The sequence below is a fragment of the Microtus pennsylvanicus genome, chromosome 10, assembly GCF_037038515.1.
Source record: "Microtus pennsylvanicus isolate mMicPen1 chromosome 10, mMicPen1.hap1, whole genome shotgun sequence".
In the NCBI taxonomy this organism is placed as follows: domain Eukaryota; kingdom Metazoa; phylum Chordata; class Mammalia; order Rodentia; family Cricetidae; genus Microtus; species Microtus pennsylvanicus.
The window spans coordinates 15288364-15359897 of record NC_134588.1 but is presented as its reverse complement, the minus strand read 5'-3'; the positions used below and the strand labels follow the sequence as shown (position 1 = coordinate 15359897).

At 49.0% G+C, this 71534-nt stretch overlaps 1 protein-coding gene across 3 annotated transcripts; it reads left to right on the top strand.

Annotated features, from left to right (window-relative positions):
* The first annotated feature begins 28110 nt into the window (after positions 1-28110).
* Positions 28111-69281, top strand: Steap3 (STEAP3 metalloreductase). Of its 3 annotated transcripts, XM_075987744.1 has the most exons (6): positions 28130-28209; positions 45461-45532; positions 49620-50119; positions 52255-52782; positions 58558-58722; positions 67769-69281. In XM_075987744.1, exons 3-6 carry the CDS (start codon positions 49628-49630, stop codon positions 68048-68050), a joined length of 1467 nt encoding a protein of 488 aa, XP_075843859.1. In that variant the 5' UTR covers positions 28130-28209; positions 45461-45532; positions 49620-49627; the 3' UTR covers positions 68051-69281. The 3 variants fall into 3 exon arrangements, with proteins under 3 accessions (XP_075843858.1, XP_075843859.1, XP_075843861.1); XM_075987743.1 differs by lacking the exon at positions 45461-45532 and having other exon boundaries at positions 28111-28209; XM_075987746.1 differs by lacking the exons at positions 28130-28209; positions 45461-45532 and adding an exon at positions 28560-28612.
* Positions 69282-71534: the final 2253 nt, after the last annotated feature.

Sequence of the window (71534 nt, the reverse complement as noted above, 5' to 3'; positions counted from 1 at the left end):
ATGTTGGCTAGTTTGATGTCAACTGGACACTAGCTGAAGCCATCTGAGAGGAGGAAAGCTCAGCTGAGAAAACGCCTCTATAAATCAGGCTGAAGATAGTCCTGTGAGGGATTTTCTCAGTGATTGATGGGGAGCACCCAGCACACAGTGTGTGTGGCCACTCCTGGACTGGTGATCCTGGGTTCGATGAGGAACCAGGCTGAACAAGCCAGTAAACAGCACCTCTCTGTGGCCTCTGCATCAGCTCCTGCCTCCAGGCTCCTGCCCTGTATGACTTCCTGCCCTGGCTTTCTTCCATGGCAAACAGCAATGCAGAAGCATAGGTCAACTAAGCCCTTCCCTCTGCAAGTCGCTTTGCCAGTGGTTTCTTCAAAGCAGTAGTAACCCCAGCAAGGACACCTCCCCTGCCGCTCTCCTCGCTATCTCTGGTGGATGCACCATGCCTGCTTCCTTATCTCTGCTGCCCACACAGCTCTACAGCTCTGAACACATGACCTCTGCCCCCAAACTGGCTGAACCATGGCCAGACTCTCTATCCCTAGGGAAAGTTAGCAAAGCAGCACCCCACTCTCTCCTTCTCTGTCCCCTCACTTCAGGTCCCCCTTCATTGGATCCATGACACTATTTCTTATATGCTTTCATACTAAGTGAGTTTTCTTGGTGTTTTTATTAAGTCTAAAATGTTGTCCTGAAGGTGGATACTACTCATTCATTTCCAGGCTACCCAAAAACAAATGGTCACACAGAAACTATATTAATTAAAACACTGCTTGGCCTATTAGCTCAGACTTCTTATTAACTAACACATCTTAAATTAACCCATTCCTATTATTTTGTATTTTACCACGAAGCTCGTGGTTTACCAGAAAGTTTTTCGGGCATCTGTCTCCTTCAGCAGCTAGGTATCCCTGATTCCGCCTTCTTTTCTCTTCTATCTCTGCTTGGAATTCCCTATTCTTTGCTGCTATAGGCCCAAAGCAGCTTCTTTATTAACCAATGGTAATAAAGCATATTCCCAGCATACAGAGGAGAATTCCACATCATTGTCCTGCCTCACGTATGCTGATAATTAATCCCAGAAGCACATGGGAGAATGAGGCAGGGGGATTGCTAAAATCAAGGCTAGCATAGGTTATGTAGTGAGTTTGAGGCATACCTGGATTACATAGCAAGACCCAGTCCAAATAAGGAAAAGAAAGAAAGAGGGGAGAGAAAGAAGGAGGAAAGGAAGGAAGAAAGGAAGGAAGGAAAGAAGGAAGGAAGGAAGGAAGGAGAGGGAAGAAGGGAGGGAGGGAAGGAAGGAAGGAGAGGGAGGGAGGGAGGGAGGGAGAAGAGGGAGGGAGGGAAGGAAGGAAGGAAGGAAGGAAGGAAGGAAGGAAGGAAGGAAGGAAGGAAGGATGGAAGGAAGGAAAAGCTAGGTGGTGGTGGTGCATACCTTTAATCCAAGCACTCAGAAGGCAGAGGCAGGCGGATTTCTGAGTTCAAGACCAGCCTGGTCTACAGAGCAAGTTCCAGGACAGGCTCCAAAGCTACCAAGAAACCTTGTCTCAAAAAAACAGAAAAAAAGGAAATAAACACACAAAGAAACAAAGAAAAGGAAAAACTATTTAAAAAAAGAAAAAATGGGAAGTGTACATGAGGAGAAGGTGAGAACCTGTCCTGCTGGGAGGCTCCTAGGGAGCTTAACACCTTCTGCATTTCAGCATGCATTTGCAGATAAATAATAATAATAAAAGTCTGGGTTTGTCGCTCAATCTGCAGAGTGCAAGCAGGAAGTCCCGGTTCCATCCCAGCACCACATAAAACTGGGTATGAGGTACACTAATCCCCAACCTAGGAGGTTGAGGTAGAGGATCAGAGGCCCACGGCCACCATTGAGTACATAACAAATTCAAAGCCAGACTGAGCTAAATGAGATCTTGTCTCTGAATACCACTGGTGATGATGATGGTAGTGATGATGATGATGATGATGATGATGATAACTGAGGTCTGAGAAAGGCCCTAGATCTATCTAGATGCATCAGCAATGATGAGGACTCACCCCTGTGATTCTCAAGGTCTGCGCAGGAAGCCTGCCTTGCCTACTGTCTCCCCTCCCTCATCCAACACACACACACATACTTTTCTAGGACCTAGTGGTACCACCTCCCCAGTTTACTTAGCCTCGCACACTTCCCAGTGGCATTAAATGGGTGTGATTGTTGAACCAATGAATAAACAAACCTCAGTTCTTTCATTTCTAAGGGGAAAGGTTGGGCTAGAATTGACAAGCAGGTTGTAGCCAAATTCTAAAGAGACACTTGTGCCCTTCCCTTTAGCTATAGACTACAGAGACAATGGACCCCAAGAAATTGAAATTTCCCCCAAGAGTCCCATGCTCAGAGGGTGAAAAATGCTAAAACCTGATGCCAGTGGAGGGGGGCTGTCTCCAGGAAGAGATTTCACACAGTACTGTTAGACCCCACGGCAGGAGAGACTGGGGCCCAGACAATGATGGGTCAGTGATGGGCAGGCCCACAGCTCGAGCAGGTATGTATGACTACTGCTCTCTGTTTACGCCTAAGCAGCATGGCAGCACTCTGAAACAGAGTTGGGGGCAGGTTCCTCAGACCCCTTTATTTCCTGTTCCTCCCTGTAGTCACAGGGAACAGATTATTTTTCTCTGCTTTTAACTCTTAGTTTTCTGTTTAATTGACTTGTTGGGGCCTGGTACCCAAGCCCTAACTGGCAGGGCTAGCAGAGACAAGGCTCTGACCCTAATAAGTCCAAGAACTGTGGTGGTATATGCTTGTATTAGAAATAACTTTGGGGTAAAAAAGAAAGACACCACCTCTTCAACTGAAGCATTTCAACAAGCCAAAACTTCGCTCTTAATCAAGAAGGTATGTCCAAAGAGCAAGTGCCTGAGGACAGGAAAATGCACACATCCATGGGGACAGGAAAATGCACAAGTGCATGGGGACAGGAAAATGCACACACGCATGCGGACAGGAAAATGTATACATGCATGGGGACAGGAAAATGCACACACACATGTGGACAGGAAAATGCACACACGCATGCGGACAGGAAAACGCACACACGCATGCGGACAGGAAAATGCACACACGCATGTGGACAGGAAAATGCACACACGCATGTGGACAGGAAAATGCACACACGCATGGGGACAGGAAAATGCACACACACATGTGGACAGGAAAACGCACAAACACATGGGGACAGGAAAATGCACACACGCACGCGAACAGGAAAATGCACACACACATGCGGACAGGAAAACGCACAAACACATGGGGACAGGAAAATGCACACACGCTTGCGGACAGGAAAATGCACAAGTGCATGGGGACAGGAAAATGCACACACGCATGCGGACAGGAAAATGCACACACGCATGGGGACAGGAAAATGCACAAACACATGCGGACAGGAAAACGCACAAACACATGGGGACAGGAAAATGCACTTTGCTTTTATCCTAACACAGGGGATGGCTGTGTCTTTTTCCATTGGCTGAGGTCTGACCTCACGTCTTTGACGACTTGCTAGTTTTAAAAGAATTGGCACAAAGGAAAAGAAGGAGAAGAGAAAAGGGCCCCTGTTTAATTCACTTCAGTTCTGAGAATACAGCAGGGCCTTTGTGTAAACTAGGTTTTATTGAAGGGGAGGGAATTAAAACATTTGCATAAAAGTCTTTCATGTGGGGAGATAAAGAGCTTGAGTTCCTTGTCACAAATATAAGTTTTAGTGCTTGCTAGAAAAGACTCCTATTTAATGTTTCTTACATTTGGAGTCTCCAGGCTGAAGCAGAAGGATCTCTGAGGGTTGGTAGGTCAAAGCCAATCAGGCAGCAAGGCAAGACACCGTCTCAAGCCAACAGAAAAGAAATCTGCTCTGTTTTTACATACTCCTCCATTGCTTTGTGCTTGTGATTGGATTATCTGAAGTCCTTTCACCTCTGCACAGGTCCCTCAAGTCTCTTCTTCAGCTGGGTAAGTGTCTCAATTACCAGGCTTTCTGCTGCTGTGATGAAACACGTGACCAGAAAGCAAGTTGGGAAGGAAAGGATTTATTTGGCTTACACTTCCACATTGCTGTTTATCATTAATGGAAGTCAGGACAGGAACTCAAACAGGGCAGGATCCTGCAGGCAGGAGCTGGCACAGAGGCCACAGAAGGGTGCTGCTTACTGGCTTCCTTCCCCTGACTTGCTCAGCCTGCTTCCCTATAGAGCCCAGGACCAGCAGCCCAGGGATGGCACCACCCTCCATGGGCTGAGCCCTCCCTCATTGACCACTGACTGAGAAGATGCCCTACAGCTGGATCTCATGGAGGCATTTCCTCAACTGAAGCGCCTTTGTCTCTGTGACTCAGCTTGTCACAAGAAGACAGTAAGGAAAGGTGGTCCAGGGCCAGGACCATACAGCCTCTAATGGCCACATGTGGGTTCTGGGCTGACCACTCTCCCTGTGCATCTCATACCCCCGTGGTCACCCTCTGACCATTGTGGTCTTCTGACCACAGTGCCCTTTGTACCTTCAGTGGTTCCCTTGGTCTATGGCTTGTCTGACACTGCGCTGAACAGCAGACAGGCATGCAGGACGGTCAAGGACCCTTGCAGTGGCAGCAGCTGTGGGACACTGCATCTGGGCTGGCTGCTTCCAGCTGTGTACAGAAAGTGCTTTACAACTTAATTATGGGGTGAGGCATTCACCTTTCCTTTTAATGAAAAGTAATAAAATGAAATAGAATAAAAATTTTCAAAAGTCCCATCATATCACATCATAAAAGAAAGTTACATCCCCTAACACTTTGGATCTAATAGGCCAGATCCTGTAATCATTTGACCAAAGCTTGAACGCCATCACCATACATTTCTGTGACAAACAAGTAACACAACAAAAAATTTCAGACATGAACATTCGCAAACAAAGAGGAGGGACAGGAACTACCTCCAAGACTCAGGCAATGAGGGCTCCCACCACAGGAAAGGAATGGAGGTCACTTGTCATGTCCAATCTTGTTTAAAACAAAAGTCTGGCCTCTGTAAGAGTTTTAGAATGCTTGTTTGTAGATATAAGTAAGAAATCGTATGAGAGAATGATTTCTTCGAAAGAAGAAATGCTTATTTATTTATTTTATACTTGTGAATGTTTACTGTATGTATGTGCTTCAAATGTTTACGGTACCTGAAGAGGCCAGAAGAGGGCATTAGACCCCCTGAAACTGAATTTACAGATGGTTCTGAGTCATCTTGTGGGTGTTGAAAACTGACGAAGACATAACCAAGACACACGCCATATTTGACTTTTTGAGACTTGCTTAATCTCTTAATATGATTATCTCCGGTTCATCCGTTTTACTACAAACCACTGTGATGACAGTGTCAACTTCAGAACCAAGAAGCACTGGGGGACCTGCCACTTGGCACATGTGTAGGGGAGTGTCTGGTCTGCATTAGCTGAGTGAGAAGACCCGCCACAATTGTGGGTGGGACCATTCCCTGGAACAGAAGTCCTGGAGTGTGCATTTGTGTGTAGAGGGGGAGCTGAGCACTGTCGTGCATGTAATCCTTGCTCTCTTCTTCCGGATGAAGATTTAATATGTGCGGCTGCTTCCGGCTCCTGTTGCCTTGACTTACATGGTGGACTGCACCCTGGCAGGTGAGTTAACATCAGCCCTGTCTCCTTTACGATGCCTTTGCCAGAATATTTTACCACAGCACCAAGAAAGAAACCAAGACGACCACCGAACTTCATTCGATGAAAATAATTCCTCACGTATACATCCCGCATTTTCTTACAGGTTGTCCTCTGTTGATGGACACCTCCAATTGTTTCTATAACCTAGCTGTTGTCCATAGAACTGCAGTAAATATGGGTTGTGTTTAGGAACCTTCATACTGATGTCCATGGTGACTGACCTAGCTTACTCTTCCAACATCAGAGGATCAGGCTCCCTTCTGTTCACATCCCGATCAGCATTAGTTTTATTTTTTAATGACTGCCATTCTGACAGGTGTGAAATGAACTCTCATGGTTGTTTTTATTTGCATTTCTCTCATGGTGGGTGACATTGAACATCTTTTCCTGAGTTTATTGGTTATTTGTACTTCATCTTTTTTAATTTTTTAGATTTTATTTATTTTTGTTTTATGTATGAGTGTTTGAATTATGCCTGTGCGCCACCTGTGTGCAATGCCCAAGGAGGCCAGAAGAGGGCACTGGAGTCACAGACGGCTGAGACACTGGAACCACATCCTCCGGAAAAGGAGCCAGAGCTCTTAGCTTCTCAGCTATCTCTCCAGCATCCTGTACTTCATCTTTTGAGAATTTCCTGATAATTCATTTCTGTAGCCAATTTTTATTGATTGAGTGCTTATTAATTGATTTTATTGCACACGTGTGTAAGTGAGCCTGTGTGCTTGTGTGTGAGTGTGTGAATGTAGCTTATTTTTAGTTATTTTTTTATTATCGATATTAGTTCTCTGTCAGATATCAAGGTAGCAATGTTATTCTCCAATTCTTTAGGCCCTGTCTTCAATTGATTGTTCTCTTTGCTGTTTTAACTTTAAAACACTGAAGAAACTGACGAAGTTATTAAAAGATGAAAGGACCTCGCACCATGTTAGACTAGAAAATTTTGTTTATAATAATGTTTTTATTAATACTTTGAGAATTTGAAGCAATGTAGTTTTTTTATTTCTGAGACATTAATTTAATTGCAGTCTTTCTCCTTTCCCTTCCCTTCCACCAAATCATCCTGTATGCCCCTCCCGATTCTCCTTCAAACTCATGACTTCTTTCTTTCATTAACTGTTATTGTATGCATATATGTATTTGTGCATACATATACATTCCTAAATATAACCTGTTGAGTCTATATAATGTTACTTGTATGTACTTTTTCAGGTTTTAGGTTTGATGTTAGAAATTTTAGTATTGTGAACTGGCTATACTTCCAAAACCAATCTACAGATTCAATGTAATATTCATCAAAATTCCAATGTCATTCTTCACAGAACTAGAAAAATAATCTAAAATACACAAGGAAGCAAAAAAAAAATCCCAGCTAGCCAAAGCAATCCTGAACAACAACAACAAAATACACACGGTGTTGGAGGTAACACTCTACCTGATTTTCAAGATGTATTTCAGATCTACAGTAACAAAAATCGCATGGTTTTGTCTCAAAACAGAAATATAGATCAGTGGACTGGAATAGGAACACAAAACAAAATGGATGCAAAGACAAGAAGCCACGACACTTGAAATAAACATAGTCTCTGACACAAAAAGTGCCAGGAAATTGGGTATCAACATGCAAATGAACAAAACTAGATCCCTATCTCTCACACTGTACAGAAACCAGCTCCCACTAGATCAAATGCTTTGATGTAAGCTCTAGTGTGTGTGTGTGTGGAGGGGGGGGTGTTAGAGGAAATATTCCAAGATGCTGGTGTGATGGTTAATCTTGTTTGTCAGCTTGAGTCTAGATGAACTACAGTCAACCAAAACCATAGTAGCTGGGCACACGTGGGTGGATTTTCTTGACTGTATTATTTGAGGTTGGAAGACCTACCCTAAATCTGGACCACATCTTCTTGTGGCAGCCCACGTAGGGACATGCCTGCTAGCCCTCACTCCCACCAGCAAGTTTATCTATCCTGTTGCTGAGGCATGCTCCACTGATATTAGAACCTACTTATGGGATTCCAACATAGGCTGAAGACCAGCTGAGTCATCCAGCCTCATGACTGAACAACTACTGCACTGTGGCCCTTTCTATTGGGAAACAACCATTGTAGGAAGAGCTGGACCACAGCCTGTAAGCCACTCTAATAAATCCCCTTCGTGTGTGTGTGTGTGTGTGTGTGTGTGCACTCCTTCAGAGAACTCTGACACAGTTGGCATAAGCAATTGCTTTCCCAGCAGGACTCCAGTTGCTCAGGAAATAGCCCTCACAATTAACAACTGAGATTCCATGAACAAGATGGTTTTAAAATACTGCTTCAAGGATTAATTCTTTGTATACTTCTATATTTCATTTTGAACATTTGTATATTTCATAATATTTCTGACTTTCATTTCTTTACTGTTTTCAGTTAAAGTGTCAGGCGATACAATTGTTTATATGTATGTTTCTTTATTTCTTTTAGATTTTCTTAGATGTGCTGCTTAAACAAAGAAAAATCTATTTCAAACTGTAGCAGCAATTGGGAATCCCAATGAAGAGGGCCATGTGATGTCATAGAAGCATTTGCAAGGTGTGTAATTCTAACACGTATATGTACGTATGTGGCTGTGTGTGCATGAAACAGCCTGTGGACTCAGAAGAGGCATCTGAGCAAAAACAGTGTCTTAGTCAGGGTTTCTATTGCTGTGAAGAGACACCATGACCACAGCAACTCTTATAAAAGAAAAACATTTAGTTGGGGTTAGTTAGTTCATTATTGTCACAGAGAGAAATATGGTGGCTTGCAGGCAGGCATGGTGCTGGAAAAGTAGCTAAGATTCCTACATCATGACTCTCAGACAACAGAAAGTGTTCTGAGACACTGGGTGGTATCTAACATATATGGGACCTCACTCAAAGCTTGCCTCCAAGTGAGATACTTCCTCCTACAAGGCCATACCTCCTAATAGTGCCTCTCCTTTGGGGACCATTTTCTTTCAATCACATAAGGCAACTGCTATTAACCACTAAGCCATCTCTCCAGACCCTAAAAGGCTATTTGTATATGTTTGTTTTTAACAAATACTATGTGAAGCATTTTAAGCAAAAACATTAGGGTACAGTGCTTGCCTCTAGTCTGCACAAGTTCTTGGATTTCGTTCCCAACACTGCACTAACTGAATGAATGGAATCTATGAATGAACAGACAAAGAAAATTCCAACTTATTTTCTGCTATGCGCCATAAACTAAGAAAAAATATTAGAATGTAAGTATTCTCAACTGAGAAATGGGCATTTGGGAGCTCTTCTAACAACAGAGTTGCTGTGTAAGTTTTCCTGGGGAAACCAGAACAAATGTCTTTCTACCCAGACAAAGTACCAGGACAGACCACAGAAACAGTTCCACCCAAGTCTAGCTTGGAGAATGTATGGGCTGGCTGAGAGGGTGCAGGGTGTTTACTATAGGTGAAGGGCTACTTACAAGAGGTCCTTGGTCAAATAGGGAACATGGGCGACAACATGGGCGGGTGGTGACTCATGGAAAAAAGCAAGTCTGGAGCCCCTGCAGGACTTGGAGTCAGGTCCACAGTAGCCTCCTCCCCATGGCAACTGTTGCTGCTAATATAGCCTTGGAGAGGAGCTTATGGATCTCGTACCTGTCAGAGCTTTGTGAGCCTTGTAAGTTTTGCTTACTTCCTAAGTCATAACTTAGTATGTGCACAGAGCACACCCCTCCCCCACCCCCAAACATCCCATTCCCAGCACCTCACAACCACAACTGTCTATAACTCTAGTTCCAGGGAATCCAACCTCCTCTTCTGGCCTGTGCAGGCACCGAATGTATGAAGTATACAGACTTATATGAAGGCAAAACAGCCGTACATATAAAAGTAAAAAAAAAGAAAAAAGTTTTCATATTTTTATTATTATTTATTTATGTGCATATGTGTGCGACTGTGTATGTGCATGTGCCTGAGGAGGTCAGAGGTCATCCCTGAAGCTGGAGTTATAGGTAGTTGTGAGCTGATCTGCCTGATGTGGATGCTACAAATGAAACTCTGGTCCTCTGCAAGAGCAGCCACTGAGTCATCTCTCCAGCACCTGAAAAATTAAAAAAAAAAAAAAAGGTGGACTGTCCCTGGCACCTGCATCTCTAACTGCCATGCATGAAAGTTTTATGTGCACCTGGATATATATGCGGACTCTCACACACAAAGGCTTGTGAACACGTACACACACACACACACACACACACACACACATACATAGCCCTTGAAGCTAACTTGTGAATGTGGGACTTTTCTTCAGAGTAAGTACCAAGTACAAGACCCCTGGAGTAGAAGTCAGAGCCTCAGGTGAGGAATAAAGGCAGCTTCCTGGGCCAAGGCCATGCTATAGACACTCCAGTCTTCCTGGGTGTAGACAACGCTATGGACACTCCAGTCTTCTTGAATCTGGGTCACGCCATGGATCTCCTGTGTTTCTGGACCTGGACCATGCTGTGGACACTCCAGCTTCCTGGGCCTGGACCACGGCTATGGACACTCCAGCTTCCTGGGCCTGGACCACGCCATGGACACCCCCAGCTTCCTGGGCCTGGACCACGCCATGGACACCCCCAGCTTCCTGGGCCTGGACCACGCCATGGACACCCCCAGCTTCCTGGACCTGGACCACACTATGGACACTCCAGCTTCCTGGGCCTGGACCACACTATGGACACTCCAGCTTCCTGGGCCTGGCCACATCATGGACACTCCAGTCTTCAGGCTATCTGCCCAGAGACACTGGTGAGGAAGCCTGCATGGGGCAGGCTCTGTTTTCCTACTCACTCCTGTTTCAAACAGCACTGAGCTCTGGCTGCCTGTGTGTGCAGCGTGGGCCACACTGTTCTATGAGCACCCGAGCTTCAGCCCCGCTCCACGGCCTAGTCCAAGGTGTGTGGCTGACTTTCAGCGGCCCTTGCCTTGCTAACGGTTTGTGAAGTGAGATGAGTTTGCCACCCATGCCCTAGTACCCTATTCTCCCAACCCTGCCTTATGGGCAGTAAGTCAAGGACAACCCTGCTTCCCAGGGTGCACTCAGCTCTGGTTTGCCCTACTCAAAGAACTCCTGACTTGGCTGTGGAGTCTGGTGTCTTGGGATGCCCATAATTCTACCTGCTCCCTGGGAAATGAAACAGTTGGATACAGTCAAATTCAGAATCAGCCAAGGTTGTGTGAGCAGCTCTGTACTCAGAGTTTGCCGGGGAAGAGCCCCACTGCTGAACCTTGGGACCATAGGCTGCTGAGAGGATTCTTGACTCTGGCCAGCTCTGGCCTGTGGTTGGTCACCAGCATCCTGGACTCGTTCAGTATTATCCTGCCACACTCTGGCTCACTGGTCCAAGGGACACAGCAAAGCTGAGGTGTGTCGGTGTCTAGGCTCACGACCTGTGGCCCCACAGGCATCACTCTAACTTCTGAGAGAGGCATCTCCATAACATAAGCTCCTTCTATTACTAGAGTTGTCATGGTCAGAACCTGGGCCTTAGCAGCCCTAACAAACCAGGTTTGGCTTCTGGTCCACGATAATCCAATTAGATGGGGTAACAGTGGCAAATGGAGGGAGGAAATTTACTCACTGTGGCCACAGTGGGAAGAACAGCAAGAAGGTCTGGACCATGGTCAGCATCCCGATGTGAAGTTTAAGAAGAGGGCAAGAGGTATATGTGTGATTTAGTAATCCTGGTCAAGGTGGGGGTCTGGTATGGGAGGTCCTTCTGTATATATGTTGCTTTTATTAGTTAATGAATAAAGAAGCTGCTTTTGACCAATGGCTTAACAGAATATAGCCAGGCTGGAAGAGATATATATAGAGAGAGTAGGCAGAGTCAAAGATGCCATGGAGCTGCCAGAGGAGAAAGACACAAGTCGCCAGCTGGAACCTTGCCAGTAGGCCACAAGCCTCGTGGTAAAATATAAAATAATAGAATGAGTTAATTTAAGAGATAAGAGTGAACTAGAAATATGAAGAAGCTATTGGCCAAACAGTATTGCAAATTATATCGTTTCTGAGTGATTATTTTGAGAGTCTGGGTGGCCGGGGAAACGGACAAGCGACATCTAACAACAGGGGTCCTGCCTGTTGTTGACCCATCATTGCCTCAGCTCCAGTCTCTCCCTCAAACTGTCTGACAGGTTTTCAGGACTGTCTGGAATCTCTTCCAAGAGACAAGCTCCCTGGCTGGTACCACGGGGCTCGCTGCCTTTCCCCAGCATGAGATTCCTGGGAAAATTCTTTTTTTTTTCCTTCTTTTTTTTTTATTGATAAAAGAAGAATAAAGAAAAAAAAAAACAAATTTCCACCTCCTCCCAGCCTCCCCTTTCCCTCCCCCTCCTCCCACTCTTCTCCCCCTCCTCCCACTCTTCTCCCCCTCCTCCCACCCCTCTCCCCTTCCCCCCACTCCTCTCCCCCTCTCTCTCCAGTCCAAAGAGTAGTCAGGGTTCCCTGCCCTGTGGTAAGTCCTAGGTCCTCCCCCCTCCGTCCATATCTAGGAAGGTGAACATCCAAACTGGCTAGGCTTCTGGGAAAATTTAATCTCTGGATCCTTTTCTTCAATGGTCTGGGAACCAAAGTGGCCCTTTAGAATATCTTCATTCATGTTAGAAGGGTTGCAGGCCTACTGCCTGCCCAGAGATTTACCTCCTTCCATATAATACATTCACCCCGCCTTTCCACTGTGATTGGAGTGTCTCCTCCCAAAGAACTGCCTTCTGAGAAAGAGCCTTCCTTCAGCCTCAGATCCTGCCCCTGGTGTCTCATGAGGTGGGTGACTCCAGGACACGAGGGCTCTCCAATGAGGACTACAATGCCTGCTGGCCTGGGAGAAGGATGACATCTCTGACTGTTCAAACATCTGGTCATGACTTTGAGCCAAATGCCTCTGAAGTTCAGAGGATGCTTGTGGTCAGCCCTAAGTTCTGAGGTCTCAGTCTGGCTGTATAGCTCTGCTCGGTTCCTACCAGTATCCACGTGGCTTCCTGCACCTGAGGGGGAAGAATATATACAACAAGGGGGGTAGCCATTCAACCTCCAGGGCCAGAGACTCTCTTCTGTCTATAGGCTAAGGCCTTCAGGCCCCAAGAGACCTCCGTTCCAAGTCAAAGACTATTCCAAGCTCCAGCACTAACTTCTTCCCCAGAGATTAGCTTATTGAACACCCCCATTCTCTGCAGCTGAAAGACCCAACTCCATCCACCTTGGGGCACACTTTCCAACATGGACAGGACTAACTTCAAACAGTTAACAGGTAGGCATTGTGGTACACATTAGTAATCATAGAGCCTGGGCTACATAGTGACTTCCACGTCAGTCTGGGTTATAATCAAACTGTCGCAATAAACCAGCAGCAGCAAGAATTCAGTTCAACAGAAAAGCGCTCACTTAGCACACATAAGACCTGGGGTTCTCCCCTCCATGAAAAAAAAAATAAGCAAACAAAGCAAACTTAAAACAGACTTCAAGGCTCTGGTGGCAAGCTAATGTTCATACTTGAAGAAAAACATTCCCTGGGATGGCATAAAGAGAATCTCAGAGTGCTGTGGTTTGGCAGGCCTGGGTCTTCTGCAGGTAAGAAAGAGTATCCAAGGGATCTATAGTGACTCCATATATATGTGCCATGTATAGGCATATCAGCTACTTCCAACATTTAATTCCTTCCTTCTCTTCCTCTCTCCCTCCCTAGCTCTCTTATTCTGGTGCTGGGAATGGAATCCAGGGCCTCATGAGAGCTAGGCCAGAGCACAAATGTCCATGATCATATCACATCTGTACCTTCGATTGTGATGTTATAATGACAGCAAGCCACCAAGCAGGCAGGTGTGGCGGGATTGCAGTACCCTGCCCTTCGGATATGGGACAAAAAAACCCGCAGCCATCTTCCTAAGTACCATAGCTTCGTTTCCTGTTAAATGAGGTCACTCCTCAATCACACTGTGCTGGGCCTAAGGGTGTACTTGAGGTTGCCTGTCTGTTGTCTCTCAGAACCCTTGCTCCATAGAGCCTACTTACAGCAAATGCTCTACAGTTGCTTGTTGTCTCCTGCTGACGCCCACTGAGAAGAGGAGCTGTGCAGAAGGAAGCCAGTGGCCCTGTCCCTGTAAAGTCCTCAGAGGCTCAAGGCAAAGTCAGTAGGAAAAGAGAGGGGGCACCCCATCCCCAACCAGCTGCCACTATCCCTGGGTACCCACCCTAAGGGCAGTTTCATTTGCATGTCATTTGCATAACTCTGCACAAGCTCCCTATTCCCCATGGGTCTTACAGCCTAGCATTTCATGCGGGCAGCTCTGCCTTCCATAAAGGAGCATCATGGGACCAGGAGATGACTCAGTTAGTAAACCACTTGCCTAATGAGTGTGAAGGTAGGAGTTTGATTTCCATAACCCACGTAAAAAGCCAGGCACAATTGAGCACATTTGCAATCCCAGAAGTAGCAAGATGGGAGGTGGAGACAGGTGACCCCTGAAAACCTGAGGGGTGGGCAGCTACTGAGTTCCAGTTGACAAGAGACCCTGTCACAGACAAAAGGTTGCAAGCACCTAAGGAATGACTCCTGATGGTGCCCTCCGACCTTTACACACATGCTTACCAGTATGCATGGGCACGTGTGTGTGTGTGTGTGTGTGTGTGTGTGTGTGTGTGTGTGTATGTGTGTGTGTGTGTATGTGTGTGTATGTGTGTGTGTGTGTATGTGTGTGTGTATGTGTGTGTGTATGTGTGTGTATGTGTGTGTGTGTGTATGTGTGTGTATGTGTGTGTGTATGTGTGTGTATGTGTGTGTGTGTATGTGTGTGTGTGTATGTGTGTGTATGTGTGTGTGTGTATGTGTGTGTGTGTGTATGTGTGTGTATGTGTGTGTGTGTATGTGTGTGTGTGTGTATGTGTGTGTGTATGTGTGTGTGTGTGTATGTGTGTGTATGTGTGTGTGTGTATGTGTGTGTGTGTGTGTATGTGTGTGTGTGTGTGCATGCACGCATGAGCACATGCACGCACATGCGCGCACACACACACACCACACACTCAGGCCCGTGCAAGTGCATACTTGAAATAAAGAATCTAAATCCTCAAATCTGCCTCTTTGGTGTGCTCCTGTGAGACCTTCTTTGACCTCATGGAGCTTCGGTACTCCGGGAGCAGCTTCTGTAATCCTTTCTCCTGGCCACGGACAAGAGAAGCATGAGCTGAAGGAGAGCTTTCCATGCAAGAAGCTGGCGGGTGGGCAGCAGTCACCTCTCCCTCCTGTAGGCATCACAGAGATATGACCTTGGCTAAGCTGCCTGCTCAGTCTGGACCAAGGAGCTGCTGCTGTTTGAAATGCTCAATGTGTCACTCACTGTAAGCCTTGAGGACAGGTTGCTGACACATAAGACCCACTGTGTCTTCTGAAAAGTTTCAAGATACAAGGACTCACCCATCTGACTGTTGCTAATTACCCCGGCCTCATTGCTTCCTGTTCTGCTTTTGTTTTGTTTTGTAACCCAGCCCTCTTGTAGTGCTAGGTTGGCCTTGAACTTGCTATTTAGCCAAGGATGACCTTGAACTTCTGAGCCTCCTTCCTTCATTTCCCAAGTGCTACAAGGCCTGGTTTATGCAGTTCTGGGGATGGAACCAGGGCTTGGTGCATGCTAGATGTGGTGGTTTGAATAGGTATGGCTCCCATAGCCTCATATGTTTGAATACTTGGCTATAGGGAGTGGCGCTATTGAAAGATGTGACCTTGTGGAAGAAATGTGTCTCTGTGCAGGCAGGTTTTGAGGTCATATATGTTCAAGCTATACCCAGGGTGGCACACAGTTTCCTTCTGGTGCCTGTGGATCATAATACTCTCAGCTCCTTCTTTAGTCCCATGTCTGCCTGTGCTGCCATGCTTCCCACCATGACTATAATGGGCGAAACCTCTGAACTGTGAGCCAACTCCAATTAAATATTTTCCTTTACAAGAGTTGCCTTGGTCATGGTGTCTCTTCACAGTAATAGAAACCTCAAATAAGACACTAAGCAAACACTGAGCCACATGCCCAAACTTCCATTTTGGATCCATTGTCTCATAGTGGGAGGAACAGAGTCATTTCTGGAGTGAGCATAGACAACTAGAACACAAGTGTGGGCAAGGCATGAGTAGATGCCCCATAGATGTCATACTGTGTGTACCAGACAGCCGATATAACCTTCTTATGTCCTGGTTTGAAAATGAGCTAAATGCCCTAGAAAGATTAAAGTTGTAAATACAATTCTAACAATACAAAGTGTGGACAAAACAATGCCAGCTATTCTGTCACAGATTCTGACCCTCTTCAACCTTCCTTGATGTAATGATTTCAACCACATAAGGCTGATACTTCCAGGTTCTAGGGGTGGTGCAGGTATAGACCAGCCCTCAGGCAGAAGTTCCTAATGGCCCCTGGGGATGCTAAAGGGCCCACATGATCCACATATGACTCCGCTAAGCCCTTGTGTGCATGCATGAGCCCTGTCATCTGAGTATGATGCAGCTATGTCAACCCCCTGTGCACATATGCTATGCAGCTTTTAAAAGCTGGATGTACCATCTTTCTCCTTCACTCTACACACTGACTGCCCAGGCCCGTGCAAGCCCCCGCTAATAAACTCCTAAGCGGGTTTGTCCTGTGTTCCATGTTTCTTTCTCACTCACACCAGGTAATTTCACCTGAATTTCACTGCTAGCCTAAGGTAGCAAAGACAAACCATGTCTTTTCTTCCCAGCCCCTTCTTGCAGAGTTATGGGAGTCCTGGCAGATATCACAAGCCAGTTTGGGCTACCAGTCTTCAAAAGGTCAAGTAAACACATAAGTAAAAACCTGTTGCATAAGTCTTCTTCTGAGACCAAAAGACTGTGCTGCAAGGAAGTTCTATATGACAGAAGGCAGACAACTCAAAATAGCTTCAGGAAGTTCCTGAAACTGACCAGATTCACCAGGGTTCCCCTTCCCAAGAGGAAACAATAAAGACAGCTGAGAGTCACTCTCAGACAAGCTGCAAAGAAGACTTGAGACCAGACCAGCTACCTGGAAGAAGCAGAAACCAGTTGAGCTGCCTGGAAGTGGCTTAGACCAACAAACCACCTGGAAAGTACATCTCAAGGGAACAACTGCTGAAGGAGTAGGCCAGAACCAGAGACCTCTGTGGGTCTAGGTGTGAGTCTGGGACCTCCGAGAGAATAGGCAGGAACCAAGACCTCTGCAGGTATGGGCATGAGTCTGGGACCTCCAAGGAAATAGACCTGAGCCAGGACCTCTGTGGGTCTGGGAACGAGAATGGGATCTCCAAGGGAGTAGACTGGAGCCAGAGACCTTTAAGGGACCAGGTCTAAGCCAGGCACCTCTGCAGGAATAAGTGGGCCCAGACTAGGGACATTTATGGAAACATGTCTGAGCCAGCGACCAAGGCCAGAGCAGGCCTGAAACAACAAACTCCACAGGAGCAGGTAGAAGGGAGAAACTGCTGAGGGAGTAGGCTGGAACCAGACCTCTTCAGATCCGGGTGCAAGTTTGGGACCTCCAAGGGAGTGGCCTGGAACCAGAGATCTGCGGGTCATGGCACAAATCTGGAACCTCCGAGGGAATAGGCCTGAGCCAAGACTGCTACCAGAGCAGGCCCAAGGCAGAAACTTCAGCAGAAAAAGCACCAAGCAAGCAATCTCTGTGGGAGCAGACCTGAACGACCCCTAGTATTGTTGCAGAGGGAACCTTACAAGTGCAGAGCAACCTCCAAGAACACTGAGTGACCAACAGGGTAACTGGAACTGTGGACCTGACTGCACCACAAGGAGCAACCATATGAGCCTTATATCCATTGGCATCAGGAAGATTGATCACCAGAGACACAGACAGCCCCAACTACACCAATCAGAGAAAAAGATGGGTAGACAAGGCAAGAACACATGCAACACCACAAAGAGCAACACAACACCAGTAAAAACTAATGGCCCTACAACAGCAAGACATGAACAACCAAATATAGATGAAGTAGAAGAAAATGACCTAAAAATAACTTTAGGAGAATGTTTGAGACCCTTAAAGAGGAAATGAAAAAAATCCCAAAAAGAAATGGAAGAAAAGACAAACAAAAGATTGGAAGACATCAGCAAATCCTTTAAAGAAAACCAAGAAAAGGAAATCAAACATATGAAAGAAACTATTCAAGACTTGAAAACTGAAATAAAGACAATAAAGAAAACAGAAGCCAAAGGAATTACAGAAACAGAAATCATGAGAAAATGATCAAGAACCACAAATACAAGCATAAACAGCAGAAAACAAGAAATGGAAGAGAGAATATCAAGTGCTGAAGATACAATAGAGGAAATAGACTCATCTGTCAAAGAAAACATTAAATCTAACAAAAGCTTAATCTAAAATGTCCAGGAAATATGGGACACCATAAAAAGACCAAACCTAAGAATAATAGGTATAGAAGAAAGAGAAGAAGTTCAACTCAAAAGCACAGAAAATATGTTTAACAAAATCATAGAAGAAAACGTTCCCAACCTAAAGAAAGATATGCCTATGAAGATACAAGACGCTTATACAGAACACCAAATAGACTGGGAAAAAAGTTCCCTCACCACAACTTTAAACACAGAGAATAAAGAATTAATATTAAGAGCTGTAAAGGAAAAAGACCAAGTAACATATAAAGGCAGACCTATCAGAATACACCTGACTTCTCTTTAGAAACAATAGTCAAGCCTTATGCTTGACATTAAGAGACCATGGTTGCCAGCCCAGACCACTATACTCAGCAAAACTTTCAATCACCATAGAAGAACAAAACAAGTACTAGAAGGGAACTCCAACCCAAGGAAATTGACCACATCAACAAAAACACAAACAATAGATGATCTCACAGCAGCAAATACAAAGAATAGGAAAAACTACAAAATAACATCACCAACAATGAAAACTAAAACAACAGGAGATAGCAATCACTGGTAACTAATATCTCTTAATATAAATGGAATCAAATAAAGAAACACAGGCTAACAGATTGGAAACAAAACAGAATCCATCCTTCTGCTGCATACAAGAAACACACCTCAACCTCAATGACAGACATCACCTCAGAGTAAAGGGTTGGGAAAACTTCCAATCAAATGGACCTAAGAAACAAGCTGGTGTAGCTATCCTAATATATAACAAAATAGACTTCAAACCAAAATCAATCAAAAGATACAAAGAAGGGCATTTCATATTAGTCACAGAAAAAATCCATCAAGAGGAAATCTCAATACTGAACATCCCTGAATATAAGGGCATCCTCATATGTAAAAGAAACATTTCTAAAGCTTAAATCATACATTAAATACCACACACTAATAGTGGAAGACTTCAACATTCCCCTCTCACAACTGGACAGGTCAGTCAGACAAAAAATTAACAGAGAAATAATAACAGGGAACTAACAGATGTTGTAACTCAAATGGACTAAACAGACATTTATAGAACATTCCATCCAAACATAAAAGAATATACCTTCTTCTCAGCACCTCATAGAACCTTCTCAAAATTGACCACATACTAGGTAACAAAACAAACATCACAGAATCAAGAAAATTGGAATAACCCGATGTATCTTTTTTAAAATGTTTATTTATTTATTATGCATACAGTATTCTGTGTTTATCCCTGCACGCCAGAAGAGGGCACCAGACCCCATTACAGATGGTTGTGAGCCACCATGTGGTTGCTGGGAATTGAACTCAGAACCTTAGGAAGAGCAGACAATGCTCTTAACCTCTGAGCCATCTCTCCAGCCCCAACCCGATGTATCTTATCAGATCACCATGGCCTAAAGTTAGAAATCAACAGCAACACTAATTCCAGAACACACATGAAAATTAAACAATGCTCACTTGAATCCTCAATGGGTCAAGGAAGAAATTAAAGACATCTTAAAATTTAATTAAAATGTCCACACAACATACCCAAATTTATGAAACACAATGAAAACAGTGTTAAGAGGAAAGTTCATGGTACTAAATGCCTACATAAAGAAACTGGAATTACTAAGAAAATTACTAAGAAAGAGAATTACAGATCAATGGCACTCATGAACATTGACAGAAAAATAATAAAATACTGGCAAATCAAATCCAAGAACATATCAGAAAAATCACGCACCATTGTTGTAATAGGAGCGGCGGGGCTGTGTCCCGCCACCCAGCCGCCCGCATGGCTAGCTTTATATCCACAATAATTACATGGAAACTGTATTCTTTTAAACACTGCCTGGCCCGTTAGTTCCAGCCTCTTATTGGCTAGCTCCTACATATCGATCTAACCCATTTCTAATATCCCTGTAACACCATGAGGTGTCTTACCAGGGAAGATCTTAACCTGCGTCTGTGTCCAGTAGGAGAATCATGGCGACTCCTTGACTCAGCTTCTTTCTCCCCGCATTCTGTTTTGTTTACTCCACCTACCTAATTTTCTGTCCTATTAAAGGGCCAGGGCAGTCTCTTTATTTAACCAATGAAATTAACACAAAACAGAAGACTCTCCCCCATCACACCATGATCAAGTCGGCTACATACCAGAGAAGCAGGGAAGCTTTAACATACAATAATCTGTCAATACAGCAATCCACCATATAAACAAAACTGAAAAATAAAAACCACTTTATCATCTCATTAGATGCTGAATAAGCCTTCGATAAAATACAACATTTCTTCATGATAAAGGTCTTGGAGAGAGCAGGGATACAAGGAACATACCTAAACATAATAAAGGCAATATACAGCAAGCCAACAGCCAGCATCAAACTAAATGAAGAGAAACTCACAGCCATCCCACTGAAATCAGAAACAAGACAAGGTTGTCCACTCTCTCCATATCTATTCAATATAGTTCTTGATGTCCTAGCTAGAGCAATAAGACACCAAAAGGAGATCAAGGGGATACAAATTGGAAAAGAAGAAGTCAAACTCACACTGTTTGCTGATGATATGATAGTTAACATAAGTGATCCCCAAAAATCTACCAAGAAACTTCTACAACTCATAAACACTTTCAGCAATGTAACAGGATACAAGATTAACTTAAAAAAAAATAGTAGTCCTCCTGCACACAGATGATAAAAGGGCTGGGGAAGAAATCAGAGAATCAGCACCCTTCACAATTGCCACAAATAGCACAAAATATCTCAAAGTAATTCGGACCAAGCAAATAGAAGACCTGTAAAATGACAAGAACTTTAAATCTTTGAAGAAAAAATTGAAGAAGACTTCAGAAAGTTGAAAGATTTCCCATGCTCTTGGGTAGATAGAATTAACATAGTAAAAATGGCAATCTTACCAAAAGCAATCTATGGATTCAATGCAATGCCCATCAAAAGCCCAGCAAAATTCTTCACAGACCTCAAAAGAATGGTACTTAACTTCATATGGAAAAGCAAAAAAATCCAGGATAGCCAAAACAATCATGGGCAATAAAAGAACTTCTGGAGGCATCAAAATCCCTGACTTCAAACTCTACTACAGAGCTACAGTACTGAAAACAGCCTGATATTGGCATAAGAACAGACAAGAGGCCCAATGGAACCAACTCAAAGACCTAGATATTAATCCACACACCTATGAACATTTTATTTTTGACAAAGAAGCAAAAAAATACCAAATGGAAAAAAAGAAAGCATATTTAACAAATGGTGCTGGCATAACTGGATACCAACATGTAGAAAAATGGAAATAGACCCATATCTATCACCATGCACAAAACTCAAGTCCAAATGGATCAAAGACCTCAACATAAAGCATGAACCTTATAGAAGAGATAATGAGAAGCCTACTTGAACACATTGGCGTAGGATACCATTTCCTAAATATAACCCCAGTAGCACAGACAATGAATTAATAAATGGAACCCCTGAAACTGAAAAGCTTCTGTAAAGCAAAGGATTCAGTCAACAAGACAAAACTGCAGCCTACAGAATGGGAAAAGATCCTCACTAACCCCATATCAGACAGAGGTCTGGTCTCCAAAATATACTAAGAACTCAAGAAATCGGTCATCAAATGAAGAAATAATACAATAAAAAAAATGGAGTACAGACCTAAACAAAAAACTCTCAACATAGGAATCTAAAATGACTGAAAGACACTTAAGGGAATGCTCAACATCCTTAGTCACCAGAGAAATGCAAATCAAAACAACTCTGAGATTCCATCCTACACCTGTAAGAATGGTCAAGATCAAAACACTGGTGACAACTTATGCTGGAGAGGATGTGGGGTAAACAGAACACTCCTGCATTGCTGGTGGACATGCAAGCTGGTACAGCCCCTTTGGATATCAGTATGGCGATTTCTCAGAAAATTAGAAAGCAACCTTTTTCAAGACCCAGCAATACCACTTTGTGTATATACCCAAAGGATGCTCAATCGTACCACAAGGACATGTGCTCAACTATGTTTATAGTAGCATTGTTTGTCATAGCCAGAACCTAGAAACAATCTAAATGTCCCTTGACTGAAGAATAGATAAGGAAAATGTGGTACACATACTCCATTTACACAATGGAGTACTACACAGCAAAAAAAAAAAATAATGACATCTTGAAATTTGCAGGCAAATGGATGGATCTAGAAAACAACATATTGAGTGAGGTAACCCAGACTCAGAAAGACAGATATCATATGTATGTACTCACTCATAAGTGGCTTTTAGACATAAAGCAAAGAAAATCAGCCGATAAATCACAATCCCAGAGAACCTAGACAACAATGAGGACCCTAAGAGAGACTTACATAAATCTAATCTACATGGGTAGTAGAAAAGGACAAGATCTCCTGAGTAAATTGGGAGCATAGGGACCATGGGAGAGGGGAGAGGCAGGGAGGGGAGCAGAGAAAAATGTATAGCTCAATAAAATCAATTTAAAAAAAAGAAAGAAAAAAGAACATCTCCAACCTGTTGAGCAGCCTACAGGCTCTGCAGTGTGTTTCAGGTTTCGGACTTGACTGCATAGTGGGCGTTGGTAATGCAGCTTAATCTGGATCGTCTCTGCTGCTCTATGTAACCCCTCACTCATATTCCTGTAAGTAACCTGTGCTGGTTTGAATAAGAGTGGTCTTCATAAGCTCATACATTTAACTGCTTAATCACCAGGGAGTGGATCTCTTTGATAGGATTAGAAGGATTAGGAGGTGTAGCCTAGTTGGAGAAAGTATGTTGCTGAGGGTGGGTTTTGAGGTTTCCAAAGCCCAGGCCAGGTCTCTCTCTCTTTCTCTCTCCCTTTCCCTCTTCTGCCCCCCCCGCCCCCCCCCCCCGCCTCGTAGGTCAGGATGTAGGACTCTAAGCTACTGCTCCAGCATCTGCCTACCACCATGCTCCTTTCCATGATAATGAACTAAACCTCTGAAACTGTAAGCAAGCCCCCAATTCAATGCCTTCTTTTATAAGAAATGCCTTAGTCATGGTGTTTCTTCATAGCAACAGAAGAGTGTCTAAGACTTTAGCCAAATAAAATTCATTGGTTCACCAAGCTGAACTCTGGTGTTTCCATACTCTGGTCTGTGGTGGGCTCCCGATATGGGATGAGTAGAGGTTGTGTGTTGCATCTCCTCAGGAAAAGCCTGTCAGACAGCACAGCAGAGAAAGGCACTTTATTCAGTGCAGGAACATTGGAAAGAGGAACAAAGGGGTCCAGTGCCACTTCAAGTCCCTCTTTCCAGGTCCCGACAGGCAGTTTAGGTTTAAACAGCGGGCAAGAGGTGTGTATAGCCAGGTAGTCCTGGCCACGTGGCCCTGCTAATCTTGGTCGTCTGGTCTTCGACTCTCCTGCCAAGGTGATCTGACAGGTGTCAGATCTGTGGGACATCTCTTTCTGGGAAACTAGTTCCCCCAAAGGCCACCAGGCTTCGGGCTTTTTCTTCTCCCAGTATAAGATGCCCGGGGAAATTCCAATTTCTAGGAGTCCATTATTTCAATAGTCTTATAGCTAAAGAGAGTTTCTTTAGAATATCTTCATTCCTGCCTGGACATACGTTATAGATCCTTTAAGGTCCCCCAGGCTGTCACAGGGTGGAGCCTTGTCCAAGTAGCTTTCACCAAGATGGGTTGGGGTAGGGGTGGAGGAGTGGGGGGGTAGGGTAAGGGTGGAGGGGTAGGGGGATGGGGGAGGCGAGTTGAAGCACGAGCTGCCACCTTGTTAAGAGACTGGGGACAGTTGCTGAGATCTCCCTAAGCAGGGTGGGGCCTGTGGAGAGCATTATCTCCTTCCAGTCAGTCAGGGTGCACCACCCTGAGGGGCCTCACTCTCACCACTTTAGACCTTGAGCTAAAGGAGTCTCCAGAGGCGAGGGGCCACTGACTGCTGGAGCCCTTCACCTGGGAAGGAGCAAAGGTGATCCTGGGTTCAGAGGAACCTGGTTCAATTCTCACGTGTGCCACATCTCGCTTTATGATGGTGTGTCACTCTGTTATCTAAAGACAGGCCTGATCTATTCTTTTGTCTTTAAATTTTATTGCATTAATATTGTATTGCCTTTATTTACTTATCGTGTGCAGTGTGGGGTTCATGTGTGGAAGTCAGAGGAAAGGGTTGGTTCTTTCCTTCCACCATGTTGGTCCCAGAGATGGAACTCAAGCTGTCAGGATTGATGCCAATCACCTGAGTTTTCTCATTGGCCTGGTCTATTCTTTTTGGTTTGTTTTATTTTGACAAGGTCTCACTGTGTAGACCAGGCTGGCCTTGAACTCACAGAGATCTGCCTACCTCCAGCCTCTGAGGGCTAGAATTAAAGGCCCGGGCCTCCACAGCCAACTCTGATCTATTCATTTCGCAGAGTTCTCAAAGTAGCAGTTACTAGCTCAGCTCAAATGACACGTCCCTTCTCTCCCCTCCTTTTGCAGGGCCAAGTCCCAGGAAGCAGAGAACAGCCGGGTGGGGGGAGGGTGTAGGGGGGTCACAACCTACATTCTAGAGGCTTTCTGTCCACCTTTGAACTCCCTGTGGTTGCAGATGACCCAAGGCCATTGGCCAACACCCTCCACATCCCACCAGGTCCTGGGCAGGGCTGGGACCTGCTTGCCTGGAGCTTGGCTTGTACAGTTCTCCACTGCTCAAGCGGTGTGGTGAGCTTGAACCACCCAGCCTGGGGGACCCAGCTCCAGAAGAACAACATACAAAGACATGGCTGCCAAGGCCCATGGTCAGCAGGCTGCTTGCTCCATCATCCCCTCATCGGAGAAGGAGGGCGGTGCAACCTTCTCTAGACCTGGTGAGCTGGGGTCTGTGGGCCAGAGAGGAGGCAGGGCACGGCAGAAGAACAGAGTAGGTGTCCTAAACAACTCTCCCAGCAAGGACTCAGCCCAGCCGCTCCAGCTCCTTTCTCAGGAACCCCAGAAGCCATCTAGGCAAGCTTCCTCCAGCAAGTACACACCCTCTTTCCTTTTATTTGTGTGCATGTGTGGATTCATGCCTGGTGTGTGTGTGTGTGTGTGTGTGTGTGTGTGTGTGTGTGTGTGTGTGTGATACAAGAGCTGTCAACCACAAGTGTCGTCTGCCTGTCTGCCTAACTTTTTTGAGAGAGTCTCTTGGCCTGAAGATCACTAGATTTAGCTGGTCAGAGAGTCCTAAGGATTATGGGTCTCTGTTTCTCTGAAGCTGGGTGCACCTCTAAATCTGGCTTTGTTTGTGTATGGGGGGGAGTTTTGGGAATCAAATTCTGGTCCTCATACTTGCATATCAAAAACTTTACTCATTCACCCATCTATCTCCCCAGCCCACCCCGTTCTTTTTGGATTACAGGCAAGAAGTAAGGAACTAACAGTGTATTGTTTGCTTATGGAGTGAGCTTGACCCGAAAGTAACATGGGTGGCTCACAGTGCAAAGCTAACCAATGGGAGTAATAGCAATAATAAGGACATCATTGTCAGGAGCAAAACTCTGTGTCCTTGTCCTCGTGGTAAAGGAGGGAGTAGGCTAGAGCCTACTGTAAAGCCTTGGGTTGTTTGTTTTGTTTTATATAAGAGTAGAATGTGGTGGTGTTTGTACATGTATGTGCTTACATGTGGAGGCGTGGGGTCAGCCAGAGGTGTTGTTCCACAGGATGCCATCTTCCTTGTTTTCTGAGGCAAGGTCTCTCACCGCACTAGCCTAGAGCTTGCCAAGGAGGCTGGCATATGAGCCCCAGAATCTGCCTCCTAGAGCTGACATTACGAATTTGTGCCATGATGTCTGACTTTTTTTTTAATGTAAATTCTTAGGGATCAGACTCTGGCCCTCATGCTTGCAAAGCAAGTACTTTACTGACTGAGTCGTCTCCTCTACTTCCCTAGACAGACTTTCCAGATCCAGCGCTGTGTGTGGGCAGTGTGCCCAGGACCATCAGCGAGCTCCAGACACTGGTTCTTGTCTGCCCAGGGCAGGGGCCAGCCTTGGCACTTCGCCTCGCCCTCCTGAACACTGTGTGACACCTTGCCAGCGCTATAATCTGAATGGATAGAGAAATTTCGGAATGGCCATAGGGGCTCTGAGATGTGTTTGCTGGGCATATTTCGACCCTGAGACGCTTGAATGGAATTAGAGAAGGTTCTAGGCCCTGGGGCAGACAGAATAAAGAGCTGGGGGAGGGATTACGGAACAAAGAAGGGACCCTCTAGCCAAGAGAAAGTTCAAGATGCTCTTGGGAGCTCTGGGCTCCTGGGAACCCCCTAAGAGTAGCATTCCCTCCACAGAGCACAGAATTCTGCTTCTTTATCCCACTGTACCTTTAAGGGAAAAAAAACATTTATTGTGTGTGTACACAAGCTCGAACAGTACACATATGGAGGTCAGAGGACAACTCTTAGCAGTCGGCTCTCTTCACTCTGTAGGTCGCACACTGAACTCGGGTTAGCAGGAATTGCATTTACCCACGGAGCCATCTTACTGGGTCTCCCTTGATACCTTTAAGCAGCTGGTCTAAGGCCATACTTGAGGCCCAGACAGTTGTACTTCCTACCTCTCTAAATCTTGTCTCCCTGACACCCAGGGGTTTCCTGGAAAACAGGATTCTCTGAATTCCTCAAAGTGACTTCAAAGGAGGCTTGGTGTCTCACACCTGTAATCCCTGCTGTGACCGGAAGGTTGCTGCAAATTCAAGGCCAGTCTGAGATACTTAGGGAGTCACTGTTTCCAAAACAGTTGGTGGCTCAATTGATAAAGCATTGCTAAACAAGCTTGGGGATCTAAGCTCTGGTCATCAGAACCTGAATATAAAAAGTCAGCACAGCATGCTTGTAATCCCAGCACAAGGGTAGGAGGCTGGAGGGCTTCCCTGGTCTTCCCAGTCTGTTTAGCCCAGCTGAGAGCTCCAGGTTCTTCAAGGGACACTGTTCAGAAAGTGGAAAAGCAATTGAGGAAAAGACCTCACTTTAGTCTGTGGCCCTTACACACATACAAGCACGTTTGTGCATGCACCCCTCCCCCCATATACAAATACCTCCAAGGTCCCTCACCAGCCTGCCCACCTGCTGCAGAAGTCAAAGCCCCCTATCAGCAGTTAATGGGATAATCTGACCTCTAGGAACGTCCCATAAATCAGGAAAGCCACACTCTCACTTCCATAAACTGAGTGTGAAGTAGTTAACGCCCCCCAGCAGAAGTCTGAAACAACAACTTTGTGTTGTGCCCTAGTGTGTTGCTGTACAACAAAGCTGGGAACATTGTGTGTTGGGAGAGTAGCATTAGGCAGTGTCCTAGGGCTGGGGACATCTTTGACAGGGAAAGGTGCCATCTTGGAACTCAGAGGTGTGTGTAGGATTCTAGGTTAGCCAGTAGTTCCCAGGAAGCCATGACCACCCAACACAAAACCAACGGGGCTTGAAACCTGCAGACTTCTGAGGGCAGGTCAAAAGTCATCTCTAAGGGGAGTAAAGGATGGAAATGTGACCCAGCTACAGCTATCCCCACACTCCTTTTCTGTTGTGAACCTGTGCACACTTGGCTGTTGTTCCTGCTTTAACTGCAGACAAGGGAAGAAACCCACCATTTGTCACCTTGGGCTCTGCTCACCTGGGCAGCCCTAGTCTGCCGCCTAAACTACCCCCATGACCTTGATCATAAACTACACAGGGACTTGTGTTCTTCAAGTGGGGGAGGCGGGCAGAGGTCACGATGTCTGTCTTCCCACTCTTTCTCCTAGTGGGGGGCGGGGGGGCTCGGTTCTGCTCACTTTACTGTGGGCAGACCAGGAAGTGACAAGACCGGCTCTGAGACTCCCTAGGGGAATGGAAGAGGACGGTGGCTGGTGGTTTCCTCCACTTGCAGTGCAGGGCGGGGACCGAGAGCCTTGAGCTCGCGATTGAGGGCGGGAGGGGTGGCATTACTGGATTAGCGGCAGAGAGCGGGTGTGTGGCCACCACCCGGCCAGGTCCGGCCCCACCGGCGGGCGGGGCGCGAGGAAAGGAGGAGTCTAGGGCCGAGCCACCACCTCTGCTGGCGACCTGCAGCTGCCACGGCTCCTCCAAGCGGCGGGCCGCCGAGGTGAGTGACCCTCTCCACGTTCGGGTGCACTGTCCCCGGGACCCCTGGCGCGCTCCTTCTCTGACGCACCCTGAGCGATCGCTACAGATCGGGCAACCTCGTCCCATTGGACCAAGCCACGCTAGCCTGGTGGCAGAAGATCCCGGCGGGGTAGTCACAGACAAGGGGGAAGTAGGCTCCAGAGTCCATGTTGCACTTGTCAGCCACCCTCCTGGCAGCCCTGGACTACCATGGGTGCCACGTGCTCTTCGTTTTTTGTTCAGCGGCTTTCAGGGGAGGAAGTACCTAGTACCCAATTGGCAGGTCTGCCCAGTGCCCGCCTCTGCCCGCTGAGCTTTAGTCTGGAAAGTTCTTCGTCTTGCCCACAGAAACCTGGGAGCCGGCTGCCGGCAGGAGTGTAGTGGTAACTTTGGTCACTATGGTTAGCTAAAGTGAATGTTGTGCCTTAGGCTGTTTGGGTCAACAGGCAGCGTGTGCTGGTGCGGGCAAGGAGGGGTTGCTTGAGGGTGGTACAGGGCACCGAGAAGTCTAACACGTGTTCAGAGTCACTTCTGAAACAGGCTCCAGAAGTAGGGGTTAGCGAAATTCCCTTGGGAGGTGTGTCTGCCCGGCAAAGTGCTGCCATGGAAGCCAACATTTCTCAGGCACTTGCTAGGGGCTCTGCATGCGCTAGTCCAGCCACTCCTGGCAGCCAGGACACCCTGTTCTTATTTCTGGATATTCAGGGGAATGCTAAGCCTTCTAGATTCCTGGTGTTTTACAAGGACACACAGATAGCACGTAGTAGAAGCTGCAGGTTTTCTGGACAAAGGGGTCTTCTAGAAGCAGGCCAGATCCTCAGAATGTCTGGACAGCCCAGTGGATTCAGTGCTGGGTGGCTCAATGTCCCCAAAGGGCCCTCTCAAGTCACTTGGGCCAGCTATGCGTAGTGTGTCTGTGTTGAAGCCAGAGGTGGATGCTGGATGTCTTCCTTTATTGGTGTGCACATTTTAAAAGGTGGGATCGCTCACTGAACTCGGAGCTCACCCACTGACTAAACTGTGTGGCCAGCAAGCCCTGGGAATCCCTGTCTCCACTTCCCCAACACTGCCATTACAAGTGTGAATGAGTGCACTAGCTTTTCACCTCGTTCTAGGCATTCGAACTCAGTTCTTTGTGCGTGCACAGGAAACACTTCGCTGATTGAACCATCTTCCCTGCAAAGGATGTCAAAAACACAGGTGCCCAGCACCCATGTCAACCATCTGAATCAGAAGCACATGGAGGGCACAGCTGAGTGTGTCACCAGGGGTCTGCACAGGGGTTGACCGCAAGCAAATGATTAATCAGTGTCTGGTGGATGCATAGATGGAATGGGACAGGCGACGTCACTGGGGGAAGTGGTGGACGGGAAGGCTTTCTGCAAGAGGCCTTGGAATGGGATCATCGAGGGAGGCTATTGGCCTCAGGGCCAGCTGGGAGCTCAGCCTGGCCCAGCTGGTCACGTGAAGTTTGACTAGACTTCCCCCAAGCCTGCTGAGGTCTTCCAGGCCTGGTCTGCTTAAACTTGTGTCTCTCCATCCTGAAGACATCAGATGTCAAGACCTGGCCTGTCCTGTCTTCTGTCCTTGTTTTATGGTTCTTCCTTCCTCAGGCTTATCAGAGACAGGGTTTCAGGGTGTTAAAAAGTGAAAGTTCTTGAGCAGAGTCCAAAGCTACAAGCCTTCACAGCGCAAGGCAGGTAACCACTGATAGGGGAGTCTGGCTTTGCAGTCAGCAAGCAGGAGTCTGAACCTCAGCCCACACTGAAGTCGTCTGGGTACCTGAACTTGGTTCTTCAATTGTTGAGCCCTGCCCAGGGCTTTGGACACTACATCCCCAGAAGGCAGAGGGAGTGGTGGCCCTGGGCAGAAATTCTTTATCACTCTGAACCGCAGGACTTTAAGTATCAGACCCCTCCCTCTGCTCCCGGGGATTTGAATATTAATATTGTGTGTTTGATGTCTGTGTTGAGGCATGTGGGTATAAGTATGTGTGCATGTACGTGTGTGTGCTCACATGAGCGTGAAGACCAGAAGTTGATCTCAGCGGTCATTCCTTAGAAACCATCTTGTTTTTCAAGACTGGCTCTCTCACTGCTCTGAGACTTGCCAATTCAGGGAGGCCAACTGGCCAGGGAGCCCCAAGGTCTGTCTGTTTCATCTGCTTCCTCCAGCTCTGTGATTACAAGTGTGTATCACTATGCCAGGCTTTATGTGGGCTCTGGTATTGAACTCAGGTCCTCATGCTTTCAAGGCAAGTAATTTATCAACTGAGCTGTTTCCCCATGTAGATTTGAGGGATATGGTCGGAACTTCTGGGTTCTTTTGCTCTTTGGTAGACCACTGGGGCCCAGAGCAGACTCTGAGATGCCCTTCTCTGTGACAGGCCTGGCCCTAGCTCCAGGCCCCAGGAACCCTTCTGAAAGTCTGGACACCTGCCTCCAGGCCAGGAAGGATTTCTCTGCGCTTCCTGCTGCTGCAGACAGAAACCTTAGTAGGCCGGGACAGGGGTGGAAGGTCTTCTGGGACTTGAGTTCTCTGCCTTCCAGTTGAAACTGGATCTGCCTCTGGGTGCCTTCCCTTCCCTGCAGAGTGCTCAGGACTTTCTGGGTTGGGCAGGCAGGAGCTGAGTACCTAAGTGTTCTATGGAATCTGGTGAGTCTCTGGACAAGGAAAGGGCCTCTGGATTTCGAAGAAGGAAGTTTATCCTTTTAGAACCTACGTTTGTCGTTTGTCCCTTTCCTCCTTTGTGAAGGGATAGATGTGTGCCTCTGTTTTGTGATGTGTGAAGACATGTGTGCAGCGTGGGTACGCGTGTGGAGATCAGAGCCTCTCCGCTTAGGTCTTTACAAGGTCATGGGGTCACTGGGCTGGTGCAGAAAGCCTTCTACCCGCCCACAGGCCTGTAGGAAATTCCCGCCCCACCCACGAAACTCCATCCTAATCAGGTTGTGAAGGTTATGAGTGCTTGGCCCCGGAAAATGGACCTGCTCTCCGTCCCTCTCCACCTCTCACAGCGCCCTCCAGCTCATCACCCTTCCATCCTTGTCCTGCCATGTGCTGATGCCATCCTACCCAAAATGACAATCCTCTTTCCTGAGCGCTTAGCTTCCCACACACCCGAGCCTGGACCAAGCAGTCTATACACACAAGTTCACTGCACCTTGAGGCTCTTAGGAGATGATGTTATTCTCCCAACCACACGATTTCTTTTCCCAGGGGCAGACTAGACTCCAGCCTCTTTAACCCCAAACCAGGCTCCTTACCGCTTGCTCTATGCCTGCCCAAATCCTGCTTCATTAATTATTCATTCCAACATTTAGTGATACTAACTTGATGTCAGACCCTCAGACCAACAGACTGGAGACTGCCATTTGGTACACTCCCAGGCTCTCCCATGTCCTCTATAATTCTGAATACAAATAAGGAGAAGCCTTCTCTTCCGTGTGCCTCGTTCTCCAGAGCGCTTCTTGGAGTAGACCTCTGTCCAGTTGTCCCTGCAGCTGTACTGAAGAGTTATTCCTCCCACAACACATCCCCACCCGTCACCTTGGTCACCCACAGGAGCAGCCGTGAATATCCCCGCTCAGTAGACATTCCTTCCATGCTGGAAACTAACACAGGGCTGGAGCCTGCTAGGCAAGTGCTCTTCCACTGAGCTGCTCCCTGGCTCCCATTGCTTGTTTCCCAGCCTCCTTAGCATAGGAGGTGAATCTGTACAAACAAGAAGATGGCCCCAAGAGCATCACACCAGCCAGTGACACAAACGTAGAGGAATATGAGGCCAGTGAAGGATGGAGTGGGCGGTCCCAAGCTATGTGAAGAGACAGCAAGGCCCTCCTGGGGTTGGAGACGGGGACCATAGTGCACCTGTGTTTTCAGGGTCTCCATGAGAGAAGTCCCATGGAGCAGGTGGAGCCCTAAGAAACCGGAGAGAGAGTTAGTCAGCTCCTTTCCCCTCCACCCAGCAGGTATTCCTTCTTGGGAAGTGTCCCTTCTGTTCAGAGCAGCTTCTCCAGGGGAACCTGGAGATCACCAGCAGCCTTCACTGGGATACAGTATGCTTTAGGCCCCCGTTCTGAGTCGGGAATTCTGCACCAAGTCCTGCTGCTCCAGCTCTCTGGGTGATACTGGGGCTCACTGGTAATGAAGAGTTCTCCTTGAGCCCCGCTGACCCCACAGGCATCTTCCAGCAAGCAAGCACAGCTCAGAGTGAAGGACTGAGGGTCTCCATCCTCAGCTGATGCTGTCCAGGGAACATGTGGTACCTCCCAGCAGCAGCGAGGAGATCCAGACTCCGGGCAGACATGTACAAACAATAGTACCTGAGTAACCTCTGTCTGTAAGGGTGTCCGTAGTCACTGTTTTACTTAACATTCAAAACACAGAGGGAACACTCACTGGTGGTGTAGCCCGGCTGGAAGAGTGCTTACTTAGCATGGGAAGCCTTGGGCTCCAACCATAGAACCACATAAACCGGGCACAGGAGAGCATGCCTGTAATCCAAGCACTTGGGCGGTAGAGCCTCGAGGATCAAGAATTCAGAGTTATTCTTTACAACACAGGGAATTTAAGGCCAACCTGATCTGCAGAGTTTCCCCGTCAGAGTGGGAAAGAAGCCTGCCCAAGGTCACATGTTAGCATGTTGTTGAACTCAAGTTCATACTCAAGACTGTCTAAATGCAGCTGCCCACTGCTAACTCAGCCTTATTTGTCAGAACAGAGTGGGTAAATGCTGTCCAGGGTTACAGGAGCTGATAGGGGCCTTAAATATTATCCAACAGCGTGGGCTGGATCTCCAAAGAAGGAGGATTTGGGTGGGTGAGGAGCATGTTAAAACTCAGATGGAAGTAATAGACTAAGTGAAGTGGGGGGGTCACAGGTCAGGGCATGGAAGGACGAGAGTACACACCAGTCTCCGTAATGGCCTGTGCTGGACTCCGGGAGCTGTCAGAAGCTAGCCCTGCCCTCCTGAGGCTTTAGCAGTGTTAGGGATAGGTGCGGAGGACCGCAGGACAGACAGCAGTGTGGGCCCTGCTCTGGTGGTTGGTCTGGGACGTGGTGTACATGTCAACAGCTTTCACTAGACTGCAAAATTGCTAGTTCTCTGACAGGTTGAAGAAAATCGGATATGCCCATCCACAAGCCCAGATAGCGTGATTCCCTTCAACAATATAGAAGTTTCGTGAACTCTGGGCTGCCCTTGCAGCCTTGGGAGGCTGCGGTAAGCCACCAGCAGGGGGTGGAGGGTGTCTTTATCTACCATTTCGGATAAAATGTTCTTCTGATTGTAGAGCTGTCTGTCATCATTCCGCCATGGGCATTGTCTGGCATGCGGTGACAGAGCAGCCTCCTCTCTCAGCACAAAATGCTGAGAGAATCATCGCTAGGCTGGTGACAGCCGTGGTGAATGCAATGGATTACCCTGTGAGAAATTGATCAGTTGCTACTTTATGTAACCATTATGCTTGCTTTGCACCTTGCAGGGTCTCGGTGGCTCTGGCTCTGCCACCACCCCCCTCCTTTATGTTGGATGACATTTATTCATTTTATGCATCCTGGCTTCAGCTGGCCATCCTGCCTCAATTCCTGTAGCAAAGGCACTGGAGTCTGAGCCACTAATTACTACAGTGAGGTTTCCTCCCCAAACAGGAAGTCTCCAGCAGAATTGCTCTCTCAGGGCTCTCTCTAAGGGAGCATCAGTCACCCCTCCCAGGCCGGTCCTGTGGCCAGCTGTAGGCGGGCAAGCTGAGAGGGGAGGTGTCCCAGTCACCCACACCCTAGAAGGCCTGTGGCCGCCCCACTTCTGAAAAACCACAGTCAGGCTGCCGAAGGAGGACGCTTTATGGCTTGCAGAGGGGCTGTCTAGGGACTCACCTGAAGGCCCGATGTCGCAGCTGCCCGTTGCCAGCGGTAAGTTTGATCGAGGCTCTGAGGTAGCCACCTCATTCACTCACTAGTACACCGCCCCCTTGCCCACTTGAGAGAGTTCCCCTGATGTGTGATTTGCCAGAGTCCAGAAAGGGCAGTGTTTCCCTGAGGGTTACACAGCCTCGGGTGGCAAAGAGCACAGGAGAAGGGGGTCTTGACAAAAGTGGGAGACTGTCTGCTGTGCACACCTCAAGTCCCATTTTCAGGGAGAGCATCCAGACAGCAAGTACAGGAGCCTGTTCAGAGTGTAGGGCTTCAGTTTCCACACACAAAGCAGTAGCCTTGTGGGTTTTAGTGTGTGTTGCTTTAAAAAAAAAAGTTAATGTTCTTGATGTATTTCTGAGGAATGTGGGCCTGCTGGGAATTATAAATTTTACTTAATTGGTAACCATTTCTGCCTTGGTTTATCACAGAAATGCTGGCTGCAAGTAATCGAACTGGATTTTTCTAGAAGGATTTGAAAAGCTAGATGTTTGTAAAAGCCCTATCAATTATTCATCCACTTTTATTTTGCAAAGTGATGTGGGGAGAAAATTTTGTTTTGTGTCAGACCAAACCTATGCGCATGAGTGTGTGTGTGTGTGTGTGTGTGTGTGTGTGTGTGTGCGCACGCGGTGGGGGTAGGAGACTGGTTTATGCTCATGAGCTTTGCTTTTTCTTCGGTAGAAAAAAAAACTGCCTTCTTTTCAAAAACCATAATGATTTTTATGATGTCTAGATAACAATTCCAGGTAGTATTACAAGAAATGTAATAGCAAAGTGTTTGTAAGAGTTCATCAGATAGGAGGAATGCCCACAGAGAAAGCAGAAGTGTGCCACTTAGAATGTGTATGTCTGTTATTAGCTGTTTTGTTTTCTTTTGTTTGGAGCAGAGCCTCCGCTGCCCAAGCAACTGAGATGACTTTGAACTTCTCATCCTCCTGCCTCTGTACCTCCTACGTGAGGATGGCAAGCTCACACCACCAGGTCATTTGTATGGTTCTGGGGATCGAACCCAGGGCTTCGTGTGTGTTATTTATATAGGTGCTCTCCCAGCCGCCCTACAGTTCCATATCTACTGCCAGCCTTTAAATGCTTATTTGAGACTCGTGGTCTCTTTTCTCTTCCCCTTGCTTTGGGGAGTAGAAGTAGGGGTTGGGCAAGGTTCCCAAGCTTGACAGAATAGGAAGGAGCGAGATCCCAGGTTTGAGCTAACCCCAGTTCAAGACCTAGGATGGAGGACAGCCCCACCTTACAGGAACAGCCAGAGGAGTGACTGGGAAACGTTCCCAGCAGCGCATAGAGAAGATAAAGGGCACCCGAAGGAAACAGACAGGAATCTAGAACCAGTGCTGGGCAGGTGTCATCTGTAACACCCACGTACAGAGCCACTGTCTTTACCGGCCAAAAGATCAGTTGGATGCAGAGACTAAATCAAAGCAACTCTGGGTCCAGGAGGAAGTCCCTTAACCTGTCTGAGCCTTGCTTTGGGGTGCACAATGTGGAAGCAGTGACTGTCGTCTGTAGATCATATCACAGCACGCATCTGAGGTTGTGGTTGCTGCAGTGAATCTGGTCTTCTCTAATCTCTTAGCGTTTGACCCTGGGAATCTGGGCTGTATGGGTACCAGACACATACAGAGTGCTGGGATCTGCTGGCTGCCTCCCTCGGTAGCTTATGCCCCAGGGAAACCCTGGATCACTACGTGGGGAAGGCATATGGCAGAAATGGGGAGAAGGAGTTGTCCCTGGGAATTGCTTCCTTTGCATAGCAAGGGTGTAATTTTCATTCAGGCTGAGCAGGCAAGCCCCAGCTTAATGATGGCCTGACATGGTGGTACAAAAACAACAACATTCAGTAGAAACTGTACTTCAGATTTTCAATTAGGAACTTTTCCCAGGCATTTTAAACTTACAGTATCATCAGTTTACAATAGATTTGCTGGCTGCAACCCTACCCTAAATCAAGGAACATCTGTGTCTTCAGGGCTTTGAAATGAGCAAGATTTATGTGTGTCACTTGTATATATATGTCTGTATGTTCACACATGTGAGATTATATATAACCACATTCACGTGGAAGTCAGAGAACTTTCTCAGTCACCCTCCACTATATATTGAGGTTGAGGCAGAGCCTGTGACTTGAATCAATTGCTTCTCAATTCTGTTAATCTTACCGGCAATCCCTGTCCCTGTCTCTGGGATTACAAGCAGGCTGTCACTCCTGTCTGGCGTTACCTGGGTGCTGGGGATTTAAACTCTGGTCTTTCTGCTTTCCTGGTATGTTCTATACTCCTGAGCCATCTCCCCAGCCCAGAAAGACTTTCTGGACATTAGTACTCGGCACCTGCTATGTGAATTACTCAGATCAGAGGGCCTTAGGTCTAACATTGACATAAATCTGTGGGAAGGGATGGTGGGAGGCTATGGGCTTCCCAGCTCTAAGGGACTGAACACTTGCTCTACCCCTGTGGCAGAAAGCCTACGGGATCAGAGAACAAAAGCATTGATTTTGTCTTAAAGAGGAACTGGGAAGCTTCTCCTCTTCCTTCTCTTTAAAAATGCAGGTGTGTGTGTCTGTGTGTGCTCACGTGTTTTCACTAACAAGTGTGTGTGTGCTCACGTGTGTGTTGGGGATTGTATATGGAGGCCATAGGAAGACATCAGGTGTCACCTTCGGGAGCTCACCAGTTAACCCAGAGACAATCCTGTCTGCCTCCCCAGCACTGGTATTACAAGTCCTTGCCACCACAATCCACTTTGTATGCGGGTGCTGGAGATCATGTTCTGGGCTTCACACTTTTTAGGCAAGCCCTTTACCAACTGAGCCATCTCCCCAGCCTCAACAGCCAGGCCTTCTGTTGGGCCTTGTAACGGGCGATTTTAGCTGTAAACTTGACTGGACTCAGAATCGGATAATTTTGAAAGCTGCTGGACTGAGCTGCGAAGGACTTTGTTTTGGTCTTGGCTGGTTTCGTTGCTTGTTTGTTTGTTGAGACAGGTTCTCATTATGTAGCCATGGTTAGCAAAGAATTCACAATGTAGACCAGGCTGTCCTCAAACTGACAGTGATCTGCCTGCCTCTGTCTCTAAAGTGCTGGGATTAAAGGTGTGTGTCATCATGCTATACTGAGAGACTCTCTTGATCAGATTATCTGAGTTGAGAAGACTCACCGTAAATATGGGTGGCACCTTCTGGGGGCACCCGTAAGAGGACGCGGGACAAGGGAACACTTGTTGCCTGCTGCCTCACTCTCGCTGGCATATTCACTTATCTTTCTGCTGCAGCACCCTCCAGTGACGCTAGAACCAGCGTCTTTGAATTTCCATCATAGACTAAAGACTAGGGCTCTCCGGGAGTCCTCCTGACTGTTAGGGACAATTGGGGACTGCTGAGATACCCAGCCGGCAGACTGAGGAACTCCTGGTCTCTCTAGCACGAGGTAGCCACTGTTGGGTTACCAAATGATCCTGATTTATCTCTCATGAGGAAGAAGTAGTTTAGTGACACTGTACATAAAACCTTTGGCCATTTGGGGAAAAATGCAGAAAATAACAATGCTGGCTGGAGACTTCCAGAATCTCCAGATAAAGTGACAGAAGAAAAGAGGGAACTCAACACTGAAGTTCCCCAGCTCCAGACTTACACAGACGGGCTGAAGTTTCTTAGGTGTGTCATGGAAGAAATCTCTCCAGAAGCAATAAAGTTCAAGTTGCCAGAAATCAGACCAAGCCCTCTTTATAAGGTCAGCTGACTTCCTTCCAGACCTCAGGCCCCAACCCTCAAGGGTGTCAGCCAATACAGTGGAGTGAGGACATTGAGAACAAAATGGGGACCTTGTGGTTCAGGATGGAGATGTGGGGGAGGACCCTAAGGTGGCTGAGGGCATTGAATCTTCAGATTTCTTCATCTGAGGGAGTAGCTTCTCCTTCCATAGAAGATGTGCCCTTTCCTTTTTCTACAGGATTGCCCTCTTCACCCTTGCTGGCCAAGACAATGCTGACGTCCCTTAGTCCCGTAAACCATTGTCTCTAGAGCGTAATGGGACTCCAGGCTAATCAGGCTCCTAGAGGAGAAGCAAAGCGCGGTCCATAAAGAGGTGTGCTATCAGTGTGCTAATTTGTGCAAGCGGAAGTCTGAGGAATTGTGCACGGGTGGATTTTAAGGGTATGGCATAGTGGTGGAAGCAACAAAAGCGGACCAACCCGAGTTCGTGGATATGAGCTCATTAGGCAAAGATTCTAGGTTTAACACGGACCTTCGTACAGGTAAATAAAGTGCTGAGCATGGCAGGTCTCAGCTTTAGTGCCAGTGCTCTCGAGGCAGAGGGAGTTGGAGCTCTGAATTTCAGGCTCAACCTTCCAAATGCCGCCACCCTTTAAGGCAGTTCCTCCTGTTGCTGTAACCCCACCACCACCACCACCGCAAGGCTATTTTCGTTGCTACTCCATTACTGTGATTTTGCTACTGTTGTAAACTGTCATGTAAATATCTGATTTGCAACCTCCAAAGCAAAAATAGAACAGACCTCGAGTTTTGTTAGTTGGAGAGAAGAAGATTTGCAGGCAAAAAAAGATTAATTCAGAAAACTAAACATGATCCCAGAGTTCTGATCGGGAGGCACTAGAAACAAGGGATGGGTGCCACAGCCTTTATATTTATTTGTAGTATTTAAACTCATTTGTGCAGTGCCTGGGTGGCAGTTAGTGTCTAAAACTGTCACTGTGTGGCTGTGGTATAGAAACTTGGTGAACTCCAGAGCAGTCAGGGATTTTCAAGGAGGTACATGGAGCCTCGGTAACCACATCTGAGGTTGTTCCTTGCCTTCCATGTGCAACCACAGGCACAGGGCTGGGGGTGGGGTAGAGAGAGAGCAGGGAGGAGTTGGCTAGTTCATCACCACTGGGATGCAGAGCCCCAGCTAGGTTCTGGGAGAATAGCTAAGAGTCACAAGCACACCCCGCCCATGGCACAGAATCCAGAAGTCCCATTATTCAAGCAAATATTAATTGAGCATCTCCTGGATGTCAGGCGATGGGTTAAGTGATAGAGGTGTGTGTATGGGTAAGGAGGAGCCTCCACCTGGCTCAGGGACAGAGGAGTGAGCCAAAAGGTGAGGCGGTCAGTAAGGAGACAGAGGACCCCAAGGTCCCAGGCCCTGGCCCAGGAGGAAACCAAGAGCCAGTCCTGCTGTTAGTCCTCTGAGAAAGCCTCCTCTGGCTCGTGACAGAGCTGGGGAGTGGCTGTATGATCTGGTCCTCCCCGAACATCTGCAGAGTGTGGAAGCCAAGTTCAGTGTCCTTTGGAGTCCAGAAGGAGTGGCTCTTCAGGGCCAGGGGAGTTTCCCCCAAAGACTTTCTAGGAAAGGAACTCAACTAGACGGAACAGGAGGAAGTGATGTCATCAAACTTGAGCCCCAGGAGGAGGGCCAGCTGCTGTCTTTGTGTGTCTTGACTACCTCTGCCTTCTCTCTACCCCCACGCTTCCCAGCTCAGGATCAAAGCTGGACTAGATCTCTTTTTCTGATTTTGCAAATCCCTCCCCATGGCAAGGGAAGAGGCAGACACAGCCTTTGGGGCACATGGGCTCCAGGCTTTGCAGTTCCAGTTTCCCAGGGAAGCAGGAGACTGCCTCATCTCAGGAGCTGAGGCTGCAGGTCCGGTGCTGCTTCTCCGTAGCCTCCAACCTGACCGGAGGAGCTGGCTGATCCTCGGGCCCCTCTTGGAGTTCCCCTGGCACAGCTAAACTGGCCCTCCCAGGCTGTCCTGGTGCCTGGCCAGGCTCTCATTGAAATCCATGATGGTTAACACAGATTGTGAACATGATAGGATCTAGAAACACCTAGAAGACTCCCTATATTTGCCTCTGCTGCCTTTGAGGGATTATCTAGATTCTGTTGAGATGGGAGGACCCAGTCCTGACAAAGGAGAAAGTGGGCTGGGCACCAGCAGTCATCTCTCACCTGACTGGGTACCATGTGACCACCCTCCTCTGTAGCCACCACCATCCCTTCAATAGAACCCTTGGACATGAGCCACAATAAACCCTGTCTTCCCTAAGATGCTCTTGTCGTGATATTTTACCACAGCAACAGGGAAAGAAACTAAGACAGAGTCTTTTGCTTCCAGCTGCATTGCAAAGCCTGCCCATCTCCTAAAATCTCCACTGTGGACCTTGTATCTTGTTTCCCCTGTGTACACTGTGGGGATTCAAGGAATGGCTGAGGGGATTCCTCTGAGAAGGCATGGCGGGTCTGAGTGCTGTTGAGCACTGCTGGGCCACAGGGGGCGCTATGCACATGGGTTACTCTAAAGATACTGTGTGCTGATGATGCAGGAGCTGGCTCATCCCGAAGCTTAGAGCCCCTGGCCTTAGTGCTGACGTCAGGGACACCCCCTTCCCTCTCCTGGCCATCACACTGAGTCTAATGGCCGAGGGGTGCAGTGAGCTGTCCTGATGAGTAGCTGTTCTGAATCTCACTGTTGAAGAAGTGAAATTGAACGGATGGGAGGTGGCCCATGTGGGTTCTTCAGCCGTCCTTCGGGGACATCCTCCCAGCCAGGGTGTCTGCTAAAGTCCTGGTCCTCCGGTTTTTGTGACTTCCTAATGCTACACTTCTCCCCAGCCTGCTGTGGGCCTGGTGACATGCCGGTGGCAGAAAAGGAGACCATCAAGTTTGCTTCTTTGGCTGAAGCGCCACCATATCCCCCATCCTCCTCTCCCCACATTTGTTAAGAGTGGTGTACTAGTGACCTTGCCCATCGTTGTGACAAAGCCCCTGGAGAAGCAGCCCCAGGAAGAAAGGTTTATTTTGGCTCATAGTTTGGGGGTACATGGTGTAAAGGTGGGGAACGCATGGCCTCAGGAGCATAAATTATCTAGTCAGGAGAGGAAAGAGATGGATGCTGTTGCATACCCCATTTTCTTCTTTTAATTTATTCCAGGTCCAGCCCATGGGATGCTGCCCTTCACATTTAAAGCGGGTCTTTCCCTGCAGTTCATCTAATCCAGAAACTCCCTCACACATAGCCAGAGCTTTGTCTAAGGAGTCCAGGTCCTGTCAGGTTGATAGTATTGGAAGTTTATTAAAGTCAAGCAAATCAAACACTCTGAAGAGAGACTTGAGTAGGCTGGCCCAAGGCAGGGAAAAGCCTAGTAGGTTCTTGTTGTGGATTTTTAAAGAGGTGTTTATGAATATTCATGGAGTGAGATGAATCTTCCTCCCCAGTCAGGTCAAACCAGTTATCCCTTTCAGGAATATATCCATCTTCTAAGAAATCCCATCAGGTGGTAGTGGTGGTACGCGCCTTTAATGCCAGCACTTGGGAGGCAGAGGCACGCAGATCTCTGAGTTCAAGGCCAGCTAGGGCTACAGAGGGAGTTCTAGAGTAACCAGAGCTACACAGAGAAACCCTGTCTCAAAACAAACAAACAAATAAATGAACTCTTATAAACATGGGCCGGGGTAGTTGTCCAAAACCACAATACAAGTGATACGATAATTATCTTTCGAAGATGGACGTGTATGGGAGAATGCCCTGTAGCCGAGAACTTCTGAGATCCTCCTGCCTCCACCTGCAGAGTGCTGGGATTGCCTTGCCCAGCCTGTGTGGTGCTGGTGCGCAAACATAGGACCTCGTGCATGCTGGCTGTGCTGGCTAGCTTTAAGTCAACCTGACAGGCTGGAGTCACTTTGGAAGAGGAAGCCTCAGTTGAGAAAATGCTCCCCCAGCAGGTGGGCAAGTCTGTGGGGCATTTTCTTGATTGATATGAAAATACCCACCCCCTGGGGCCAGTGTCACCCATGTGCTCGTGGTCCTGGTGCAATAAGAAAACAGGCTGAGCAGGCCATGAGGAGTGATCCGGGAAGCAGTGTTCCTCTATGGCCTCTGCTTCGGTTCCAGCCTCCGGGTTTCTGCCTTATGCTCCTGCCCCGACAGTCAGTGATGGAATATGATGTGGAACTATAAAGCTGAAGTAACCCTCCCTCCCCACGTTGCTATGGTGTTCATCATGGTGACAGAAAGTACTTAAGACCCTAGGCAAGTATTGAGTACACCCAGCGCTTTCCCCAGTTCTTCACTGAAGACCTACCACAGTGGCATTCGGAGTATGTCCCCTGGACTTTCAGGAGCCCAATATCTGGGAGAGGAGCTCTGCAGTGGGTCCCATGGCACCTCTGCAGTGGGTCCCATAGCACCTCTGCAGTGGGTCCCATAGCACCTCTGCAGTGGGTCCCATAGCAGCTCTGCAGTGGGTCCCATAGGAGCTCTGCAGTGGGTCCCATAGCACCTCTGCAGTGGGTCCCATAGGAGCTCTGCAGTGGGTCCCATAGCAGCTCTGCAGTGGGTCCCATAGCACCTCTGCAGTGGGTCCCATGGCACCTCTGCAGTGGGTCCCATGGCACCTCTGCAGTGGGTCCCATAGGAGCTCTGCAGTGGGTCCCATAGGAGCTCTGAGTGGGTCCCATAGCACCTCTGCAGTGGGTCCCATAGGAGCTCTGAGTGGGTCCCATAGCACCTCTGCAGTGGGTCCCATAGGAGCTCTGAGTGGGTCCCATAGCACCTCTGCAGTGGGTCCCATAGCACCTCTGCAGTGGGTCCCATAGGATCTCTGCAGTGGGTCCCATAGCACCTCTGCAGTGGGTCCCATAGCACCTCTGCAGTGGGTCCCATAGGATCTCTGCAGTGGGTCCCATAGGAGCTCTGCAGTGGGTCCCATAGGAGCTCTGAGTGGGTCCCATAGCACCTCTGCAGTGGGTCCCATAGCACCTCTGCAGTGGGTCCCATAGCACCTCTGCAGTGGGTCCCATAGCACCTCTGCAGTGGGTCCCATAGGATCTCTGCAGTGGGTCCCATAGGATCTCTGCAGTGGGTCCCATAGCACCTCTGCAGTGGGTCCCATAGGATCTCTGCAGTGGGTCCCATAGGAGCTCTGCAGTGGGTCCCATAGCACCTCTGCAGTGGGTCCCATAGGATCTCTGCAGTGGGTCCCATAGGATCTCTGCAGTGGGTCCCATAGCACCTCTGCAGTGGGTCCCATAGGATCTCTGCAGTGGGTCCCATAGCACCTCTGCAGTGGGTCCCATAGGAGCTCTGAGTGGGTCCCATAGGAGCTCTGAGTGGGTCCCATAGGAGCTCTGCAGTGGGTCCCATAGGAGCTCTGAGTGGGTCCCATAGGAGCTCTGCAGTGGGTCCCATGGCACCTCTGCAGTGGGTCCCATGGCACCTCTGCAGTGGGTCCCATAGCACCTCTGCAGTGGGTCCCATAGGAGCTCTGCAGTGGGTCCCATAGGAGCTCTGCAGTGGGTCCCATGGCACCTCTGCAGTGGGTCCCATAGCACCTCTGCAGTGGGTCCCATAGGAGCTCTGCAGTGGGTCCCATAGCACCTCTGCAGTGGGTCCCATAGGAGCTCTGCAGTGGGTCCCATAGGAGCTCTGCAGTGGGTCCCATAGCACCTCTGCAGTGGGTCCCATAGCACCTCTGCAGTGGGTCCCATAGCACCTCTGCAGTGGGTCCCATAGGATCTCTGCAGTGGGTCCCATAGGATCTCTGCAGTGGGTTCTGTGACCTCTGCAGATGCCAGTGAGACTTTAGCTGAAGTTCATGTGCTGGGTCCCCACAGTAAACTGCACTAAGTTCCCACCTTGGAAAGACTACCTCACAGAGCAGAGGCAGCGCTCCAGGCCAGGGAGGCACAGGCAAAGCAGCTGTGGGTTTAATTTGAGAACTGGGGATCCTGGCAGGGAAGGGTGACCTGGGGATGCCGTGGCTTAAGGACTGTTGCTAGCAGACACCCCAAGGCGCTACTCCAGAGTTTGCTGGTGCCCTGCCCATCTTCCTGCTGGACCCCCACCCCAGGCTCCCTTCTGAGAGTTGGGCAGCAATGTCTTCTTCCTTTTGGCTGTCTTTGTGTTTGTTTTCTTTATGTAACCCAGACTGGCCTCAAACTCACTCTGTAGGTGACAGTTACCTCACAGTTCTGATCTTCTTGCCTCTGGGATTCCAGGCATGCACCACCACTTCCAGATTACTGCATGGGGGTCAAACCCAGGGCTTCTAGCATGCCAGGCAAGCGCTCTGCTGACTCAGCCACATTCCCATCCTACCTCTGCCCCACTGAACTGGCTTAAGGTGAAATGCATGCGTGCCTTCAGGCCATTATCTCAGAGCACATTTTTAGAAAATGCAACCCATTGATTTGAAGAGATCTGTTTCTGCTTTACAACAGACAAAACGGGGGGTTCTCTTGTTGTTTGTTAAATTTTTCAAATTCTAGACAGGAGTAAAATGAGAACGTTAATTTAAGAACCCCAAAAGTCTGGACAGGGTGGCTCAAGCCTTTAACCCAGGTCAGCCAGGCCTACACAGTAAGACTCTGTCTTAGAGAGAAACAGAGAAAGCCCAGAGCGGATCCTTTACCATGAAGCGCCATGGTCCCTTGCGTAGAGAAAAGGCTGGGTTCTGACAAAGGGAACTTGCAGTAGAACCCCTCCTTCTACCAGTGGGTCCTAGGAATAGACCTCAGGGGTCCAGTTTGGTGGCACGTGCCTTTACCCACTATATACACTAGCATGCAGGGGACACAGCAAGGAAACTGCCAGAATGGCCGCTCCACTAGGTTTTTATTATGAATAAGAGAGAAAATAGCCAGAGTCATCTGGAAGAGTCCAGAGCAGAGAGAGAAAGAAGTAGCCTGGACATGGCCAAGGCTGTCTTCAAGAGAGGCGAGAGAACATGGGCAGGAAGAATCCTGTGGGTTATAAGGAGGATGTGTGGCTGGGGGTAGGGAAGCCCATGAGCTGGAATGTCTCCTTTTGGGGGAACAGAAACCCACTTAATAAGTTCCTGAAGAGTTCTGGCTTTTATCTAACTGCCAGAAATCCTCCTGTAGTCCAGCTTGAGCTCATTGCTAGACATATAGATGACCTGGGCTTTGCACTACTGAGCCACCTCATGAGACCCATATCCTGTTTCCTTGGCGTGGGATTTACTGATTTGGCTATGTTAGATGACCTGAGGAGCCCCAGGGATCCTCCTCCCCAGCTGTGGTGAGCAACTCTATAATAGTTTGGATGTATTTGGTCCCCATAAACTCATAGGGAGTGGCACTATTAATAGCTGTGGCCTTGTTGGAAGAATTATGTCTAGTTGGAGAAGGCTGGGTGACACACGCCTTTAATCCAGACCTTGAGACTGGAGGGCACACCTGTAATCTGGATCACACCTTCTGTTGGAAGTGTGCCACTGTGGGGTCAGCCTTTGAGGTCTTTCTCAAGCTTCACTCAGTGTGACAGTCAGTTGATTTCCTGTTTCTCAGCCCCAGCACCACCTCTGCCTGAATGCTGCCATACTCCCTGCCTTGGTGACGACTGACTGAACCCCTGAAACCGTAAGCAAGCCCCCTCGGTTAAATGTTTTCTTTATAAGAATTGCCATGCCCATGGTGTCTCTTCACTGCAATAATAAACCCTAAGACAACCACCATGCTGGCTTTTTTTACATGGATGCTGGGTATTGAACTTAGGTCCTCATGTCTGCAAGGCACAGTATTCCATCGACTGAGCATTCTCTCCAGCCCCTTTAATCCACCTCTTAGACGTCCTTCCCCTTCATGCCCTGTAATGGTTACATTTCAGTGTGAGCTTCAGAGGAGACAGAGCAGATTCACACCCGTGGGGAAATGAGAGGCAGTGCACCTCCTGGAAGATTTGGCTGCTGTGTGCCGTATCCTGCTGCATGGCCTCATTTAAACTCCAGGCCTTGCAGTGGATAGCGGAGGATACCTCTGGGAGCCACAGAGCGGCCCTGAGACCTCAGCACTCATACACAGATCCAGCCACACCTCCCTGGAATGATGGTAGAAAGAAGCCACAGGGCAAGCCCAGTCCCAGAGACGATGGCTCCTCCCCAACAGTTAACTTTGGCTGTTGTGTAAGTTTGACTTCTCTGCGGGTCATGGGACTTAAAGAGCTCAACTAAGCAGAAAACAAGGAAAGAAGCTTTGAATGCGGAGACAAATGAATCACAGACTCAGACTTAACCCCAAAGCATGTTTGCTTTTCAGTCACAGAAATAATAGTCCTTGGAGACTCAATTTCTTTAAAAACAAAAACAACTTGTGTGTGTGTGTGTGTGTGATGCCTGGGATTAAACCCAGAGTCTACATGCTGAGCAAGCATATAAAAACTTTTAAATTTTTTTTATTATTTTTCATTTTTAATTGTGTGTGTGTGGATTCATGCATATGAATGTAACACCTGTGGAGGTCGGAGGTATCAGACTCTCCTTGAGCTGAAGTCACAGGTAGTTGTGAGCCACGCACCGTGTGTGCTGGGAACTGAACTCACACAGCTTCAAAAGCAGTGCAGGCTCCTGACCAGTGAGCCACCGCTCCAGCATACAGTTTGCATATGTTCAATTGTATTGTACACCTGTCGTCTCATACACACACACACACACACACACACACGAAGGTTTAAAAGGAATCAAACCCATAAGTGGGCAGAGGATGTAGCTTGGTGGCAGAATGAATTCGAGCCTTCGTGTGTTCAAAGCCCTGGGCTTCATCCTTAGAGTGTGGGCACACACCCAAAGATAACATATGGGCATCCTGGCAGTCTGAGGTAACCCTGGGTTCTGGGTGGGAGTCTGCTTTTCCTTATAGGATTTATCATAATTTGTGAGGATAACTGTACCCAAGGGATGCCTGGTGGCCATCCATGACCACTTAGAATCCGAAGGGTGGCACGACCCATGAGAAAAGGCTAGGGCCATTATCTCCGTGACTATTCTCACTCCTGCCTCCAAGAGCAGGCAGGAGCAGGCTGATCAGTTGTGTATCAGAGCCAAAATTGCAGTCCATGTTTTGGCTCTGCTGGGAATCGAGAGGGGACAAGGAGCCTGGCAAAGACCCCAAGGGGACCGGGTCACCCCAGCCATAGCTTGGCAGGCAGGTGAGTAGATCTGTATCCAGGCTACAGACCTAGGCCCATCAACTGCAATCAGATCCCCTCTCCCTCTGTGCCCTCAGTCTATAAATAGATCCCACATCAGAGCCAGGCACATCTAGAGACTAGATAACTCAGACTCTGACCTCTACCAAACACACAGGCAGCAGTGACTTCTGAGCCTCTCAAAACTCCAGGATGTGTGCCAACCACTCTGTCCCTCCCCACAGCCATCAGAACAGTGGCAGGTCTTGTGCTTGGGTGTGGCCATACCCATGAAAAACTGTGAGGGCAGGGGTTGGGGAGGTGCTTCAGTAAGTAAAAAGCATTTGCAGACATGAGGATCTGAGTTCGAATCCTCAGAACCCACGAAAAAGTTGGGTACAATATGAATGTCTGTAACTCCAGCATCCTATGGGGAGATGGGAAGTAAGACAGAGCTCCTCAGCCAGCCTGGTGTGGGAGCAGGAGAAAAAACAGACCCTGTGTCAAACATGGCAGAGAGTGAGAACCAACATACAAGGCTTATGTCCACACATATACAGGCTCATAAATGTGCACACATATGTACATCACACATATACACATACATACACCCATACCTGTGCCAGGGGCCTGATTTAGTTGCCTTTTTTATTCTCCTCTCTCTCTCTCTCTCTCTCTCTCTCTCTCTCTCTCTCTCTCTCTCTCTCTCTCTCTCTCTCTCTCTCATTTTCCAAGACGGGGTTTCTCTGCATAGCTCTGGATGTCCTGGAACTCACTTTGTAGACCAGGCTGGCCTCGAACTCACAGAGATCTGCCTGCCTCTGCCTCCCAAGTGCTGGGATTAAAGGCGTGCGCCATCATCACCACCCAGCTCTCCTGCCAATTTTTGTATGCGAATTTTGTAAGATTTTGCCCAAAGCCTTCCCCAACCTTATTTTCTTCCTTATTCTCCTGCCTCAGCAATTTGAAAGTAGAGATGGAAGACATACTTCTGTTCATCCAGGTTTCTGAGGTCACACAAATGGTTAGCAAATGTGGACACCCTAGCCTGGAAGCCTTGTGGGGTCAGGTGGGATGGTCCCAGGTTCCAGGTGGCTGAGCAGAGAGGGTCTCTATTGCCAACCTGCAGAACGCTTGTTCCTGACTCCTGCCCCCCCCCAACCCATTTCTGATGTCTAGGGCTTGACAAGTACCTGGCATTTGTGCAGAGGGGTCTTCTGCCGCTGGTGCTTGCTCAGTGCTTATGGCTTGAGTCTGGTTATAGTTGTGCCCAGCCCTGTTTGACTTATTTCTGCAACCTTGTAAGGAAAGCGCTATTATCTCCTTTTTATTTGTGTGTGTGTGTGTGTGTGTGTGTGTGTGTGTGTGTGTGTGTGTGTTTGTGTGGGGGCAGAGATCAATGTCAGGTGTCTTTTTTTCAGTCACTCCCCACCTTAACCTTTTGAGACAGGGTTTCTCACTGGGACCTGAAACCAGTTTAGCTGCACTAGCATGCCAGTGGTTCCCAAGGGATCTGCCTGACTCTGCACATGTGAGCACATGCTGCCACACCTGACTTTTGTACATTGATTCTAGAGATCCAAACTCAGATCCTCGTGCGGCAAGCACTTAGGCCTCTGAGCCATCTCCGCATCTCAGGTCATTGCTATTTTAGCATTTTCTCTGGGTATAAGTGTAATCACGTGAGCAGCATCATGGCAAACATTGCTCATGTACTGAGTGTAATCATGTGAGCAGCGTCATGACAAACATTGCTCATGTACTGGAATTACGCTTCTCGGCTGGTGAGAGGCTTTTCCTAGATTCCTTTCCCCTTTCCTATGTCCTCTTTTAAAAAAAAATTATTTTGCATACACTGTTCTGTCTGCATGTATGCTTGCAGGCCAGAAGAGGGCACCAGATCCCATTACAGATGGTTGTGAGCCACCATGTGGTTGCTGGGAATTGAACTCAGGACCTCTGAAAGAGCAGCCAATGCTCTTAACCTTTGAGCCATCTCTCCAGCCCCTCCCATGTCCTCTTAAGTGTCCCTGTCCTTCTTCTTTCCCCACGTTGAGGTATGTATGTATGCAGATGTATACACATGCCTGTGGAGGCCCAAGACTGGCCTATACCCTCTGTTGTTCTCTACCTTACTCAATGAGGCAGGGTCTCAAAGTGAACCCAGAGCTCACCAATATGACCAGGCTAGCTACTCAGCCTGCTCCAGGGATCCCCTCTCGCTGCTTTCTGAGTCCCATGCCTACCCAGTGTTTATGTGGGCACAGAGATCCAAGCTCTAATCTCCATGCTTGCTGAGCCACCTTCCCAGCCTTCATTTTCTGTCTTCCCAGCCTTCCTCAGGTCGGAGTCCTCCCACTCTGTGCTTATATGTCCTCATCCGGCGGGGCTGCTCTTGCTCAGCTTGTCCCCTGTGTTTGCAAATGGAATACTTGGTGTCTGCTGGATGAAGACCTAACCAGCCATGTTTGACACAAGGTGGGAGGTAGGAGGCCAGATGCCCTGGGAGGCCTCTAGTGACTAGATCTCTGCATTCTCTTACAGCTACTACAATGTCCGGGGACATGGACAAGCCGCTGATCAGTCGCCGCCTGGTGGACAGTGATGGCAGTCTGGCTGAGGTCCCCAGCAAGGCCCCCAAAGTGGGCATACTGGGCAGTGGGGATTTTGCCCGTTCCCTAGCCACACGCCTAGTGAGCTCTGGCTTCAGCGTGGTAGTGGGGAGTCGTAACCCCAAACGCACAGCTGGCCTCTTCCCCTCCGCAGCCCATGTAACTTTTCAGGAGGAGGCCGTGAGCTCTCCACAGGTCGTTTTTGTAGCCGTGTTCCGGGAGCACTATTCTTCGCTGTGCAGTCTGGGCGACCAGTTGGCTGGCAAGATCTTAGTGGATGTAAGCAACCCCACGGAGAAGGAGCATCTTCAGAACCACCAGTCGAACGCCGAGTACCTGGCCTCACTCTTCCCTGCTTGCACTGTGGTCAAGGCCTTCAATGTCATCTCTGCTTGGGCCCTGCAGGCTGGCCCAAGGGATGGGAACAGGCAGGTAGGTGCTAGGGAATGGCAGCCAGCATCCCTCATGTTACCCTAAAAATCTCATCTTACACAGCAGGAAGTCGAAGCTCAGAGACATTAATGATGTTAGCCCAACACTGGTGAGTTGGGATTTAAATCCTATTTATTTATTTATTATTCTGTTTTTGTTTTTCAAGACAGGGTTTCTCTGTGTAGCTCTGGCTGCTCTGTGACTCACTCTGTAGACCTGGCTGGTCTTGAACTCACAGAGATCCACCTGCCTCTGCTTCCCCAGTGCTGGGATTAAAGGCGTGCACCACCACCGCCCCGCTTGAACCCTATTTATATGGACATGGGATCCCTGGTTTTTTTTTTTTGAGATGGGAGCTTGGTTTCCTCAGTATGAAGGAAAGGGTGATGGCTGTTGACTTGGGATTCAAGGAGGAGATATCTTGGGGTTGGGGAGCTGGTGCAGTGGGTAAGATGCATGCTATGAGACCATTAGAACCTAGATTTACATCCACATTAAAAACTATGTAGCGGTTGTCATTTCAGCAGCACTGGGGCAGGAACAGGGGGACCCCTAAGGCTTGGTAGCCAACCAGTATAACCAAAAAGGCAAGCGTCGGAATCAGTGAGAGAGCCTGTTTCAACAAGGAACATGGAAAGGGATAGATTAAGACACCTAACTTGACCTCTGCCCTCAACATGCACATACACACACATGAAACATATGTACGCACATACATACATCTACACACAATTAAAAGAAAGCCGGACTCCACTCCATCCATAAACTATCCAGGGCCCCGCTCTGAGAGAATCTAGAGGTACCTGGCTGTCCATCACTGTGTGACCTAGATGTGTGACTGCACCATGGGACTTTCAGGACAGGGACAGGGACAGGTTTTCATATGGTGCTCTCATTTTCTTTCCATTGCTGTGATAAAACCGTCTGAAAGCAACACAGGGGGCAAAGGGCGTATGTCAGCCTACAGGTCCCAGTCCATCACAGAGTAAGTCAGAGTAAGAGCCCAGGCCTCTGTGCTATTCCGTGCAGCATCACCGCTGTGCCGGGAACTCACACCTGATGAGGAAGTACAACAGAAACCGTGGACTGCTGCTGGCTGCCTCAATCCTGCTCCTGCTAACTAGCTTTCTTCCACAGCTGAAGACCACCTGCCTAGGAATGCTGCCTCCCACTGTGAACTGGGCCCTCCTGCACCAATTAACAATTAAGACAATCCCCCATAGACATGCCCACAGGCTCATCTGATCTGGACAATCCCTTAATTGAGTCACTCCTCTTAGATGACTTAGTGGCCATGCTGACAGTTAAAGCTGACTAGGACAGAGGGCTTGCTGGAGAAGACCCTCAGCTGGCCTTAGACTCAGGCTCAGGAAGCAGGGAGGGCATCCCAGGCTGATTTGACAACCTGCAAAGGTGCCAGAGTAAAAACCGAGGCTCTCAGACCTTAGTCTGTTCATCTGAAAGATGGGTGTATTAGTGCAGACCTGCAGGCTGGGCAGGAGGCTGAGATGACTACTCAGACTAACTGCTCAGTTACTGTGGGAGACTAGATAGACCTCAGGTGTGTCAACAAGATGGCTCAGGATTCTTGGGGACCCAAAGACACTGTCTTCCCATGGAGCCCAAGGGGTACAGTGGACTTGCAGGCCAAGACAATGGGGCAGGCATGGCTGGGGACTGAGGTCTCTGTGGAGCCAAGGGACAGCACCATAGAGAACATCTCTGCACTGAAGGATGCAGCTGAGGCTGCTGCCTCACGTTCAGAGGCTACATGCAAGAAGAGGCGGTCCCTGAGCAGTTAGTCCTCAGAAGCAGCTGTTCCAGAGGCGACAGGGGCTGTCTGACTGAGCATCTACCATGACAGTGATATCACAGAGCCAGCAGAACACCTGCAGGGAGGGCATTGTCTTTTCATCTCTAGGGGAGGCCGCAGGGCCTCTGTTCCCAATCCTTGGCTGAGCATCAGCACCATCTTGCACTCTGAATTGCACTCTCACCAGCTGGTCACTCACTGGTACCTGCCCCTCTGTGCCTCAGTTTCTCCAACTCAACTAAGGAGCTTCACCCTGGTGGTTCACCATAGCCATGCCCATACCTGTGACTCCAGCCAACTGTCCCCTTCTCTCTTCCTACAGGTGCTCATCTGCAGTGACCAGCTGGAAGCCAAGCACACCATCTCAGAGATGGCACGCACCATGGGTTTCACACCCCTGGACATGGGATCGCTGGCCGCAGCCCGGGAGATAGAAGCCATACCCCTGCGCCTCTTTCCTTCCTGGAAGGTGCCCATCCTTCTGGCACTGGGGCTCTTCGTGTGCTTCTATGCCTACAACTTCATCCGGGATGTACTGCAGCCATACATGCGGAAGCATGAGAACAAATTCTACAAGGTGCCCTTGTCTGTGGTCAACACCACACTGCCCTGTGTGGCTTATGTGCTGCTGTCCCTGGTGTACCTGCCTGGTGTGCTGGCCGCCGCCCTTCAGCTGAGGAGGGGGACCAAGTACCAGCGTTTCCCGGACTGGCTGGACCACTGGCTGCAGCATCGCAAGCAGATCGGGCTGCTCAGCTTCTTCTTTGGAGTGCTACACGCTCTCTACAGCTTCTGCTTGCCGCTGCGCCGCTCCCACCGCTACGACCTGGTCAACCTGGCTGTGAAGCAGGTACAACCCACCACCTTCACCGGGAGCTATCTGGGTACCACTGTGGCTATCCTCACTCGTGCAGACTTAAGTGTGGGAGACCGAGGGAGAGCAGGTACCTAGTTCTTGAGCACTGTGGAGGAAGACATAGTCGGGAAAGAGTGCCAGTGAGTGTGTGTGTGCGTGCGCGCGCGCGTGTGTGCCTGTATGTGTACGTGCATGTGCATGTGTGTGCGTGTTGCTGCCTATAAGTGTGGGTATATACTTGTCATGGAGCACTTGTAGAGGTCAGAGTTGGCCCTCACCATCTGCGTTGTTTGAGGTAGGGTCTGTTGTTTGCTTCTACATACCCTAGACTAGCTGTCCTTCAAGTTTCTAGAGACTCCTATCTTTGCATCCCATTTCTCCACAGGCATGCTGGGAATGTAGATGTGCACTATAGCATCCCATATTATGTGGGCTTTGGGGATCTGAAGTCAGATCTTACAGCTTGCTAGCAAGTTCCAGATCTATCTGCCTCCACCTCCCATCTTTGCATTCCTGGGATTAACATTATGTGTGTGTATGTGTATGTGTGTGCATGAGTGTGTGTGTGTGTGTGTGCACATGAGTGTGCGTGCATGTGACCTCATGCTTTTGTGGCAAGCACTTTACCCACTGAGCCATCTCCCCAGCCTATGCCCAGCTTATTTGTGGGTTCTGGGATTCAAATTCAGATCCTCACAGTTGCAAGACAAGCATTTTACCAACTAAGGTGGCTCCTCTCCTTTTTAATTGAGGCGTGGTCTTATTTCCTCACTTAAGAAGCCATATGGCACCACTCTGCCCAGTGGGTTCTGGGACAGTGGGGGTCTTTGAGTCAAGGGAGCAGAAATGGCGGCGTCAGCAGGCAGCAGTGCATACAGAAGCAGCTTGGCCACTGTCTCGCCCGCTTTCCTGCTTGGTTCAGAACTATGGCGTCTCTGCTTTTCTTTTTCTATGTCAGCCTTGGGCCCCAGGCTGGTGGCTGCATGCTGCCCACGAAGGACATCAGTTACCCAGCAGGGTTCATCCCAGGGCTAGCGAAGTTCATCTCATCCACCCTCAGGGTACAGGGATCCCATGAGGCCAGTGCCCACCCTGACATGGTCCCTAGGGACACAGGGCATGGAAGTGAGGTCACGTCACTGCTGGATCACAGGCCTCCACCCCTGCCCACCTCGGGCACCTGCTTCCCTGCCAGTGGTTTCTCAGACAAGTTTGACAAAACCACCTTATACGGGCTGCCCATGCATGCTTCAGCATTGCTAGGGCATAAATTTCATTTTTTTTTTCTCGCTAAGTTGCCCAGGGCATCCTTGAACTCATCTGTAGCCCAGAAGTTGTGATCCTACTGCCTCAGCTTCCTAAGGAATTAAGATTACAGACCTGCAGCAAGTCCAGGGTGACATTTTCCTCTACAAAAGGTGAACCCCCTGGGTGTGGGAGCCCTGTCCTACTGAAGGGACGCCAGGCAGCATGTCCTGGCCCGGAAACGGTGATGCAGGGGCTGGAGCCCTGTGTTTTTAGTCCTCTGTGCTGAGTTGGCAAGAGTTCAGGCAGAGCTGAGAAAGAAAAGGCCCACCCTCTCCCAGGGCATAGGAAGCCACTGCCCCTCCCCAGCCCTAACTAATTCCCTTTTTCTGTGTGTATGAGCATGCTCACCTGTGTGCTGGTGCACACGCATGTGGGGCACATAAAAGTGTTGGCCTGTCTACGTGGAGGCAGAGACCACCTAAGCTGTCGATCCTGAAGCACTATGAGGCTTGGGTTTTGTGCTTATTGTTTGGGGAACCTTTTGTTCATCTGTTTTGTTATTTTTACGACAAGGTCTCTCACTTGCCTGGAAATTGCTGAGTAGGTTCTGCTGTCTGGGCAGTGAGCCTCAGGGATCCACTGTCTCTGCCTCACAGTGCTGGGGTCACAAGGACGTGCCATCACACCCAGCTTTCTGATTAGGTTCTAGTGATCCAAGACAGGTCCATGTGCCGTTGACTGAGCAGCTCCCCTCCCTCTTAGTGTATGCCGTTCTCTAAATTCTCTGTCTGGCCCAGACCCTCCTTGATGTCATTAGCCCAGTGTTGCCATCACGCCAGCTTCATGGCCCAGATGGCACAGGTGAATCGTCTCACTCCTACAAGACAGTCTGTGCCCTAAAGGGGCTTCAGCTATGTTGCCAAATCCTCAAGGGGAGACCCAGGGTGATGGAGCATGTCTGAGGCGACCCTCAGAGAAAGTCTGGCGTTTAGCATGCCAAAGCCTGGCAATGCGGAGCCAGTTCAACGTGGATGTGGTAGCCACTGATCGGCTGCACCTTTGGGTCCCAGGCCTGGACACTGTTGAGAAATGTTGTATCCTGTCCCTGAAGCTTTAACGTGTGGGAAGCAGTCCCCTTGACTGCTCTTGGCTACCTCCCCGTGGCCAGTGCTCACACTGGCTGTTTCTGGGCCTTGTAGGAACAGGGAGTACACACAATAACATGGACACAGAAAACCTCTCTGGGATTTCCCTGAATCCCCAAACAGTGCGGCCTGGAGGCTTTCAAGACCACCTTTTCCAACAGCATCATCACTACCTAGACTGGAGTGGCTGTGGCTTTCTGACTTGCCGGTGCTGCTCCTGGACATGCATTTCCAGATTAGTTAGAAGTCAAGTTCAGAAGCAACAGCTGGCCCACAGGCAGCTTCCCCCTGTCCTCCTCACTCCAAAGCTAACCAGCGTGGGACCACTAGAGTGAGGAAGAGTCATCCAACAAAGAGCTTGCCTTGCAAGCATGAGGATCTGGGTTTGATCAATCCCCGGAAGCCATGAAAATGCTGGGAGTGACGGCACATGCCTGCCATCCCAGGCTGGGGAGGTAGAGACAGGCAGATCCCTGGGGCTCTCCGGCCAGCAGCCTAGCTTACTTGCCAAGTTCCACATTCATTAAGAAATCATCTTAATAAGCAAGGTAGACAGCTCCTGAAGAATGTCACCCAATGTTGACTCCTGGCCACCACACAAACTCGAACACACCGCACTCACGCCATAAAAGTAATAACGATCAGCCCCCAGGAGTGTTTCCCTCCTCAGTGCCGGCAGGGCGGGAGCGGGGGAGGAGCACCAGTGTTGCAAGCCACTGTTGACTAGTCTGCAGTCATGCACAGCGGGACTTGTGATGTGAGCCACCTGAGCTCAGCAAGCCGCTGAGTAATGCGCAAACAGCGGAGCACACGGAGATGACTCGCTTCGCTAACACCACCAACCATGAGTCAGTCTTGTTTGGGGGCTGCTCCGGCAGGGACCTGAGCCTTTTGCAGGGTCAGACCCGTCTCTCCCCACTAGCAAATGCTGTTCCAGCTTGTTTTACCACATTGCAATTACTGGCCAAAATCACAGCTCGTTGGGATCTGTCAGGTAAAGAAACAGGTCCAGAGATGGTGTCTCAGAGACCCACAAGGCCAGTGGTCAGGAAAGAAACAGGTCCTTCAACTCCTGGTCCTTTGTGGCCTTCAGACACCAATATGAAGCAGCCTGCCCTACAATAATACAGAATGGGAAACTGGATGCGGCTCAGCCGGTAGTGTTTGTTTAGCACGCAGAAAGCCCTGGGTTCCACCCCAGCAACACCCACAGCCTAGCCATGTGGCACAAATTTGAAATTATGGCACTTACTTGGGAAGTGGAGGCAGGAGGATCAGAATTCAAGGTCATCCTTGGCTGTCTTGTGAGTTGGAGGACAGCTTGAGCTTGTGTTACAGGAGACCCTGTCGCAAAACAGAAACAAAAACCAGGCCATCTTTTCTCACTGTGCAGGCAGTGGCCATAGATGGCATTTTCTTGACTCCTTTAGTTTCTTTTGTAAACTTTGCAGCCATTGTTGCTTAGCCCTTGGATTCATTTTTAATATTCTATTCCAGTAACAGGCTTACACGAGGTTTTTTTTTTCTTCCTGCTGAAGTGGTTACACACACACACACACACACACATGTCTGAGTCAGTCTCCTTGTAGGAGAGGCAGAGAGCAGCCTGCTTAGCCTCCTTTCTTTCTTGCTTTTTTGATAGCAGATTAAAGGGCTAGCATTCAGGACTGACTGGGAAATGATGGCAGTCCTGAGGGAAGGACCTTGATTCCAGTTCTTCCCCGTGCAGGCGCTGGGTCAGGGAGCACCAGTGGGTGAGGAGGGGCCATCTCAGGGCTCAGAGCATCCCTGATGCACGTGTGTGCTCTTGGAGCTCAGTGGGAGACACCAGTGTCATGACGGCAAATGTTCTCATGTAGTCCAGGACCCAGCACACAGTACCTACTTTCTAAGTGCTTGCTGAACTAACTGGTGAGGGGATGTCGGACTGTTGCCGGGCAACAGATGAGCTAGAGGTATGTGCCCCCCCTCCCCGAGAGAGAGAAAATAACACATGGAAAGAAAGGGGCCTGGGGTTTTGAGTTTGGAGATGTTGAGGAGTGGCATTGAGTGTCATCGTGTGTCCCAAGTGTGAGGCACTAATGAAGCAGGGTGGAAAGGTTCCAGGTGAGGGAGGCAGCTGGGAGGGGAGGCAGCTGGGAGGGCTGTGGGTCCATAGACGGAGGGGACACAGCCCTGAAACACTGTCTTTCCACTATCCTGACTGGGGGCTGGAAAACAGTGTGGTATAGCCATGCATAGGGAACACAGGCTTCTTTTGTTGGCCGGGGGTAAGATATGAGACAGAGCCTCAATGAGTAGCCCAGGCTAGATTTGCACAATGATCCTCCTGACTCAGCTTCCCGAGTGCTGGAATTATAGGCATGCATCCCCAGGCCCAGCTGAGGGTCTGTATATCCTGGGACTCTCTGGTCTCTTACCCTCAAACTGAGATTGGCCATCAGCCAGGAAGGGAGCTGGGACTTTGAGAAACCAGCCCAATCATTGTCTCTTGTTTCCTTAATCCCTAAAATGGGGGTAGAGTGCTCTCTGTCTTAAGGAGACATAATGAGATTAATTACTTTTTAAAGATTTTATTTATTTACTTATTTATTGTTATTGCTTTTCCAAGATAGGGGTTTTTGGTGTCCTGGAACTCGCTCTGTAGACCAGGCTGGCCTGGAATTCAGAGATCTGACTGCCTCTGCCTCCCAAGTGCTAGGATTAAAGGCGTGTGCCACTGCTACCTGGCTCAAAGATTTATTTTTAATAACTCCTGTATGTCCATGTATGGGTATGTGCACGTGAGTGTAAGAACTCTTAAAGACCAGAGAAAGGTATCAGAGCCCCTGGAATGGGAGTTACAGGTGGTGAACTGCCAGACTTGGGCGCCAAGAACCAAAGCTGGGTCCTCTCTGCAAGAGCAGCAAATGCTTTTATTGCTGTGCCATCTCTCCACCCAGTGTGGCTTTCAAATACCTGGGGAGTGCTTAGAATATGCCTGGCACACGTTAGCTGTTCAGCAGAGCGTGAACATAGCTGTGGCTTTCTCACTCTTGTCCTTTGGTGCTCAGCCATACGTGCTCCAGGGTGACGGACCCACGCTCCAGGGTGACGGACCTGTCTGGAGCGCGCTCCAGGGCAACCCGCGCTCCAGGGTAACGGACCCATGCTCCAGGGTGACGGACCCGCGCTCCAGGGTGACGGACGTGTCTGGAGCGTGCTCCAGGGCAACCCGCGCTCCAGGGTAACGGACCTGCGCTCCAGGGTGACGGACCCGCGCTCCAGGGTGACGGACGTGTCTGGAGCGCGCTCTAGGGCGACCCGCGCTCCACGGTGATGTGTGCTCTCGGGTACCAGCTTTTGCTAATCGTGGTCATGGTTTCCCTTCTGCCAGGTCCTGGCCAACAAGAGCCGCCTCTGGGTTGAGGAAGAAGTCTGGCGCATGGAGATATACCTCTCCATGGGCGTGCTGGCCCTGGGTATGCTGTCGCTGCTGGCTGTCACCTCACTTCCCTCCATTGCCAACTCACTCAACTGGAAGGAGTTCAGCTTCGTACAGGTAAAGCAGATTTCCCTTGAGCGCCAGCTGCAGCTTGGTCCTGGGCCAGCCTAGTTTTGTGCTCTCTGGACTATTTCAGCTTAGATCCCGGTTTTTACGGGACACTGGGTCAGGTGCTGAGGACTCCCCATCTTGTAGGGTCTCCCAACCTCCTGATCCTGCTTCAGCTTGCCCTGGGCAAGTTAGACTTCCTGATCCTGGAAAGTCTATCCTGTAGAGCTTTGACAAGGATGGTGGACAGAGTACGGGACCCTGGGCTGAACTTCCTCAGGGGACAGAGTACTTCCATAGTCATTGCAGGAGCCTGGTGTCCATGGGAGGCAGTGAGCTATGAGTGCTCTTAGAAACTCCTTCCTCAACATTAAACACACCCTCAGCTCAGCCTCCACCAACACACACACACCCTCAGCTCAACCTCCACCAACACACACACCCTCAGCTCAGCCTCCACCAACACACACACACCCTCAGCTCAGCCTCCACCAACACACACACCCTCAGCTCAGCCTCCACCAACACACACACACCCTCAGCTCAACCTCCACCAACACACACACCCTCAGCTCAGCCTCCATACACACACACATCTTCAGCTCAACCTCCATACACACACACCCTCAGCTCAACCTCCACCAACACACACACCCTCAGCTCAGCCTCCACCAACACACACACCCTCAGCTCAACCTCCACCAACACACACACACCCTCAGCTCAACCTCCACCAACACACACACCCTCAGCTCAACCTCCACCAACACACACACACCCTCAGCTCAGCCTCCACCAACACACACACCCTCAGCTCAGCCTCCACCAACACACACACCCTCAGCTCAGCCTCCATACACACACACACCCTCAGCTCAGCCTCCATACACACACACCCTCAGCTCAGCCTCCACCAACACACACACCCTCAGCTCAGCCTCCACCAACACACACACCCTCAGCTCAGCCTCCACCAACACACACACCCTCAGCTCAGCCTCCATCCACACACACACCCTCAGCTCAGCCTCCACCAACACACACACCCTCAGCTCAGCCTCCATACACACACACACCCTCAGATCAACCTCCATACACACACACCCTCAGCTCAACCTCCACCAACACACACACCCTCAGCTCAGCCTCCACCAACACAGACACCCTCAGCTCAGCCTCCACCAACACAGACACCCTCAGCTCAGCCTCCATACACACACACACCCTCAGCTCAACCTCCACCAACACACACACCCTCAGCTCAGCCTTCACCAACACACACACCCTCAGCTCAGCCTCCACCAACACACACACACCCTCAGCTCAGCCTCCATACACACACACACCCTCAGCTCAGCCTCCACCAACACACACACCCTCAGCTCAGCCTCCATACACACACACACACCCTCAGCTCAGCCTCCACCAACACACACACCCTCAGCTCAGCCTCCATACACACACACACCCTCAGCTCAGCCTCCACCAACACACACACCCTCAGCTCAACCTCCATACACACACACCCTCAGCTCAGCCTCCACCAACACACACACCCTCAGCTCAGCCTCCACACACACACACACCCTCAGCTCAGCCTCCACCAACACACACACCCTCAGCTCAGCCTCCATACACACACACACCCTCAGCTCAGCCTCCACCAACACACACACCCTCAGCTCAACCTCCATACACACACACCCTCAGCTCAGCCTCCACCAACACACACACCCTCAGCTCAACCTCCATACACACACACCCTCAGCTCAGCCTCCACCAACACACACACCCTCAGCTCAGCCTCCACCAACACACACACCCTCAGCTCAACCTCCATACACACACACCCTCAGCTCAGCCTCCACCAACACACACACCCTCAGCTCAGCCTCCACCAACACACACACCCTCAGCTCAACCTCCATACACACACACCCTCAGCTCAGCCTCCACCAACACACACACCCTCAGCTCAGCCTCCACCAACACACACACCCTCAGCTCAGCCTCCACCAACACACACACACCCTCAGCTCAGCCTCCATCCACACACACACACACACACACACACACACACACACACCCTCAGCTCACCCTGGTGCCCGGTTCCCCTTTGGGGCAGGTGGGAACTAGTATGAGGACTGCTCTGTAATGAGATCAAGCAATGTTTCCTAAATGATGATGTTTCTTGGACCAATTCAGAGAAAAAAGTATGAAGACTGGGGTGTCACTTAGAGGTAGAGTACTTGCTAAGTATGTGCAAGTCTCTTGCTTCAATCTCTGTAAGAGATCAATAAATAGACAGATGGATAGATATAGATATTGATTGATAGATACTGATAGATGATAGAGACTGATTGATTGATAGTAGATAGATGATTCGTGTTGGTATAGGTGAATGGATAGATGGATAGACAGATGGATGAATGAATGCATGTGTGAATTGATGGTGATAGGTAGACAGACAGATGGCAGTTCTCCAATACATAAATTATGGATTACTTCCTGTAAGAGAGTCACAGTGTACCATGGCATATCAGAGATTCTAGTGCAGTTTGTACACACAAACTTCTGATAACTGGATATTTGTGAACACCACCACCACGATTCTGTTTCTCAGCTCACAGCTGCCAACACTCAGGGAAGCAATGCTGCAGGGAAAAGGTCTCCTTGCAGTTTTCAAGGCAGTGGCCAGTCTGAGCACACACTGTGCCGGGCATCACTATAGGCTAAGATACAGCTGGGAGCAAGGTAAGCAGAGATTGTAAGGGACACAGCCTACATGGGGGACATGTCTCAAATTCCCTGGGCACCCCCCAGTGTTCTTCAGAAAGTACAGGAGGGTCAGTGCTGGCAGAGGCTGACTCATCTCGGCTCCCGCCAATCGTTTTGTATCAGGGCAGAGAACAGCCATCTCCACCCCCACTGTCAACCACAATCTGCAGCTTCTCTGCTCAGCAAGGACTCAGAGGGACAGTGACAGAATACTGCTCTTATATAATCCAAATTAATTCTTTGTGACTGAGACCCTTAGCGTACCTTAGAACCAAACAGTTGTGGCTGAGTTTTAAAGCAAGGCTGTGAATCTCCAGGGCTGTGCTTCTCCCAGAAGGCCCCTGGTGGAGGGCTCAGGGCTGACACAGCCTGGCCTAAGAGGGTGGGGAGGGAAGGAATTTTCTTGATCTGCCACTAATCCCTGTTTGTCTCACACCCAAATCTCGGATTTCTCACTTGCCGCCTCAAGGATCCTGGGTATGTGGTTCGATCACAATTAAAACAGGCTGTGGGTCGCTTCCCTTTCCAGAAAGTTCTTCCCTTAAGCAGCTGTAGATTACATGCTCCGGCTCTGGCTGCTGGAGGAAGCCTATGGATTTGGTTTTGTTAGCAAAAGCTGACTGGGACTCCAGAAGCCATGCTTTGCTTTACATATTGAAGCGAGTGGGTGGAACGGCAGGGATTCATTTAGGGGGTCTGATGTCTGCACTGTAGCCCCAGATACCTTGTGCTCTCTCTCCCGAGAACCCAGTATGGAGGAGGGTCTGCCAGGGGCTTCTCAGTTCCCGCATCACCTGCTCTGCGGTGTGGGCCAGCCATGCCCCTGCCACCAAGCCTCAATTAGTACTCCTGAAAAATGAAATTAATGCCATAAGAGAAATGTTTGTGAGACAACGTGAAAAACCATGGGTGAAAGGAAAACAGCACATGGGTACTCTTGGTGTCTGGTCACAGCCCTACTCCCTCTGATAAGCACCAACTGTCCGCATGTTTTGGTTTTGAGGATGGTGTCTCACTGTGTTACACAGGCTGGCCTTGAACTCTTGGACTAAGATCCTCCTAGCTGGGATGATGTTCATGTCAGCGCACTAACTCCCAACTATTACTATCTCTGTGTGTCTTCCTCTCGATGCTGGGTTATATGGCTGTGCCCTGGGCATTTGTAATGCATAATACACTTCTTATTGTCAGCCACCATCGAAAATGTCCGTAGCAGGTTTTAAAGCACAAAGCATTTCTAGAGAGATAGGGCCCTACTACCAAAGGGCTCAGGGACAGCCTGGAAGTCGGGGTGACCCTAAATGTGCATGCTGCCCTCCAGTGGCAGGAACAGAGCCTTCCTGCTCCATCAGCCGCGCGTCTCCGCGGTTTGGAGCTTCCCACTCAGCACCTCCTTGTAACCACCCAGGACCACGACAAGGAAGAATGTGAGCAGGATCCATGGGAAGCGAGGGCTTTCTGTGCCCAGTAACAGCTGGGTTTTTTCTTTTTAATTCATCTTTTTATTTTACATCCTGGCTGCAGCCTCCCCCCACCATCCTCCCCTCCCAGTCCCTCTCCGGCATTGCCCCCTTCCCCCTCCCCAATCCCCTCCTCTTCCCTCTGCATCCAGGAAAGGGCAGGTCTCCCACAAGTGTCAACAGAGCATGGCACATCGAACAAGCTGCATGAAGACTGGGCAAGGCGACCCAGTATGAGAAGCAGGGTCCCAAAAGCCAGTGAAAGAGACAGTTCCTGCTCAGCTGGGGGTTTTGAGGGAAGCTCTGGCCTTCTGGAGCAGGGAAGAGCCATTGGATTTAGAAACCTATTAGTGTTCCGAAGAGCCCTGGCCAACCCTTGGCCTGGAATGCTCTATTTAGCTGAGCTGAGAGCCGTTGGAATACTGATCTCATTAAAAGACTCCATATGCCTGCATTGAACCTTTTGTTTCCAAGGTGATTTGGGTATAGTTTCTTTTAGTTTCGGGGGCAGGATCCCATTTAGTCCAGGCTGGCCTCAAACTTAATCTGTGTAGTCATGAAAAACATCAAATGCTTGCCTAATCCTCCTGCCTCAACCTCCCAAGTGCTGGGGTCAGGCATGTCCCATCACACCCGTTTCTGTGGGACTGTGATGAAATCCGGGGCTGTCTTATACCCTTACCTCATTTGTTTCCTTTTGGAGACAGGATCCCATGAAGCCCATGCTAGCCTCAAACTGGCTACACAGTTGAGGATGACTTTGAACAGACCCTCCTGCCTCCTGCCTCCCAAATGCTGAGATTATGTGTTTGTGCACCAGTTCCTGTTTCTGTGGCCGGGGGCGGGGGATAGATCTCAGGGACTTAGACATGCTAGACAAACAGTGCACTCCTGAGCTATATCCCCAGACCCCCACAGTGGGGTTAGAAGTTTTCAGTTTAGAGTAGTGTTTGTTTGGGTGTTTTTGTTTAGCATGGTCTGTATTGAACCTTCCCTATTCAGTCAAACTCCATAGCATTGTGGTGTCCAGGAGTCTGCAGAGCCCTCTGCGTAGATGACCCGGGTGCAGCCCTGAAAGCCAAGTTCTGACCCTGAGTTACAGGCACTTCCTCTGACTTTGCCTGATGCAGCCGCTGCCTGAAATAATGACAAGGACTAGCCTGACCCACACTTGGTGAGCGATGGCCGAAGACCCTTCATGCTGTGGTACTTGAGTACCAGCAGGAGCCACGGCTAACAAGCTTCTGTGTGATAAAAGCGGCACTAGCTTGGTGTATATGTCTTGGGGGTTATTAATGGCTTCATGACAACGCTTTTTCTTCTAATTTCCTTTGGTTATTCTAGAATTTTTTTTAAAAAAAAATGTTCCCAAGGACAAAGAGAATTTTAGGAAAAACAAATTCTCTGAAAACATCGAGGCTTCCCAGCAGGCCTGGAAAATCTAAAGGCTTTCTGGCTATCAGCCCTGCTAGAAACAACTAGCCCAAAGTTGGGATTCCTGCCACGGGTATCACGGGACGCAGAAAACAAAGAAAAGAGGGGCTATGAGGTGCTGCCTGTGGCTGGTGGCTGGTGGACCCCGGGAAGGTCTCCATAGGACCAGCATTCTCGTCTTCTCAGTCTTCAGATGGAGTGCTGAAGACAGGAGCCCTCGTGGGTCAAACACTGGCGTATCACAGAAGAGAAGCTGGGCCCTCACCGTCCTTGGCCTCGGTGGGGTCTTACTGCTGCTGTGTATCAGGAAGGCCTGTGGCACACATGGGGTCCGTGGTTCTCTAAAGAGCTAGAGCTGGGCCCTCACCAATAGAGCAGCCTGGGTGCTGGGCCCTGCGTGGGTTCTTCAACCTCCAGCTAGAAGGGCGTGGGTGAGAGGGTTTCCAAAATTAGTGGCTTAGTCCTGGTGACACATTTGCATCATCTGCTGAACTCTGAAAACACCAGATGACTGAGCTCCACCCTAAACTAGTTGAATTTGAATTTCCCCAGGGCCGGGCTGGTGCAACTCCTGCTTCCCCACAGGCTTCCTAGGTGATTTTAACATCCAGCTTCTGTTTGGAACCAGCCTCCGACTGACCAACACTTAGAAATAAAATCCAGTGGAGAGAGACCGGGGAGGGGAGCGCTTACTGCATTTGGGTGGGTATCTTATTTAGAGCGGGAGCAGAGCGAGGAAGATGGCTCAGTGGTTAAAATGCTTGCCACACAACTTGAGTACCAGAGTTTTGGTTTCTAGAACCCACATGAATTCTGGGTAGGCATGGTGGCCCACCTGTAATTCCAATCTCAGAAGATAGAGATGGGAACCCTAAGCAAGCTAGCTAGTGAAACTAGGCTCATCAGCAAGCCCTGGGTTTGACTGAGAGACCCTGCCTCAATAAATAAGGTAGAAGAGCGATCACAGATGATTCCAACATTAATCTCAGACCTCCACATGACATGCATGCACTCATGCACGCACACACACACACATGCATGCACACATATGTACTCACATACATGTGTGTCCCCTGCACACAAATGGAAAATGGAAAAAAATATCCCCAGGCAGCTACCCATGAATACAGTGTGCAGCCACTGGGAAATGTTTGTTGTGATGCTTCACTGGAACATCACAAGCAAATCCTTCTAAGTGAAGCTCTTTCTCTGGCTGGAACTCACTATCCTGGTTTAATACAAGAGCAGGTGCAAGTGGCAAGGATAAGGCGCAACGCAAGTGGCAAGGATAAGGTGCAATGTATGATAGCCCCATCTATTCATCTGTACTATTTCAGTTTTCCTGTGCTGTGGATGGACCCCGGGATCCTCTACATGCTAGGCTAGGCAGAGGCTCTCCCACTGAGCCAGACCCCAGCCCCACCAGACCCCAGTCCCTTTTAGAATGGAATCTGAGGTGAGCTCAAACAAGGAGGCATAACAGACAAGCCCCCAACGCTATGTTGACAAGCCTGGCTAGGAAGAAATCTAGGAGCCAGTTGTTGCTTTTCTAGAAAGCCCCAAACCAATGTCTATGGAGCATCAGCCCCATGAATGTGCAGCCTCTTTAGGTCATACCAGTGTGACGGCTTCTTGAAGAAAACAGCACTTTTTGTTTGATGATGACCACCACATAATCCTCCAGCCTAAATCCTCAGTGGTGCTAGTGGTCAGCATTCATCCAGAGATGTCCAGACCTTTCCTCTTGCCCCACACAGCTCACTATACCCACACCCACACCTTGCTCAGGCTTGCTGCTGTAATCCCCTGCTTGTCACTGAAGTTGATGACATGCTGTGCTCAGGACCACTGCTAGTCAATCCCAGCAGGCATGACAAGATCAGCATCTCCTGTCTGTGGTCCATGAGAATGCAGCCTGGGCCAGGAGATTGCACACCTTTAATTCCAGAACTCGGGAGGCAGAAGCAGGTGGGTCTCTGAGTTCGAGGCCAGCTTGAATTACAGAGCAAGTTTCAGGATAGTCAGGGCTACACAGAAAAACCCTGTCTCAAAAAAAAAAAAAAAAAAGGAAGAGGAGGAAGAAGAGAAAGCAAGAGTCCAGTGTTAATTGGCTGCTCTTGCCTGGAAATAACTTGCAAAAGCCACCTATACCTGCAAGGGTGGAAAACTATTGTAAGAATGTTCAGACAGTTCCGTCTGGGGCCACGATGCTCATAAGACTACAACATTCAATTTTTCCAAGTGAGAGATATGGCTGACGAGATTCTAAGTTACTGCTGGGCAGGAGATGAAGTTAACAAACATAGTGCCTCCTGATGGCCGTGTGAGGTTTTCTGTACAGTGCCAGGTCACCAGACCACAGGCCCCTGGAGCCACCGTCACTGCTGGTGCTGAATCCTGTATACAAATCAGCAAACTCTTTACTTTGTGTTTCTCTATCATCTAAATGTCTGTCTGAGACGGGGTCTCACTACAAAGCTCTGGCTGTCCTAGAACTCACTGTGTAGACCAGGCTAGCCTTGAACTCACAGAGATCTGCCTACCTCTGCCTCTTGAGTGATGGCATTAAAGGAGAGTTCCACCATGCCCTGTTTCTCTTTAAGACAATTTATAATGAATTCCCTTCTTAATTCAGCCTTACCTCAGCCAGGCATTATCTGTCAAATTCTGGTCTGGACATGCTAGCAGACTTTTGTTTCTATTCTAATACATATGAAATCAATAGAATGTTTTTTAAAAAAGCCCCTTCGGTATAATTCTGTCTAAAAGTTTCCTGGGAATCATCAGAAGTCCAAATGCCATAGTTGGAAGAAGATGCAAAAGAAGACAAAAGGCATGGTCGTCTGTCAATCCTTAAATGCCGTTAGCCTGGAAGTGTGGCTCCTGTTTTCAGCCAGGGACACTGGAGCCCGCCCAGATGGTTTAGGAAATAACCATTGCGCCACACGTAGAAAGAACAGAGGGCTTGGGTTGTGGCTTAGGTGGAGGGCAAAGCAAGCCCTGCATTCTCTCCTCCACAGGGGAGATCAGGAGGTCAAGGTCATCCTCAGCTAGCTACTGAGTTTGAGGCTAGACTGGATGAGAAGCCTAGTTCAGAAGAAGTGAAGGAAAGAGAAGAGGGCCAGGGCCAGCAACATGGCTCAGTAGTTGAGGCAGTTCCGGTTACCAAGGCTGCCAAGCTGAGTTTCATCCCTGGGACTCACATAAGGAAGGAGAAAAGCCACTTCCTCAAGCTGGCCTCTGACCTTCACACACGCACGCACATACGCCAAATAAAACGTGGAAAAATTATAAGAGAAAGAAGTGGGCCTGGGATTGGAATTCAGCAGGGCTCTGACATCCGTGGTCCTCCTCTCTCATTTCCGCCTCCTTTCTTCCCACAGTCCACGCTGGGCTTCGTGGCCCTGATGCTGAGCACGCTGCACACACTCACCTATGGCTGGACCCGTGCCTTTGAAGAAAACCACTACAAGTTCTACCTGCCGCCTACGTTCACACTCACGCTGCTCCTGCCCTGTGTGATCATCCTGGCCAAGGGCCTCTTCCTCCTTCCCTGCCTCAGCCGCAGACTCACTAAGATCCGCAGAGGCTGGGAGAAAGATGGTGCTGTCAAGTTCATGCTGCCTGCCGACCACATGCGGGGGGAGAAAACAAGCCATGTGTGAAGCCCTGGAAATGGAGACAGGCACAGCTTGTGGGGGCCCTGAGCTGAGTTTCTAGATGCTGCAAATGGAGTGATGATATGTGCATAGGTGATTGAGATCTGAATTCCTGGGATGCAGGTTACACCATGGTATTCAGAGTGACACACCACGCGTGTGATATGTATTCACATATAATACATATATAATAGGATTTGCTATTATTCTTACCTAACTAAGAAGCTGGGTCCCTATATTTCAACTTATGTATTTCAAAGCAAGTGCCACACATTGAGTAGCAGATCCCACCCTTGTGACATTGGCAGAGGCAGATGCACACTTGGTATAGGAGAGATTTGTATTTTGTTGGGTTCTGGTCTTTAGTCCTTGTTCTCTGTATTCCCTGTTAACTACAGCCTAAAGTTGGTGCAGAGCTGGGCCTAGAGCTGCCCCAGATGCAGCCCTGCCCCACCCCCCCAGGGCTAAGAAGGAGGCCTGAGGGTACAGAGGGACTAGGTGCAGACTCTCCTGCTGTCCTGAGCATGTGGGGGTGGGGTTCACCAAGGCCCTGGAATCCTTGCAGGAGCTTTTGCAGGCCTGTCCTTTCTCTAGGGAAGGAGCTGAAGCTGCCGCATCTGATCCTAGCTGAGCTGAGGAGACTGTCCCTCCTCCCTGAAGGTCCAGAGTCACCGTGGAACCTGCAAATTGCTCCTTCTCTGGAGGTGTGAAGTCGCCTCCTCGCTGGAGCCATTAATGAACATGGTCTCCAGAAGTCTAATTGTTCTCCCTCCATTAAGCCGGTGGTGACCCTCCTTTAAACCGCTGTGCCTTCTCGCCTTTCCCGTCATTAACATGGACATCTCCCTGGAAGGCATGGAGCAGACGCCTGTCAGAGCAGCCCAAGGTTGGGGGTGGGGTATAGGGGGCATCAGAGCCTGCAGAAAATAGCCAGCCAGACCCCTTGGATATGCCCTGGGGTTGGAGGGACTACCTTCATAAAATTGGTCCCCAAGGAGAGTAACAGGCACCCCTGTTGCCTTTGGGCAGGCAGCCTACCTTCTGAGCACCCAGAAACCACATTGGCTTCATGCTCCTCCTATGGGGGTTCCACAGCCCCCATTGTCCATGCTTTTGCCTCCTTCCCTCTCAGATACGTTCAACCACAAAAGTCTGCAGATATTGTTTTTTGAATTCTTAAGGAGATCATACTCTCATTTTATTATAGCTACAATTTCCTTCGTTGTCATTGCTCGTATTACTGTCTTCCTGTGCTTGGTTTATTAATTAGACCTAACCATGGGTCCGTAAGGGGAAATGTAACTTATGCGTGTGAGTGTGTGCATTTGTGTTTCTGTCTGTATGCAGTCTCCGGAGTCCCGAATAGACCCTACATTATAATTCAAAACAGCTGGGAGGAGCAGGAGGCCAGAACATACCCAGGGCAGAGGGCATCTATCCTCCCAGCCCTGTGACATCCATGTGTGAGGGACAGCTACTCAGCACAGTCCCCCCCCAAATCCTGCAGAAATGGAGTGATCTGCCACCATTACAGAACAGTGATCCCATGGGGCTCCCCTGGGCCAGGAAGCATCTTTTGATGCAGGGGAAGAAGGACTGGCCAAGGTACACAGGATGAGATGCTCCTCTTCCCACCAGGCAGGCATCATAAGGGTTCTTGAGTGAGAAAGGGACAGGAGTCCAGTGCAAGAACCTCACTAGGCCCCTGATGGGCAGAAGTGTCACACTGGAGAGTCTGGCTGTTTCTTGCAGGTATGGGCAGCAGATATCCTATTCTAGGACCTGAACATGGTCCGCAGAGAAGACCACAGGAGGCAAAGCAGAGATTTCAACATAATGGGCCAGTGACTCCCCTGCTGACCAAAAGCAGGAGGAACAATGGAAATAGCAAAAGTGGAAGCCATGAGTGGTCCCATCTGGTAGGGTCTTCTGCCTTCTCCGTCTCTCTGGAGAAATGTTCCCGGGGGAGCAGTGGAACTTCCCCACTTTTCTTGCCCTACATCTGCCACAGCTGCTTACAGATGGGACGTGGGTACTTGTCAATCAGCTCACGGATGGCAGGTGGACCGTGTACTTGATCCGGATCTTGCATCTGTCCCTGCTTCTCACCTCCCCGGCAATCAGCAGCTTCGAGGGGGCTGGCCACTCCCTAAGCCTGGTAATGTCTTTGTTGTTTGGGTTCCAGAGTGCCCCAGCCCGGTGCTCTAGGAAATGGCGAAGCTTGAAGTGGGCATGCAGTCTGTGGTGGGCGCAGCCACCCTGTCTCATTGTACAGAGCTGTCTCAGAAGTGGTGACAGGGCACAGCTGCCTTTTAAACTTCAGACTTTCCTCTCTGGCAATCGGATCACATGAGAGCATTGGTTCCTTTGTGGATCCAGCCAGTTCCGTAGCCGGAGCCTGTGCTCACTCGGCCATACCTTACGTGGAGGGGTCGCCAGGCTGTGCATTAATCTGTGCTGGACGTGGCTACTGAGGAGTGACGGGCCAGTGATGGAGCAGGCAAGGTCTCCACGGCACAGTCGGGGCTGTAAAAACCACAGTGCCAGAGGAATGAAAGGCAGGGTTGCCCTCTAGCCTACACACACACACACATACACACACACACGTGCACATACACACACGCATGAAACTATATTTCCTGGAAGCATATAAAGATTGGGGTTTTTTGCCTCACAAATTTCTATAATGCCACATAGTTGATCTCTGCTGAATTAGCTCTCTATCTGATAGCATTCAGAAATGCCACTGCTTCATACTCAAGTAGAAACTTGGATGTCCTGGCCATGTGAGCCCTACCTCCCCTCCCACGAGGTGAATAACGAGACCCTTTTACCAAGAGCTGATTTCATTTATTGGACCAGAAACCTGGCTTGTTTCTGTAAGTTCTCCATGTAGAATGAACCTAGTTTTCAAAACACTGCCTTAGTCATTAGCGAAAAGTTTCCCTACCCATCAGGGTTCTGCTTCCAAGATCCATCCTGCTACATCTGGTCTCTGGACTGGATACTTTTTATTACTATTATTATTATTACATTGTGTGTGTGTGTGTAAGCCAGAAAAACAATTTAAAGGAGTCAGTTTTCTGCTTCCACCATGTAGACTCTGGGATGGAACTCAGGTCTCGGGAGCACATGGCTTTTCTCACTGAACCATCTCACTGGCCTTGAAACACATCCTTTTTAAGGTTCCACTGAACTCTCAGGAAGTAAAAAAATTAGTGGGGCCGAAAATAAATGGGCAAACAAAGGGCTACTGCCTATTGGGTGCTTCCTGGTGAAAAACAACTTTGCTCACACCAGCTCACCTTCAACAAACCACAGGTGAGAGCACAGCAGCATCCCCAGGGACCTCAGAGAGCAGAACTGGTGTCTTCCAGACATGACTGAACCATTGCACCCAAGAACCCCCGGCAGCCATGACTGCCTGAACAAAGATGGAGCCACTCAAGGGCATTCTGCCTCCAGCTGAGGCGCTACTGACAGTTGGTGG

What these genes read in the sequence shown, in the direction of transcription:
- Steap3 (XM_075987743.1), top strand. Translation starts at nt 49,628, where the DNA reads ATGTCCGGGGACATGGACAAGCCGCTGATCAGTCGCCGCCTGGTGGAC. An exon ending in CAAGGGATGGGAACAGGCAG is followed by an intron (nt 50,120 to 52,254) that starts GTAGGTGCTAGG and finishes CTCTTCCTACAG; the next exon opens with GTGCTCATCTGCAGTGACCA. An exon ending in AGGAGTTCAGCTTCGTACAG is followed by an intron (nt 58,723 to 67,768) that starts GTAAAGCAGATT and finishes TTCTTCCCACAG; the next exon opens with TCCACGCTGGGCTTCGTGGC.